The sequence below is a fragment of the Cricetulus griseus genome, chromosome 7 (genome assembly GCF_003668045.3).
Source record: "Cricetulus griseus strain 17A/GY chromosome 7, alternate assembly CriGri-PICRH-1.0, whole genome shotgun sequence".
Lineage (NCBI taxonomy): Eukaryota > Metazoa > Chordata > Mammalia > Rodentia > Cricetidae > Cricetulus > Cricetulus griseus.
The window spans coordinates 77,835,868-77,904,582 of record NC_048600.1 but is presented as its reverse complement, the minus strand read 5'-3'; the positions used below and the strand labels follow the sequence as shown (position 1 = coordinate 77,904,582).

The window sequence follows — 68,715 nt, the reverse complement described above, 5'->3', positions numbered from 1 at the left end:
TTTCTGGCTTCACTGTTCACCTGCCACCCCCAGGCATGGCTGCATCTTTAACTGGCTCTTGCATCCGTCCAGGCTGGAGCAACAGTTTTACATTAGACGCGAATGTCACTCCATCACATTTTCTCCCGTGCTGTCTTCTTACTCTGTCTCTGAGGACACCTGTGCATTCATCCCCTGTCCTGTGTTTGCCTAGGGGCTCTGTAACACATTGCCATTGTCTTGGCAGCTTGAAACAGTGAAAGCCTTCTCCAGTGTGGGAGCTGCAGATTTGATCTGGAGGCCTAGGTGAGAATCAATCCCCCAACTGCAGCTTTTGGTAGTCCCAGCTGTCCTTCAGTTTGTGAGAACGCTACTCCAATCTCAACCTTCACGTAACCATCGTTTGCATCTCCCTTTCTCTTACAGGGACCCCTCTCATTAGAGCACGTCCTAGTCCAGGAGAATGGTAATGAGTGGCCATAATTTTTTTCGGGGAGAGCTACTATTAAAACCCCTATACAGCCGGGCATTGGTGGCGCACGCCTTTAATCTCAGCACTTGGGAGGCAGAGGCAGGCAGATCTCTGTAAGTTCGAGGCCAGCCTGGTCTCCAGAGCGGAGTGCCAGGATAGGCTCCAAAGCTACACAGAGAAACCCTGTCTCGAAAAACAAAACAAAACAAAACAACAACAACAACAACAAACCCTATAAATCTCTACTTTCAAATTTGAATGGCATACCCAGAGAAGCACATGGACATAGTGTTTTAATTAGTCAGAAGGAGGAAGATAATACCATTTGGAGGCAGGGAGAAGGAAGGTGGGCCAGAATACTGGCCAGTGAAAAACAGGAAGAGGACACTGGATGGATAACCTTCTACCTTCTACCTTCCATGGCCACCTTCAAAACTGCTGGAAAAGGCTTGTGTGCTACTTGAAGAAGCCTCAGTCAGTCCCTAGAGATCTTCAGAGAGGTAGCACCTCTCCACTTCACAGCGCACTCATTCCTCCATCCCTGTGCTTCTCCAGAGAAGAGCTACAGCTGACACACCCAGGCTATTGTCAAGGCTGCTTCTTCCTGCACCCTGTGACTTGGTGGGACAGACCACAGTCATTGAAGAAGTGAGACCGGCCGGTGCCCCACAGCTGTCCATTAGGGGCCTGGCTATCCAGGAGTGAATAACTGGACTGGGGACCATTGTGAGAACCTGTGCAGCAGGAGAGGACAGACTGCAGAGACCAGAGAAGTAGCCATTTGGGAGAGGAAGCAGGTGCAAAAGCAGGGAGCAGAGAGGCCATGAGGCTGACTGTGCAGCTGCACATGGACCACAAGTAGTGCACTGTGGTAGTAATGCTTCCTACACCCACTCTGCTGAGTCCTCACAGTAACCCAACAGCCAGGGCAGTGGACAGTATCCTGCTCCTTAAAAAGTGCAGCATCCTAGGCCCTTGGCCTTTGGGGATGCCCTCTTAATATGCTTACACTGGCTGGTTTTGTGTCAACTTGACACAAGCTAGAGTATCAAAGAAGGAGCCTCAGCTGAGGAAATGCCTCCACGAGATCCAACTGTAAGGCATTTTCTCAATTAGTGATTGAGAAAATGCGCACCAGCCTATTGTGGGTGGTGCTATCCCTGGGCTAGTTAGTGGTCCTGGGTTCTATAATAAAGCAGACTGAGTAAGCCCTGGAGAACAAGCCGGTAAGCACTACCCCCTCCATGGACTCTGCATCAGCACCTACCTCCTGGTTCCTGCCGTGTTTGAGTTCCTGTCATGGCTTCCTTCAATGATGAGCAATGCTGTAGCTGAATAAACTCTTTCCTCCCCAACTTGTTATGGGATCATGGTGTTTCATTTGCAACAATAGAAACCCTAAGACAATGCTCTTGGCATCCTCATACTGCACCATGGTGCCCTTCACAAGGAGACACTTTGAGTTTACTCAGCTTGTCCACTTTATGCCACTAGAGTTTCATGCCATCGGAGTCACAGGCCCAGAGCTAGTCTCCTCGCTCTTCTTTGCTGCCATAATAAAGTATAGCATCTTGAAGTCCATGCTCTCAGTTCTTCTGGGTATACAACTAGTAATAGTAGAACTGCTGAATCTCACAGTAATCCCAGGGTTAAATGAGGAGGAGCTGCCCATGTTTTCCCAGCAGTGTTCTCAGCAGCATCATGCAGGGGCTTCCATTTCTGACCACCACCTTTGCCCACACTTGATGCTCCCCTGTTGGTTAAATCTTGGATTTGTAGGTCCGTATGTTTAGTCAAATGTGGGCCACTGCTACTCATTGTGTTTTCTCTTTTAAACTTTTATATGTTTAAGTGTTTATCTGCATGTTTGTCTATGTACCATACGTGTAACAGACAAGAAGAGGGCACTGGACCCCTTGGAACTGGAGTTACAGATGGTGTGAGCTACTATATGGGGAATTGAACCTGGGTCCCCATTAAAAGCAGCCAGTGAACTTAACCGGTGGACCACCTCTGTAGCCCCACCATATGTTTTGGATGCTAGTCTTTCTCTCTCTGCCTCTGTATCTCTCACTGTCTCTTCCTCGTTCTTGGGTTCCTATATTTGACGTTGGTTCACTTCATTGTGCCCACGGACCCCTCATGCTTATGTCTCTTCATTCTTTTTTATTCCAGAGTCTGCTAATTTTATCTTTGAGTCTGAAAAATTTGCTTGTTTATTTGTTTTGCCTACTCACATTTGCTTTGGGTCTGGGCATGGTGGTATATACCTGTAATCCTGCCACTTAGAAGGCTGAGGCAGGAAGATCGGCATCACTATGCAGCAAGAGCTTGCTTCCAAAAAGAAAGAGAAGAGAGAGCTGGGAAATCTGCTTTTGAATCTCTCCTATGAGTTTTTTTATAATTTATTTACATTAATTTTATGTGCATTGGTGTGAAAGTGTCAGATTTCCTGGAACTGGAGTTACAGACAGGTGTCAGCTGCCACGTGGGTGCTGGGAATTGAACCTGGATCCTCTGGAAGAGCAGCCAGTGCTCTTGCCCACTGAGCCATCTCTCCAGCCCCCTTCTATGAGGTTTTTGTGTAGGGTTTCTATTGGTTCTTTTTTTAAAAAAAAATTATGATTTCTTATGCTTTAATGATATCCTTACTTAGTTTATGTGTTGTTTTATTTTAGTTCTTGTTTGTGTATGAGCATATTTAAGATAATTGCTTTAGAACCCTTGTTAAATAGATCTGATTTCTTGGGCTCCTTTGGGAGTATTTTGTCTCCTAATTTTGCGCCTTTCAGTGAGTCAAATCTTCCTATCTCCAGGTGCCTTGTGTTTTTGTTGCCTCCAACAACTAGGTGTTTAACTGCATGGTGCTGTAATTCTAGAGATCGGATGATCTCCCTTCCTTGTTTTTTTTTTTTTATTGGTTTGTGTGTTTTCTTTGGGTTGTGCTCATTTGCTTTGATTGTTGAAGGCTGTAATTGTCCATTTAAAAACAACAACTACTACTTTCTAAGTCACCCTGCAAAGACGATTACTTGTGTGGGGGCATTGGCCTCTTCTTTTCGCTTGTGTTTAGCTAATGTTTTGACATAGATTTCCTTGAATGGCTTGAAGTAAAATGTGTACACAAACTACTCTTGCACACAAAGGAGAAGGAGTCCTGCTGGTGTTTGCTGTTGACTTTGTTCTGGGACACTCCCTCAGCTCTCAACAAGGATTGCCCTAAATGATGGAGGAGACTAAGACAAAATCTTAAAGTCTTTTTGTTCTTTTCCATGCATTCAGCTAGCCCAAGGCATGTGTGTGGCTCTCTAAACCCTGCCATATCTGGAGCAGGTTTCTGATGCCTTTGTTTCCTGCAGACCTTGGGTGGTCTAACTGTAAGTCCTAGTCATCATGTCTCTTCCAGACATTTCTGGGTATTTAGTTGGTAAGTCTGATTTTATTTATTTATTTATTTATTTATTTATTTATTTATTTGAGATACAGTCTCCATCTGCAGCCCAGGTTGGCCTCCTGCCCTAGGTTCTCCCTAGATCTGGGATCACAGGCAAAGCCTACTACTTGCTGTCATCTGTGAGCCTTTGGGCCACCCTCTAACTTCATAAGTGGTGCCGACCTTTCTGTCCACAGAAATGTTATGTGAGACAAAACCCCCCTCCTTCAAGCTCCTCCAGCTAAGTTAGAACTCACCTGCACTCTAGTTTGTTCCCTGTCATTCAAAGAACTAGAGCCCCAAAGTAGAAACTCAGGCTGCTGCTCCTTCAAGGCCAAGACTGCCAGCATTCTCGGGAGGACCTCAGCTGAGGCTGGGTAGCACACCCTGTTTTCCCACTGTTTTGAAGATAGGACGACATTGTTTGCCATTTGTCATTATTTGTCATTCACATAATTAGTACAAAGCTTTGAGCTGTTTCCAGATTTCTGACAGAGTTGCTTCTGTCTGCTTCTGCTTGTCTGTTCAACATTGCCTGGAGGAAGACACCCTATCTGCACCCCCCTCCCCCGTTTGCCATTCTTTCACATCAAGAAGACCAAAGACATTTTTGGTGCCTTCTCTATGTGACTCTAAGCATAAGAGACATCAGCACAAATGGCCACCACAAGGGGAATAAAACTAACATAATGGGGTGATTGGGCCCCTGAGGAATAAGGAAGCTTTTTTTCTACAATTCCAAGGGAAGCCCCTTTCAGGCTGGGGATGTGTGAAAGACAGGTAACTGGAAAGCAAAAACCACATAGAGAATGGAGACAAGGACACAGAACGGTGGATGGCATTCTCAAATCCATGATGGAACAGGTACTCATCAGAGTGAAAGGCACCCAATGGAACTGAAGGGCTGGGAGTAGGGGATGACAGGAGGTGACTGAGGTGGCTGGATGAGAGGCTACAAGTCAAGCAGGGAGTGACTGATCCTTTGTCATATTGCTAAGTGGAAAACTGACCGCCATTCCCTCTCTATCTTCATGCATCAAGTTAGTGTGCTGCTCTCCCCTTCATGGTGAATGGATACATGAACCCAGACCTTGGGGAAACATGTTATAAGACCTCTGATGCTCTGCGTACCTCTGAGGATTTTTCCCTTCGGTTAAAACACCACGATTCCTTTTTCGCCAATAAGTAAATAGAATCTGGTTCAAAGACTCACAAACTGCCACCTGCTACTTCAAAAGCTACTTCGATTCCCTGAGCAATTTACTGAGGCATCTGGACTCGTGGGTGTGGCGCCACAGTTCTCTCTGTGGGGATGATCTGCCTCTGAAGGCAGGTTCTTAGCACCTTGTGGCCCTGATAACTGAAACAGGAAGAGGGCTAATTTTGATAGGTGAAAAATATAGGCTGGTCCAAAATTTTAAGGGCATGGAGAAGAAATCTAGATTGTAACTCAATGTTTTTAATTCTGGAGTGACTGAAAAAGCCTCACTGGTGGGTGACACTGACACTGAGTCCATAGTCTGTGTAAAAAAAAATCCTCCATGGGCAGTGGTGGTGCACACATTTAGTCCCAGCACCCAGGAGGCAGAGCCAGAGTATCTCTGTGAGTTCAGGGCCAACCTGGTCTACAGAGTGAGTTCCAGGACAGCCAGTGCTGTTACGAAGAAACCCTGTCTCAAAACAAAACCAAAAACAAACAAACAAAAAAAAACAAAACAAGGAAGGAAGGAAGGAAGGAAGGAAGGAAGGAAGGAAGGAAGGAAGGAAAGAAGGAAAGAAAGTAAGTATCCTTGGGTACCAGAATTATTAGGGAACAAAAACCAATGCCATATTGAGGACCTCACACCCATGAGGACCACTACTGCTAAAGAAACATAACTCACTGTGAGCCCAGGCTAGCCTTCAACTCCTGATCCTTTTGCCTAAGCCTCATGTTTGGTGATTACAGACCTGTGGCAACAGGCCCTGGATTCTTGGTAGGGTGCAGAGCATATAGAAGACCCTGGGTTATCCTGAGGGGGGGGGCGGAGGGAGGAAGGAAGGGAGGGAGGAAGGAAGGAAGGAAGGAAGGAAGGAAGGAAGGAAGGAAGGAAGGATAAAAAAAGAAAACCAGTCATGGCACACACCTTTAATCCCAGCACACTGGAGGCAGAGGCAGAAGAATATCTGAATTTGAGGCCAGCATGGTCTATAGAGTGAGTTCTGGGACACAGAGAAACCCTGTCTTGGGGGGAGGGGTGGTGGAAATACACTGGGTTCAACCTCATGTAACAAAAATAAATGAAAGAAAGGAAGGGGGAAGGGAAAGAGGGAGGGAGAGTGGGAGGGAGTGAGGGATGGTGGGAGGGAGAGAGGAGAAGGAGGAGGAGAGGATAAAGAAAAGAAATGGAGAACAAGGTCAGAAAACTGTAGAAAAAGCTGGGACCCTTATGCATTGTTAGTGAGACTATAAAATGGTGCAGCCATTATTGAAAACAATGGGCTGTTCTTTTAGAAAATAAAAATAAAACATAGGACAACTCAAGGATTCTGTTCCTGGGTATATCATCTCAAAAAAAAAAAAATCCAATCAGTCTTGGTGAGATATTTGGTCCCATGTTCCTGGAAGCATTATTCACAGCTGGCAAAAAAATGAGGAAGCATCCTACATGCTCACTGGTGCAAAGTAAATACTTTGTGGTACAGGGCTGGTCAGGCAGTCACTCAGGAGGAAAGCACAGGTAAATACTTTGTGATGCAGGGCTAGTCAGATGGTAGCTCAGGAGGAAGGCACAGGTTTTACATGCATGAGGCTTTATATTCAACCCATACTCCAAAACATAAAAATCAGTAGGTGCTATAGAAAGGCAACCGAGTTGTATATGGCCTCTAAAAGAAAAGACACAAATTCTGACATATGCTACAACATATGTCACGTGAATAAACCTTGAGAATTATATGAGTGAAATTAGCTATTAAAGGGCAAAGCTGAATGGCTGCCCTCATGTGAAGGTGGGCAGCCCAGTCATATCAGAGAGACAGTGGTGGCCTACAGCTGGGGATGGAATAGAAACAGTACATGATGAGACACAGTTTCAGTTTTTCCAATAAAAAGAATCCTGAAGGTTGCATACAATAAGAATGTACCAAATCCTTAATTGTGCACAAAAAATGACAGCAATATTGTACATTAAAGTTGAAGGTGGAACTCACTGAACTATCACTTTCTAGCATGCACCAAGTAAATTTTGTGTTAGCTACAATCAAAACTAAAAAGAGAGTAACATCACAAAACCCCAACAATTCTCAATTTAAATCGGGGTGGAACAAGATGCCATGCTTGTTCTGATGTTTCCCTGAGAAATTAAAGTGAAATTGTTATAATTCAGTTGGGTGATTATATCTAAACCTTGAGGATCAGGTCTGGGTTGTAGATGTGCACTGGAGTTCATTAGAACATGTAGAATGTTTAAGGTCATTGAGCTAGGCAGAATTATAATGCATCCCCATGTGGTATAGCCCCTTGTGCTTCTGTGGGCATTGGGGTCAAGGCATTCTTGTTTGGGAGGGCTAGCTGACTGAGCCTTGCAGCATGTTTAGCTATGAATGAGGGCCTGCCTACCAGATGCAACAACCAAAAATTGCCCCCATAGACTGTTAAATGTCACTGGAGAAGGAGTGAAGGCAAAATGAGCCCTGAGTGAGACTGGCTGAGCAGGGAAAGAGGCCTGGGAGAGCCGGAACAATATTGACATTTGGAAAGTTGACAAAGAGGACTAAGCCAGGGCATCGTACAGTGAAATAGGATGAAGACAAAAACATCTAAAGCCCCAAGTGTGGAGGAGACAGTGCTAGGCTTGAGCTTAATGGCACCAGCTCAGGAGAGATGGGACAAAAAGCATCTACTGGTTTCCTTGTGGACTGGGACTCTGGGAACATGCTAATTCCAAATTCTCCCAGGAGAGAAGTAGTATGGCTGGGCATAGGGCTTAGTGGTAGAGCACAGAGCACCGACTTGCTTAAGCCGCAGAACCCTGGCTTTGAGAGTGGGGTTGGAGCTTGAGATTCCCTACAGCTGGTGATGTGAGGTGAGTATAGACTACATCCAGTCCTCTGTCCACGCTGACCACTCTACAGAAGGAACTGACAACACTACCTCCCTGTAGGCACACAGAGACAGGGCCTGCTGTCATCACTCAGGACTGCCCTTCTGCAGGCTTACAGCCACAGCAAGCAGGAGGTGTCCCCACTGAGGGGCCACAGGAAAGAGGGAATGCACCAGGGGGACCTAGCCTAGAGAAGAGAGTTGTGAGGAATACAATAAAGCACCCAGGAAGAAAACCCTCAAGCCAAGAGGGTGTGATCTCTCAGCAGCACCGGTGCAGGAGCGCCTAAGTGGAGCCCCCCAAAAGAAGCATCCAGCTGCCATAGATGCACAAGAAACAGGAAATAGAGCAGAACAAATGCAAGGAAAGCAGCAATACTGGTGATAAAGCCACAGGCTGGAGATGTTGTTTAGTGGTTAGGAGCACTGGCTGCCCTTGCAGAAGACCCTTGAGTTCAGTTCTCAGCATCCACATAGCAGCTCACAACTGCCTGTAACTCCAGCTCCAGGATGTCCTTTTCTGGCCTCTGTGGGCATTCACATGGTACACATATAAACACGCAGGCAAGCCAGGCGTTGGTGGCGCATGCCTTTAATTCCAGCAATTGAGAGGCAGAGGCGGGCAGATCTCTGTGAGTTTGAGGCCAGCCTGGACTACAGAGTGAGTGCCATGATAGGTTCCAAAGCTACACAGAGAAACCCTGTCACGAAAAACAACAAGAAAGAAAGGAAGGAAGGAAGGAAGGAAGGAAGGAGAAAAAGAAAAATGCAGGCAAACACTCATACTCACAAAATAAAAATAAATAATCTTTGAAAAACTACATTCACTGTAACTGGAAGATTCAGTCTTCAAACTGAAGAGTTTTGTAGGTAGATAGGAAGGAAGGCAGATCAGAGCACCTCGTCAGCCATAAGCTCCTGAGAACATATTTACAGACAACCAAATATTTGAAAAAGAAAAAAATCTAAAATTTCTTCAAATTTGAGGGTATGCTCTGATCCTGTTACCAGTTGCTTCATAAGAATCCACTATATAACTAGGTGACTTCAGAGTCCCATGAGGTGGCTCAGAGGGTAAGAGTGCTTGCTGTCAAGAACGAGAACCTGAGTTCGATCCCAGAGACCCACAGGGAAGCTGGAGAGAACCAACTTTGCAACTTGTCCTGGGACCTCCACATGAATGCTATGGCACACATGTATACTACACCCTAAATAGATAAATAATAAATAAATAAATGTGAAAAGAAACAGTGACTTCAAATGGCCTTTATTTCTTTCATCATTAAGGTGACAACATTCCAAGGCAGAGGTACTGGAATGCCTCTTGTTTTCTCCCCTGGAGGAGGAGTGCTATGTCTTAATTGACCAAAGAGATGGGGGAGGGGCCAAAAAGGATGAACTTTCTGTGGTGCCCTGTCTTCTGGATACTAGTCCTGTTCATGAGGCTGAAGCCTCATGGCTCCATCAGCTCCCAAGGCCACACGTCTTTAATGACATAGAGTTGGGTACTGATGTTCAGGAAAACACAGACACCCCTGCAGTGACATCTAGAAAAAGTGCAACTACAGAGAAAAGTTGGGGCGGTGGCAAGGGAGAGGGCAATCAGGATCCTGGACTTTTAGGGCAGGGAACCTGTTCTGTGAGTTCTTAATACTGATGGATTCTTGTCATTATGCAGTTGTCAAACCTCGCAGAATGTTCAACACTAAGACCAAAGCCTAATGCAAACTGTGGTTCTTTAGTTAATGCCCTATCTATACTGGCCATCAACCATAACAATAATGTAGCATTGAAGTTACCTATACACACACCCTGATAGGGCACGGTCACCCATGTCAAGCTAGATTTGCTATTTAATACTCCCAGCTTTTAAAAATGAAGTGCAGGGCTGGAGAGATGTTTCAGCGATTAAAAACACCTGTTGCTTTGTTACCAGCCCCCACATGGTGTTTCATAACTATTTCTAACTACAATTCCAGGAGATCTGATGCCTTCTTCTGACCTCTGTGGGCACCAGGCACCCACGTGGTGCATATACATACATGCAAGCAAAACACTCGTACACATAAAAATAAATGTTAAACAGTGTAAAAAAATGGCATTGTATATTTAGCAGCCATGGCTGTGTCTGGAAAGAGAGATTCAGGATTTGTTTCTGAAAGAGATATAATCTATATTTCTTACACATTTGATGTTTTGGGAGCTATATACTTTTCTATCCTTAATAAATAAAAATAGCCCAACAAAAAAGGGAACATGCGAGAGGATAGAAACTGTATATAGATGTTGTTATGGATAGGCTGGATGCTGATTATGAACCATACTTGGGGTAGTGGGCACAGGTGGGTCCTCTGAAGTGTACAGGAAGCAAGAGAAGAGTGCCCCGCTCCACCCTCTCACCCCGGACCCCCACTGTAGAGGGGTCGGGTGCAGATTTGGACAGAGACCAGAAGCAGAGCTGGGATATGGGCCCACATCCTTCATCCCTTGCTGACCCTATAGCAGGCTCTGGAGTTCAGAAGACTTCAGCCAATCAGTGACCACACCTGCCTGCCCTTAAGCCCTGCTGCTCTCTGTGGAGACTCTGAAGTCAGGGAGGGCAGATGAATGGATAACAGGCCCTCGGTTGGTACATTAAGAAAGACATATCTCTACGGTGAGGAATGCTAAGTTCTAGAGCACTGCTGGGGTCACTCTTGTGTCTCAGGGAGCCTGCAGCTTCCTCTACTGTGAATGAAGGGAAGAAGTGGTGGTCAGGTTGTAGGAGCTTGATAGTGAAGGTGTGTGCTCAGTGCCGTGTGCAGTCCATGTGTTCTCCGTGAAGCTCCAGAAACCCTTGTCTTGTTGGAGAGAGGCAAAGCTTCTCTTAGCACTTCTTTAATCCCAGCACTCAGGAGGTGGAGGCAGAAGCATCTCTGAGTCCAAGATCAGCCTGGTCTACATAGTCTATGTAGTGAGTTCAAGGACAGCCAGAGCTACATAGTGAGACCCTGTCTCAACAAAACAAAACAAAATAAAATATAAACAAAAGAAGAAGCTTGTTTTAGACATCCTGAAGACAGTAGGGTTGTTGCACAACTTGATGTCCCCATAGGCAGTTTGTGGTGGGAAGATTTAATGAGGTTGGTCTTTTCTACCTTCTGTCCCCCATCAGGGCAACGTCTTGCTTGCCTGCGAGAGTGAAGACGGAACTGGCCTGAGTGTTGAGGGTCGGCTTGTAAGAGGAAGGAACTGAAGACAAATTGAGGACCTGGTGTTCCAAGGCTCAGTAGAGCAGACTTGGCTTTGGGCTGTCCTGCAGGCAGGAAGTGGGAGGCAAATTATGGGAAGTTGTGCAGATCTGCCAGAACACAGGCCTGGGTCCTGGCAGGGAAGAATCAGCCCTTCCATTGAGAACTCTGATGAAAAGTATAATCAGAGAAGTCTTTAAAGGGGCAAGGCACAGCCGAGTAAAGGTCTCTTTGCTTTCCTCAGTCTGAACAGCCCACTTGGTGGGGCCTGCAGACAACCAGGCTGTGGGACGAGGACTTCCTGACAGAAACTGACTTCCAGAGCAGGGAAGCATCCACCCAGAAAGGTGCCAGGCATCCCTTGGCCTCCTGGCTTTCCATTCACTGCCCAGGTCTCCAGGGTTCTAGGAACTCCCAGCCAGGGGTATGGTGCACGTGCACCATACAGAAAGACTGCTGAGTGAGCGCTCCACTTAATCCTCACTTCACGAGCCACCAGCCCAATCTGGGTGTCACACATCTTTTCCTTATGAAATGAGGGCACCGTTTCACTTGTGAAGCTGGTGGGTGGATCCCCCACGACCCCACGCTTTATTTAGTCAGAATTTGAGCTCAACTCCCCGCTGGGGCTGACGTTGGCTTTTCCTCCCGCACAAAGGGACCTGGCATTTCGAAGCTTTTTTAGCCTATCTGGCAAGCCACCGCCCCCTTGTCCCCCACTCTGCCATCTCCAAAGATTCCTCACCCCCTCCCTTCCCTATGCTTAGCCTCTGGGCTGCCACGCCCTTAGCATTTGGAAGAAACAGAGAGGATCCCGGCGCCTGTGACATCCATGAGGCGCCAGAAGCCGCAGGTAGAAGAGTCTAAGCTCTTCTTAAGGCGCTGCAGAGTCCAGATGGCCGCGGCCATCAATCCAGAAGCAACGCAGGCCGGAGCGCTCCCTGGCGGGCGGGCAGGGTACCCGCGGCCACACCCACCGCCATTCCCTCCCTCCTGGTCACGGAAGGCAGATCCAGCTCGCAGCTGCTCAGTTCCTGGGACGACTGAGCTGGCAAAGGGAGATGCTGAGGGTTCCGGTGGCAGGAACTGGGGCCCTGGGACGCCGTTTCAGGCCGCCCAGGAAATGCCTGCTCTGCCGTCCCGCGGAGTCGGGGGTGGGGGGAAGCCACCAGAAAGGAGGCTGGTCACAGGCTTAGCTGGCAGAGGCAGCTGCTAGACCAGCAGAACTGAGCCTTGGATGGAAGCTCGGGAACGTGTTCTGCCGGAATCTTGGCTCAAGTCAATCCTTTTAGAAAGTTTGGGGTCACAACAGGTTGCTAGGAACAGGACAAGGGGAAAGAGGGCAATGACCACCACTGTCCTGCAGATTAGAACCGCTCTCCAGGCCCTGGGTACGCGCCCCCATTAGGTAATCATAAATAAAGCAACCCAAATAAAACATAGACCTCACAGGTGGGCTGAAGTTGAATTCTCTCCTTAACATATTTTCCAAAGGGTAAACATCGTGGGTAAGTTTATTGGAGGTCAATCTTTTCTTCCGGTTTTGGCGGTGACTCTTGGTGGATGCCCAGGGGCGACAGATGAGGAAAGGGGGTCCATCTGGGCTCTCAGTTAGCTTGGCTTTTAGTTCTGTCCAGGAGCAAACCTCCGGTCTCGTATTTGCGGCCGTAAGGCTATGCAGGAGATGACATCTGCTGAGGCTCTGGTTGAGAGAAGCGGCGGCTGGCACAGGAGTAACTCCCAAAGGCTCCAGGACCGCTCCTGAAGAGCCTAGAGGCCAAAGGGCCAAAGTGTCACTCGCCGACTGCAACTTGATGGCGCTGCCATTCTGACCCCGCCCACTCTCTGACCTTGGGTGGCAGATGCCCTGGCGAGGCGCAAGGGGAGAAGTCCCCTATTGTTTTCTGCAGTGGGACTCCGTGAGCCAGGCTGCAACTTAGCCCTAGGGCTCCACACTGTTGGCAATTTCCGACGCCCACGTCTTTGCTTCCACTTGCTGCCTTCCTCCTTCCACCCCCGGAAAAAAAGAGACTCCAAATATATCCGGCGGCCTCGATTTGTAATCGCTCACTTGCTCAGTTAATGGCCTTTGCTAACCCACAGGACAGGGACCATTTTTATTCACACTCAGTCAGGCCTGAAGGGAGCCACGTGGGAATTACAATTCACCACTCACAAATCAGCGACTTCCTTCCCATCTAAACAACGAGAATTTGAAAACGCTCCCTTCGGAGACACCGATGATGTTTCGCTCTCAATCTCAAAACAAAAAAAGTCGGGTTAGTGCTCACAAATTCGTGTGTTCCCTGTATTATAAGTTTAAAATAAAATGAAATTGACTGATTAAAAATGAGAGCGATTAAATCACTTCAAAGAACAAACATCTTAGCGATGGCGGCGGGTGGGGTGGGGTGGGGTAGGGTGGGGTGGGGGGGACGACGACACACAGCCCTGGGAATTCTAACTGCTGCAATAAACGAGAAGAAAGAAAAGTGTTCTCCGACCAAATGCCCCCCACCCCACTCCGCGCAGCAGTTTTGTGGGAAAGTGGCTTGGGCTCGAGCTAGATACAAAGGGATGTCTAACGAGCATAGAAGAAGCGCATAGTGGTGACTGCTCTGTCATTTGTTTCCTCTTTGGTCATTGCTATGGCTAGGATGCACTTTCAAATCCGAGGTGCTCAACTCAAACTCACTTTCTCAGCTTGGTCCCAGTGGCCGGAAGCCCGACTGTGTGGCAGCGGCAAGAACTCCGGAGGCTTGGGGACATTTATTCCGGAAGGGAAAGTATGTGCTCTGGTTACCTGCACATTGGTCCCAGATAGCTGGGCGGGGGTGTGGGGGTGGAGGATAAGATCTGTTAGACTTCGCCCGCCCCTGCCCACCGGGAAGAGCAGTGCTCTGGTAGCCGCAGAGTGAGTCACCTCCTGGGCCTCCTTGGCCCGCGCGGGGGTCGGAAAGAATGAAAATTCTGCCCCGGAACCGCACGCAGCTTGGCGTTGGAGGCCTGTTGGCCTTGTGGAGAGTGGGTTCCAGGCACTGAAAGGCCCCAACTTCAGCATCCCTACCTTCCTAACTCTGAACTTCTGCGTAGGAATTTGGCACTACCGAGCACTAGCGCCCGGGTTCCTGCACCAGCGCTGACAGTTTCTACGAAGACCTCGTCCCCGCCACTCCCTTGGACAAAGGTGCGAAATTAGGAAGAATTTCACTATTAAATAAGTGCTACTCACTACTCGTGGATGTGCCTCATATTGACATTTGACTTAAAAAAAAAAAAGGTTACTGGAGAAAAACGCCTAAGAATCAATGTCATAGGTCAGAAAACCAAATAATTTCCTAAGCGGGGCAGATACTGGCGTTATTGTTTATTTAAGAGAAAGGGAAGTTAGAGTATTTATCAAATTAGTGTTGCCAAGGAACAGATACCCATATAAAACCTCCTACATGCGACTTAAAGTTTCAGCTAAGGTCTTACAATTAAGCAGACCACTTCCCTCCCCAGTCCTTTCAAGACAGTTTGGAAAGCACTACGTAGAGTTTAGTCTATCCCGGTTAACCCGCAAGCCCAAGGAGACCGCTCTCAACAAATATTAAAATAGGCTGGGGAAAAGGTTGTCAGTGACTTTCGCCCAGATTTTCCTAGCTTAAACTTCCTAAATCGGCGTCTGTTGGGGCCCTCCCCTGTTGTTGCTTGATATATGTCGGGTTGGCTTTCCCTCTTCCATCCCAATCTCTGCTCTGCAACTCTTACAGTCAGGTACCGGATGGCGGAACTCTTGGATGGGGACTGCACAAGACGACTACAGCCAAGGCTGGCTCTAGGATCGAGTGCAGAAAAGCGCGCGTGTACAGGGGAGCGCCACTCAACTGGGTGGGACCTCTTCCAGCGCTGGGTCACTCCAGCATCTTCACTATCTGCTCCTGTCACCAGCCGGTGGCCCTGCCTCCCCAAGCCCGCCCCTTGGGTTCTGAAGCCAATAGTAACCCCAGACTGCTCTCCCCCCCTTTCCGAGCCCTTTCCACACCCCCACGTTCCTAGAGACGATTGGATGTTTCGACTTGGTGAAGCTCTGACATTTGCATGCTGCTCGCGGTTCCTGGTAGGTAGCGCGGCCCGTCACTCGGAAGGCCGGGACCGCCCACTCCACCTCAGTGCGGAGCTCTCTTCCTGCGCAGTTCTCCTCCGCAGCCTCTGCGGGCAAGCGCCGGGGCTGCTCTCAATCTCCTGGCTGCAAGGAGGCAGCCCCGGCGAGCTGCCGTGCGCCCCGTCCAGAGTATCCGGGGTACGGGGTACAGCATCCTCCGCAGCGCGTCTACCCGCAGTTCCCGCCGCCCGGACTTTGCATTCCAGTGCCGGGTTCTGGTGGGCAACATGTCAAGAGTCGTCGCTGCTGCAGCTGCCGCCGCCACCCGGGGAAGAGCCGCAGCCTCGGCAGCCGCGCGCACACGAGGGCAATAAACCGAATCCCTCGGGCGCAGAACGGCAGGGGACCGTCCCGGTGCTCTCGGCTCCGGCAGGACTCGAGCCATGTGCTGAGCCATGCCCCTGGCCGCGCCCGCGGGCCGCGCATGGGGCAGCGCCTGAGCGGCGGCCGGTCCTGCCTCGATGTCCCGGGCCGGCTCCTGCCACAGCCGCCGCCGCCCCCGCCGCCGGTGAGGAGGAAGCTCGCGCTGCTCTTCGCCATGCTCTGCATCTGGCTCTACATGTTCCTGTACTCGTGCGCCGGCTCTTGCACTGCCGCGCCCGGCCTGCTGCTCCTGGGCTCGGGATCCCGCGCTGCTCATGCTCAGCCTGCTCTGGTCACAGCTCCGAATGAGACATCCCCTAAGATGCCTTTTCGGGGGCCGCCGGCCAACTCACTGGCTGTAGGCAAGGATAAGACAGTAGTCGCCAGGAGCCAGGAGGAGCAGAGTCCGGAGGTACCGGACTCCCCCAGCCCCATCTCCAGCTTCTTCAGCGGCTCCGGGAGCAAGCAGCTGCCGCAGGCCATCATCATCGGCGTGAAGAAGGGTGGCACGAGGGCGCTACTGGAGTTCCTGCGCGTGCACCCCGACGTGCGCGCCGTGGGCGCCGAGCCCCACTTCTTCGACCGCAGCTACCACAAGGGCCTCGCCTGGTACCGGTAAGTTTCTTTTCCAGGGACCGCTGCACTGGCCGCGATCCCGACCGTGAGCCCCCACAGAGCCGATAATCGTCAGGTGGGGAGGGTACAACTTAGGGCAATCGAAGGAGGGCAGGGACCGAAGAGCGAATTCACCTTGCGGGTGGGCGGTGGCAGAGAATCCCGGTGCACCAGGCTAGGCTGTGACAGCAACTTACAGAAACTTGTAGCGGGGCGCGGTGGCTCCGCTGCGCGCTAGAATCATTCAGGCGACCTGGCTGCAAAGACACCGGGCAGCTACTGGGAAAGTGCCAGAGGAACCGTCTACCCTCCAGCGGTGGCAATATCCCACTCGAATAACTCGGCTAGGATTTTGTTGTCGTTCTCGCAGCCCGGGACCTGGGAAGGAGTGCTGTGGCAGTGTTGTGCGCCTCTGGGTCGCAGCCTCCTCCATACACCAACCGCTAGAGTCGCTTCTGTTGCCCAGATGCGGAGAAGGGCGCAGGCTAAGGCACCGCGCCAAGGCCGCCTCGAGTCTGTTAACTTTTTGTTACAATTCTCCTTGTTACCGGAACCCGAAGGGGTCTGATCCGCTTGGCTAGCGAGCCCCTTGTGTTTGGGAGGGTGGCGAGGTGGCTGCGCGGCTTTGCTGGCTGCGGCGCGCCGGGCGTGGAGCTGTGCTGGTCCCTGTCGGGCAAAGGCGAGCACTGCAGCCCGCAGCCACTTCGAAGGCTTCTGGGCGCCCTAGGAGCTACCGGTGCGTTGCTCCTCCCGGGTCTCTGAGCGGAGAGAGCTGGGCAAGTCCTCGAGTTTCCGCGGACCTAGTACATGTCCAGGCTCAAAGGAGATCCCTGGACCATTGATTGAGAAATGGGGGTTGCCTCGAGGTCGTGGCTTCCGGATGTGAGTCCAGTTCCAAAGGGACCCAGACTCCGGGGTCACAATCCCGACCTCTGCCCACTGCATCCCATGTTGCTGGTCTGGTGTGAGCTGCTGGAGGGGGTCACACCCCAGTCTCCGGAAACCCGGTCGGGTCCCCAGACCCTTAGGTCACCACCCAGCCTTTGCGTCTCCCACGAGTTTTTTTCCAGCCCCAATTACTTTCAAAGAGGGTCACGACTTTCGAAAACAAGGAGAGACACGAACCGAACCCCGCTGTCTGCCTCAACCATACTTTCCAGGACCCTGATGGTATAGCGAATAAAAGGGCCTGACCCCCGAGGATTAAAGCAGCTTCTTTCCCAGCCTCGCTAGCCCCCTCCCCTTTGTCCTTTATGGTTTTTTTGTTTGTTTGTTTTTTTGTGAGGAGTTGCCCAAGTCTCGAGATTTGAGCCATCTGTGACGGCTGCCCTTCTCGCCGTTCCCAGGACACTGCGGGTTAAGAATGGGGACTCAGATACAACGCCCCGGTTCACACGTCCGGTGGGACTGGGTGCTCTTATCGGGCTCTGGGGATAACACGGATTCTGGGTGGGCCCAGAAGGACAAATACTTCGGTGTGGCCAGGTGCAGTTTACCCTGGGGGCCTCGCTTAAGCTTAGGCTATTGTCGTCGACGTGTTAATATTGCCTCTATCCCACTGTCCTCCCCATACACACCCTGCTACTGGGATAATGTTCCGAGGACCTGGTGGCAGGCTAATGATTAGAACCATTTCTGGCAGAGCGGAGCCCCAGGCAGCCCGGGCCTTTTTGGTCAGACCCACTTGAGGCCGGGCTGGGAAGAACTGGCAGGCGAAGCACTGCACCCTTGAGGGTTTTAGAGGCACCTGGGGCAGGAGGTGGAAATCCCCACTGGAAGATTGAAGCGGAGGCGGAGGTGGCTGCCTCCACCTGCCACCGCCCTTGGGGCGCTGGAGGCCCTGGCTGCGCTCGGATGGCGGAGAGCGCAGCCCAAGAGCGTGGCGGGGACCATAGACCCGAAGCCGCAATGTCAGCAGCCTCCGAGACGCGCGCGCGAACCACCCGGCTCAACCAGGCCACGGTGGACTAGGGTCCTCTTCCTTCTGAAGCCACCGGGAGGCACAGGCCCCAAGGCGGGTAACCTGGTAGATCTAACTGCCATGGCTCAAGTATACTGAACGCGGCCTTCCTGGGCTGTCCCACCAGGGATCAGCGTGCCAGCAGTTACTGAATATTTTCTTGAAGGAATAAAACATTTAAAATGCTGTTTACTTAAAATCTGTAAATCATTTTAGACTGTTCTGGGTGTCTGGGCCAATGTAAGGACTTCACGATTAATTTGAAAGCAACTCTGAAACTTTAAATCTAAAAAGCGTCGGAGACGCTGACCCGGAGCGCTGGCTGCACTTAGGCCAACTGGAGTCCACCAGGCTCATAGGGCTGCGCTCCAAATCAGGCCTTCAGGGTCCCTCCTGCTCTGTCCAGAGATAGGCCAGCTCTGGAGAACAGCATAAATAATAATTAACCAGAGTTGCAAGGCAGAATCATGTTTAAAACAAGTACTCAAAAGGCAGAGTGTGAGTGAGGAGAGGCCTTTTTAAAGGCACTTGAGACAAAAGAGGAGGGGGGTGGAATGGGTGGTTGAGTTCTGGGGTCAGCGGGCAATCGGTTGTAGAATGAGGTCGTGGCTGTGTCTGAGCGAGTTTCATGGGTTAATACACAGCCCCGCCAGGGACCTAACCAGTGACCCAGGGCCTAGTAGATTTTCCTGGATACCAGCGAATTTGCGGTCCTTATATCTCCCTACCAAGAAATCATCAGCCAATGGGTGACCCAGACTCCTGGGAGGCCAGAACCTGCAGAGGTGGTAGCTCGGAGCTGATTGCATTACCACCCGGACATGGGGGGGGGGGTTCTTTACAGCGCCAAGTTTGCAAAAATCACAAAGCTAATGCGAGCTAGTTCCAGCCTCTGACTGCTTGAGTCGCAATTTGTACAAGAGTTCTGGGCTGACCTTCCAGTTCATACCTCGGGTTCTCTCTATCACCCTTCAAACTCGGCGAGTGCCCGATGGTGATGTCTAAGAGGATATGGGGCTATCTGTTGGCCTTTTCCCTCACGCGGGGGTGTGGTGTCTTGAGAGTTTAGGGGCTAGGGAATCAGGAACTTAAAACCCTCAGGTGGAGCAAATTTCCAAACCGCTTGGTACCCGGATTTAAACTGGAGAAATATTAATGATACTTTTTTTTTAAAATTCTTCTTGATGCGGCTTAAGGTTTTGTGTATTTCCACAAATTTGGTGGCCCAACTTTAAGAATTAACTTAGTCCTTGTTTGATTGTCATTGCTCTACAGAGTTTACAGTGGCAGGGACTCCTTTCACAGACTGGCTTCCCTTTCAATTTCGGTTGTACAAAATAAGATGGCACTTCTGCTGTGGCCGCCCCCTACACCCACCCCACCCTCGTGTGTGTGTGTGTGTGTGTGTGTGTGTGTGTGTGTGTGTGTGTGTGTGTGGTTTAATGATGTTATAGTTAAACTATACTAAATGTTTGTGCCAGGCAAAAGTGTTTCATACATTCCTGTTTCATGCGTTTGGTTAGCTAGTTTAATCCTCATTACCATTCCATAAAATGGATACTTTGACAGGAGAGAAAACACAGGCACAGAGATGTTAATCAACTTGCTCAATGTCTCACAGCTAGAAAGTGGCAGAGGTCTTATTCCAGAGGTGGTCATTCTGTGCCAGGCTCCCTGATTTTAGTGACCAAAACATGCCGTTAGTCATGTGTAATTATTCAAAATGATTTCTGTTCTAATAGAGTTTGAGGGTTTCCTTCCCACCTCCAGTTCCTCCACCCACACTGTGCAGAGTGCCCACTTTGTCATTTATCTTAAAGCCTTTCAAATACTGGGACAGTTGACTTGGAACCATCCTGCACTGGTTTCTAACTAGATGAGGACAATCATACTATTCTGGCACTTTTATTTCTCTGCACAGGACAGCTAGAATCAAAGGAGTCATTAAAATGACAAAAATATCCCTCAAGTATAGTGGCTGAGAAAACAGCCAGTGTCTCCCGGAGGAAGTGGTTTATTCAATACCATTTGCCCTTTCCAGGCTGGGAGGCCCAGGTTAAGTGACACGTTCTCAAGCTCCTTGGAATTAATTTGTTCACTTAAGAAGATAGAATGATTCCAAGTCAAGAAGGACACAGAGATGACTTTGTGCTTATTAATCAAAAACTCTGAGATTTTCCTGGAGATCCTAAAATCCAGTAATAAATGTCTCTGAGGCAGCTGAAAAATAGTAATTTCCTGTATATTTTTAGCTGATCTCCCACCTCCATACGCCTAGTCTGTTTCTAAAAACTTGGTGCTCAACCCTATTTCTGACTTCACTGGAGGCTAAGATCTCACCAGGGATAATCTGTTTCTAAATAATTGCACTTCCTCAATCCTGGAATTTAAGCCAAGCATGAGGCTCACTTCTAGGCTGCTGGGAGAAGGTCAGACATCTCCATCGAGATGCAACAATTTGAAATACAAACCATTATATTAGAACGCTGTCACGATTTACCAGCAAGACAGTGTAGCATGTGTTGAGCTCTGTTTTTAATTAGGCCCCTAAATTATACCATAAAATGGTTGATTAATCTTTTACAAGTTGGGGGGGAAATATAACATAAATTAACCTAATCATAAGTATTTTCCCAGATGCTGAGTTAATAAAATTGTCAATATTTAATAGCTGCCTATTAGTTTTAGATAAATAAAATGCCAAAATATATGAATTAAATTACACTTATTATCTTCCAAATGGTATGTTATTATCCAGCAGGTCTGTGAAAATTAGTTTGCAGCCCATATCATAAGAGACATTCTTAAAAGATAGGCTACTACAGCAAATAAGAGTTAAATGCTGACCACATTAGATTTTGCATTTTAAGGATATCCTTATTTAAAAAGCAGTAGTTTAATGTACACTAGTAATGATGAGATGTATTTTCCCAGTCAGCAATATCCTGTTTGCCACTGCCAAGTGATCTTACACAGTTTCCATTTTTCTGAATTTTTTATGTTTTGAAAAATCAGTATGTCGCTAATTCTCATTCTAAATATGCGTGCATCAGTTTAATCCCTTCAGGTTAAGGGAGACTATGAGACATGAGATTTCCTTCTACAAAATTTCTATTTCCATCACTGGAATTATTTACAATTGAAAGTTTACTAGGAAATAAACTTTTTTTTTTCATGTCAAACAAAAACAACTGGCAGCTCTCTTACATCAGAGGTGGTGTGTTTACATGATATCAGAACTGAAGCCCAGGACCAAGACAGCTTGCCCACTGCTCTGGGTCTCTTCAGGTGCTTGGTGTTCTGGCTTTATGAACACGGAAGTTAAACTGATCCATAGAAGCACAGAATGCCCATGCTACAGGCACAGCACAAGGACAGCTTCTAGGGTTATGAAGAGAGTTTCAATAGGGCTCTAGATTTCCTGTAACGGGACTACTCCAGAGAGTAACAGAAACTTCAGGGCAGGGCTGGTGGAAGAGACTTGATTCCCCCAAGTATGTGGCACAATGTCAAAGTTAATGAGAGCATAGCCTGCCTTCCTCAAGTGACAAGAAAGAAGAAATGGGATACCAGTATCATCGAAGACTAATAGGCCAGAAAACTTCTTTTTATCTAAATTGTTACCCTGTAAGGGCTGTCTTATTCTATGTTCTCAGACTATCTAACCTCAAATAAAACTGCTATTTGTGCACATCAGGCTATGTCTTTTTCTTGTCCAGAGATGGGGGAGGTTATCTTTGAGGAGCAATCATTTTCTTAGTAACTTGATAGTAAATTCCATTTTAGCCAAGAGGCTACAAGTTACAATATCCCCAGTATTTGAGAAACCTCACAGCACAGTTTTGAGCCAGAAGAGAGGCTATTTAAAACTCTATCATATCTATTGAAAAGTCTTTAATGTGTGCACTTCACACATTTTGCTGTCCTTTGACAAATATTTTAAAAAACAGCTTAAGCTACCGAGTCACTCAAAAAACTTCACTGTGACATGTAAGAAACATACATAAATGAACCTGTACCCCTCCCTTTTTGCCCCACAAAGTTATTAAGTTCTGTGGTACAGCGGGGAGAATCCAATTAACAATAATGGATTATATAACAGAATAGGACAAACTTGTATATCCCCCACCACGAAGAAATGATAAAAGCTTAAGGTGATGGATATGCTAATGACCCTAGTGTATACAGGAATTAAGACATCACATTCAGCCTCATGACTTCATACAAATGTTGCCAGTCAAAAACCAAATGTAAAAGTTTAGTGTGTAGCCATGGAAATAGACACGATTAAAGTCCTTTGATGAAGAGGAGTTCACATTTCTCCATATTTAAAAGGACACGAAGTACGTTGTTAGAAGGAAACATTTTCTTTGGAAGCAGGGCAGATGTATACAGTGAGCACTCTGTTAACATCAGGTCTCTGGCACTTCAGCCCATCCAGACTGCTTTGAACCTCCTTGGGTGAGACCTTAACCATTCCATGTATGTTTTTCCGCGACTTAATGGGGTGTAGGACCCACCCATCGGCCCCAACACACACACACACACACACACACACACACACACACACACACACACACACACACACCACACACACACACACACACACACACACACACACACACACACACACACACACACACACACACACACACACACACACACACACACACACACACACACACACACACGCTTTTAAGATGGTTCTGAGCACTGAGACTTGAGGGTAGCCAGTTTAGAGTGAAAACTGATCGGGGAGGAGCCGAGAGAAGCCGTTTTCCACGCCCTCTCCTGATCTAAAGGGAGGAACCGCTGCCCCCTTTCCAGGCTTGGTGACATTAGTGTGCAATAGGGTCCACTCCGGATGGCTGCTGCCACGCGTGCGCTTCTGGCGGGTCCTCACCTGTGGGGCTGAGCCGGGCGGAGCTGCCTCGGCCGGCTCTGCTTGGTCGGGAGGGCTGCCCAGAGACCAATGGCGTCGAGTCTGTATGGAGGCCCGCCCACGGGCTTTCTCTGAGAGATCCTCTGGCTGTCTGCCCAATTCTAGCTCTTGTTAGCCTTGCTTCGCTGTGTAACTGACAGCATTGGACTCACCTGCTCTGCAGGGTCAGCCTTTAGGACACCGGCCAGCAAGCGTTCAGTGAAAACTAACTTCATTTTGGCGTGAGGAGAGAGGAGGAGTTGCTTGTTCATTGCTGCAAATGGCGCTGAAAAAAAAATATCAAGATTCAGCCCATTCTTGCTCTAAAGTGCAGTCTCTCTCTGGAAGAGAGGAAGGCTGGAAGGCTGACACAGTCAGAGACACGGATCCCTGCTGACCCCTCCCAGGGCCTTCTGGAAGCCGGTCCTGGTTCAGCCCAGCCCTTTTGGCTTGCTATTTGGCTAGTCTCTGGAGCCCTCCCATATGATTGTTCCAGAGGCTCCAGGCATTTAGCATATGCCAGCTCCGCCACTTAACACAGATACACAAAGAAGAAACATCCTGTTTCCACCCATGAGCTTCGCAGAAGCCCCAAGCGGGCGGGTGGGTGGGTGGGTGTGTACCAGAGGAAGCAGAGCAAAGCTTGATTCCGAGACAGGCTCCAGTCAAGTCACCCAGGCTGACCTTTATTTTGAGGACCTGGCTACTGAGTAGGTTGGGTTAGAGGTGTGTGCCACCAGGCTCAATGAATAATGAATGTGCTCTTATAAATCGTATTTACTGCCCCCCCCACCCCGCACTGAACTAACAAGGGCATATTTATTGAGCAGTTGCCTTAAAAAGATAGACTTCATTTTCTGGAGCAGTTTTAGGTTCACAACAGAAGCAAGTGTGAAGCCCAGAGATTCCCCAATGTGTCCTCACTTCTACACATCATTCTTCTAAGACCTATTCTCCACCAAGGAGTGCATTTTTTACAATGGGTGAGCCTGTGCTGGTTTGAATAAGGGCCTTGCTACCACCCTGGCTTTTTATAGGAGCTCGATAGCCTGTGAACATGCTGCCAGTGTTGAGGATGGGAACTGCATTCGGCAGGTCAGATCTGGTGCCACTTTGGCAAAGGGTCCAGCTAGTACTGTACTGGGCATGGAACACTGTTTATCTCTGTCCATGTCCTTGTCATCCCACAAGTAGCCTATTTCCCTCGTCTGTAACCTGGCATTGTAGGGAACTGCATGCCCTAGTCCATGTCAAGAATGCACTTTTCATTATTAAATTTCCACAGCCCAGTTCCTCACAGACATTCTGAATGGGGTCTGCCATCTCTTCTAACTCATTTCACTTCATTTGTATTTTGATTTATTTTTTTTTGTTTTTGTTTTTGGTTTTTTCCGAGACAGGGTTTCTCTGTATTGCTTTGGAACCTGTCCTGGCACTCACTCTGTAGACCAGGCTGGCCTCGAACTCACAGAGATCCACCTTCCTCTGCCTCCTGAGTGCTGGGACTAAAGGTGTGCGCCACCAATGCCCAGCTCATTTGTATTTTGAACCTTTGTAATGATCCTGGGACAGGCCTACTTAGCCAGGTGCTCTACCTGAGTTAATTCCAGTGAGACATTTCTGTCTTGAAATTTTTGGTTCCCTAATAGAATGTTCCCACCTGTTGGTAACTCTTAAGGTCAGTTCTTTGCTACAGGCACTTTTATACCCGAGAAGGTCACCCTGTCTCTGATGTTAGTATCCCTTTCCCACAGCTGAGGCAGGAATCAACAGTGTGGCTGGACCAATGACACAGTGAGGGGGATACAGCTGTGCCTCCAGCCCTGCCACATTGAGTGGCCACACACTGCACATTGGCCCATTCTCTGTCTAGTGAGCTCTCTGGCCAAAGTTATTGGTATTATAGGAATGTCTAACTCCCCCCCCTCTGTGTCCACATACATGACATATATAATATATATGTTTAATTTTGTTTAACCCAGCATCTCCTTTTGAGCCAGAATCTTGTATGTATCCTGTTTTCATATCAACCATCATCTTGTGACGTGTTTGTCTGGATGCCAATTTGGAGTATGTTGGTGGAGCAAGCCTCTGAGTTTTCTTGCATTTCTTTGACCTCCTGATCCTGTTCTCTGTCTCTGCTTTTATCTTCCTCCCTCCCTCCCTTCCCCTCCTCCCTCCTAGGGGCTACCCTAGGAACAGGTAGCCCCTTCCCATTGTTTGAATAAAAACCCATATATAAATAAGCCTACCTCTTGGGATATCTGTTCAGATGTAATGCAACCAAAATGTTTGCTACAAAGTGAACAATAAAGAAGGAGAAGCAATCAACTGAAATCAAAGGCAGGGTTAGGAAGTGGCCAGCTGAGGAGTGGGAAGCAGGCTTGCTAGTGAGGGTTTCAAGTCAGATCTTGCCACCAGCTTCTTTAGCAGACCTCCCCTGGCTGTTGTTCCCCAGAGCAGGCTAATTGCAGGTTCCGCTTTCCACCAACAGCTTAGGTCTGCTTTCAAAGGCGAGTCTTGTGGTGTTTACAGAGCAGGGTGTTTGCCTGTGTTGGAAACGATGGAGCTAGTCTCTGTCCTGCTCAGCGCACTGTTCCTGTGGTCTCCGAGTGTTTTGCCCTGGCCCCAAGATCATTGTTCTTCCTGGATGCAGTGTCTTCACTAAATAATGTGAACAACACTTAGAAACACCAGCAGCCTGGGGCTGGAAACAAAGCCAGTAACAACAGCAACAAAAAAGCACATGTTCTGTTTTTGTGTCTGAAGCCACAAAGAGTGCTGGAAGGCACCCTGAGTCCACAGCACCGGAAACAGAGGCGCTCTCCCCGGATTAGGTGTCATTAGGACAGGAGGCAGGTGGGACCTTTTGGCTGAAGAACTTAGGGTTGATTACTGCTGATATACACTTGGGTTTCAGGGGTGTCTGCATTTCAGCCTGCTGGAATCACCTTCTTATCTCCTGGCTCACTGACTTGGGTAGGCTCCTCCCACTTGATGACAGTCTAACACCTGCCAGGATGCCCACCCCCACCCCCTGCTGTTTGCTGGCCCTTGACTAGCTTTTCATGCTTATCTCATTTCTGGTCCTCTAAAGTTCCATGTCTGTTTTGGGGACACTGAATGCCCTCTCTCTCTTTCCTTGGGGCCTTGTGGGATTCTGGCAGATACAGGGTGGGTTTAATGCCAGTAATGCCTTGGTGGTACTTCTCACATCTGCCATTCATTCATGATTTTCTCCACCAAGTTTTGAACATCTAAACTGGATCGGGCAGGAAATAGGCCCTTAGAAAGTAAGCAAACTGTTGGTTTACTATCTGGATCCTTAGGGAGTTCACAGTATTGACTAGGGTGTCTTAATGAGAGGCATATGGAACAAAGAGAAATGTAGCAAGCCCAAGCAAAGGGCCCTACTGAGTAGCGCTTTGAAGAGTGGATATGAGTTTAGTGGCAGATCATTAAGGAAGCTGTTAAGGTGTTCAGGCCTGAAAGTCATGGTGGAATACTGGTCAGTTGGAGCACACAAGAAGTCAGCATTTAGGCAGAGGCAGGATCTAGAGGCAGGAGAATCCTTTATTTTACCAGTCATAGGGAGTTTTCAGGCCACCAGATTCTCATATGTCAAGGACTGTCGCCAGCTTTGTTTAAACTATATATCTGAATTCTTCATATGTATCTTTGAGGGAAATGAAGTAATTTGATATGTCAAGACAGGGTGGACAGGAAAATTGGTGTCACCCTGAGGTAGCTAGCACTAAGCCAGCCGGACCAGACTTGCTCAGGCATCTTGGACAGATGCTGTGTTCTTCCCACCTGCTGTTACCACAGTGTTCATGCAAAGCTTTTGGGACCAAGTGATCTAGGTCCCAAAATGGATGTCTCCTTCCTCCTAGGCTCTGCGGCTCTGCAGGGAAAGGACATAGTCTATTATTCCCATCTTCTCCAGAACCAGGATGGGCAGAAGCACACGGGTTATAGTCTGCTGTGGAGCTAGAGTTTGGGCATGCTTGGGAAGGGCTTCTCTGCCAGCACAGTGAACAAAGGAGGCCAGTGAAGGAATGCCACATGGTCAGGGCCAACCTTTGTTTCTAAGTCTCAGACTTCTGAGGCCTGAAGAAGCCACATTGGCTCCCAATTGCTATCTTTCCCACATGGCTTAGGCCTGTCCTTGCCTTGACTGTGGAGTAACTCAGTTCTGTCTGGAACCTTCCATGAAGGCATATGAAAGTGATTTCGATTGCTGATTATCTCTGGCTTAGAAATGTGCCCTTATATTGGTGCGCTGAGGTTATAGGAGACCCCAGAGGAGGTGTAGCTCCTGGGTAGAGCTGTGTCACACCCCTGCCACCCTTCCCACCATCTCTTCCAGGGCATGACCCTCATTCATTTTTAGTTATTTTTAGTTTTGCATTTTCTTCCAGTTGCAACTGGAAACCCCAAAACAGGCTCCTGAGAATTTTGTATTCTGAATAAAGAACATTTGCCAAGAGCGGCCCACTTATATGGGCATCCTCTCCTTTGGAAAACTTTGAAGCCACCTCTTCTTACCCGTGTGGCCTCCTGTGGGGAGGTGGGTTTGGGGAGTGGCTAATGGGTTTTGTGGATCTAGATGTGGAAGGCTGGAGCAGTAGCTGGTGAGGGGCACCAGCCAGGATCAACAGTGGGCCTAGCACCTGCCAGGCCAAGGCAGGAGGCCCAGGAGTCGATAGTCAGGCTGCATGGAGACATTGCCAGATATAAATAAACAAAGAGCTGGCCTTTTATTTTGCCATGCGACCTTTATAAAGAATCCAAATCTTTATTTCTATGTTTATTGCTGTTTTATTCACTACAGCAAAGAATTAGAATCAACCTAGTTGTCCACCAATAGATGAATGGATAAGAAAATTTGGTATCTACCCATATATCTATATCTATATCTATATACTATACCACCCAGCTGTAAAGAAAAATGAAGTTAGACATTTGCAGGAAAATGGATGGACTTAATATGTATTCTCTCTCTCTCTCTCTCTCTCTCTCTCTCTCTCTCTCTCTCTCTCTCTCTCTCTCCCCCCCTCTGTGTGTGTAAACAAACATGTGAGTAACAGTATAAATGTAGAAAAGAAAAGGAATGGTAAATATAAGGGGATGAGGAAAGACTGAATGCAAGTGATGGGCATGAGTTATGACAGAGGTAATAAAGCTGTTTTTCTAATTCAAACTCTCATGGGTTTCTTGGTTTGGGGTGTGTATAAAACATATTTGATACTGAAAGTATAAAGTTTAGTGTGAAACTTCACAACTTGCTTCAAATAATAGTTGTAACTGTATCCATGTTCATTAAGTCACATGGACTTTGGGTCTGGTTAATTATGGTGTGTGATTTGCTTATTTATTTTCAAGTTTTCCTTAATAATAACATTTATTTAAAAAAATCCACTTGATGCTTTCCTGTCAGTTGTGTTCTGATTTGGAATTGTTGGGATTTTTTTCCCCAGTTTTAAAATCTCTGCTTCTCATTTCCCCATAGAATAACTTGTAGAATTCTCCCTGCCAGAGGACTATCTTGGGGACCAACAATGGGCCCAGGAAGCAGGAAGGAATGAGGGGTTTTCAGCAGGGATTTTGTTTGTGATCTGGTATGTCCCTGCTTCGGGCTTTGTTCTTTATAGTTGCTATCGTGTTTGAATGTGAGACACCCTCCACAGGCCCGTGTTGGAACATTTGTGTGCTGCTGCTGCTGCTGCTGCTGCTGCTGCTGCTGCTGCTGCTGCTGCTGCTGCTTGGGAGATTGTGGACCTTCAGGAGGTGGGGCCTGACTGGAGGAAGCATTTTAGCAAGATCCACTTCCTGTTCACACTGTACTTCCTGTGTTCACACTGTACTTTCTTCCAGCCAACTTCCTGTTCCTGCCACCATGCCTTTCTTGCCATGATGGACTGTTTCCCTCTGGAACTAGAGCCACACAAGCACTTTCTCCCTTGAGTCACTTTTGTTCAGGGCACTTTATCAAAGCAACAGGACAGAGGGAGTTGCAGTTTGATATTTTTTGTAAGTTACTGGGCACTTGCTTTTTGTTTGTCTCAAGAACATTATGGAACACCTTCTGACTAGTGTGTTTTTGCCAAGGTGAAGTGAGGGTTCCTGCCTGTATACTCCTATCACAAAAAGGAGATGTCTGCCTTCAGGCCTTTGCCTCAATAAGAGGCAGTGTCCCCTCATAAACCCTTCCTCTCTAAAGTTGCTTCCCATCATGTATTTGGTCACCCTGCTGAGTGACTAAAACAGGGTGACTGATGCAGGCTGTCCTGTGCTTCCATCCCCGTGCCCCAAGTATTTCAACCTGGAAGCCAAAATGGCAATTCTGTTGGATAGTGTTTAAAAGGGACTGATTTTCTCATGAGCAGAAAAGACGGTGCCCAGAATAAGAGGCCATTGCTAGAGAGTCTTCATGATGAAGGAGAGGACGGACACCCTCAAAGAAGTTCTGTTGCTTGATGGGGTGGAGCCTGTCATTAAAGGAAAGCCCTGTAATTAGAAATTCTACTTCCAAGTGGGACCTGCAGCCGGAGCAGCTGCAGACTCTGTACTGCATTCCTTGATGCTGAAGAGGGGGATGCTGGAGCCAGGGTACCCACCAGGCAGCAAGTGGGTGGCTCTGCAGATGACCACCTGTACTGAGGGTGTGTGGTCAGCCCCCTCCCCTTTGCAGGGGCCAGGGGTTGATGGATATACAGCTGAACAGCTGATTTGATTCCCTCTTTATCTTCACTGGGTCCACATTTTCAACCCCACCCTCTTGGTCCTTCCTTCCTTCCTTCCTTCCTTCCTTCCTTCCTTCCTCTTTCATTGGTGTTCTGCCTGCATGCATGTGTGAAGGCATAGGATCCCCTGGAACTGGAGTTACAGACAGTTGTGAGCTGCCATGTGGGTACTGGGAATTGAACCTACGTCCTTTGGAAGAGCAGTCAGTGTTCTTAACCACTGAGTCATCCCCCCCCCATGCCAAATGTCTTTCTGAGTATTGAATTCAGGCCCTTGCACATGCTAGCCAAGTGTTCTATAGACATGAGCCATCATCCTCAGGCTTCTGTGCCAAACATCCATTACAATGTCAACTCTAGCCAAGAGTGGTAATGCACACCTATAGTCCCAGCACTTGGTAGGCAGTCAGGAGCATCTCCATTCAAGGCTACTTGGTGCAAACTCCACCCCAAAAGACAATAGCAAAACAGCTTTCTCTCCATTCTTTTGCATGCCATACAACCTGTTTTACTTTCACTTTTATCTGACCACCAAAGGAGAGGCTGGGTCAGGGGACAAGATGATATAGGCATCAGGCTGGGTCAGGGGACAAGATGATATAGGCACCAGTCAGTGGCTCAACAGACACGTCCACTCTCTGGTTTATAACTAGGTTAATTTAATTTTCAGCTCAGAGGCCACCCCCCCACCCCCATTTGGTGGTAATCTCAGATAGTTAATGAGCTAGAAGGAGAGCCAGCCTATGGGATGGCGTCTCACTCCTCGCCTCAGTGGCTTAGCAGGACTGATTTATTAGCCATTTGTTCCTGGTGTGAGTGGGCCCAGCCAGTCAGGCACAGCTTCCCGATTCTCCCCTCTTCTAAAGACCAACTGAGCTCTGGCTTCTGGCCTTAGCTTTTGGACCTCTCTCTTCCTTTTGCAGCTGGGGTTGAGTGGAAGGGAGGAGGAGAGCCGGGGACACAGAGAGCCTCAGGCCGGCTCATCTGCCCAGCCAGCCCGCAGTGCCTGTGAAACTCCTCCAGCTCTTTATTTCAGAGGCATTTGTCCCCAGCCAAGCCAGCATTGAGCAATTCTGGCCTGAAATTCTGTCTCAACATTTGGGCAAGTGTTTTCCTTCTGTAGAATGATGACACACTTGAGGAAAGGGTGAAAGCCTGTACTGTGGAATGGGGATTCGGGAACTGGGGTAGGCAAAGCTGGAGGCTTTTAGCTTTGTGACTACTGACTTTAGGAAAGACCATATAGCTCCTGCTTCCTGAATTAATCTGTCTTTCTTATGCACACATATATACCACACTCCACTTAATAATGTTCTGAGAAATGGTTCATTATGCCATCAGACCCTTTGTGTCAACATCTGAGTATGCATATATATATATATATATATATATATATATATATATATATATATGCCTGGTATAGCCCAGGACCCACTGAGGCCACATGGGACTCCTGTCACATACATAGCCTGTTGATAACCAACCCCTGCTGTATGCACATACCATCTCAGATATGCCATCTCATGGATATGAATGTAAAATTCCATTTATATACATATATATTGTGGTCCTTATCATTAAAAGCAACATTAACTTTAAATCAAACTCTTTTTGTGTTTGATTGGCAGGCAGGGAGGGCAGAGATCCTTAGAAAGGAGGTTGGTGATAATGGATGGGTCAGAGTGATGGTGATGATATTTGTACATTTTGACGTCATAGGCTGGTTTATCTTTTAGCTCATTAACTATCTCAGATTACTACCCCTTGGGGAGTAGCCCTTCTTAGAGCCATAGCCCTGGGATGGACATGACCCTTAGAAATTCAGCATCCTACAGTCTGAGTCCCTGCTCCTTCATTTGCCCAGTATTGGATTTGGGGCCCAGGAACTTGCCCTCCCTGAGCTGTACTGTCCCCACCTTTAAAAGGAAAGAACCAGTGGGTCCTCTCATGTCCATCCTTTGCGTGCCTCATCTGCAGGGCTCCATGGTAACACAGCTGATGCAGGATAAGCCTGTTTCTTCCTTACCAGAGGCAGACTGCTGTGTTTCCCTTTTAGGGGACTTTGAATATCATGCAGGGCAGTGTCTTTGAGACTTGACCAAACCATGCAGACCTCATCCTTTCAAAGCTTAATAAAATGCAACAGCCCCAGCCTTGCACATAACATCTGACAATGAGCTGAGCCCACAGGTCCCAATGTGAAAGGATCCGAACACTCAGGCAAATCCATCCATGTCCACTTAGCATGTGAGCAGGCTATTGGCCAGTGGCCAGCTGATAGGCTGACATCAGGAGTTTTACCTGTGTCTGGGCACCCCTAAAGCTGAGGGCTAATTTTCATTTATTTGCTGCAAAGAGGTTTTTCTGCTTTCTCAGAATCTGTAACTCCCAAAGGCCGAGGAACTCTAGCCCAAGGCACCGAATCCAGTTGCTATCATTAGTTTCATTTTATTTTTTGCCCCCTGCCTGCCCCCCTTTTTTCCAGCAAGAGTATTGCTGTATAGCATAGCTTAGTGTTTTCTCCAATTTGAAATCCTCCTGCCTCAGGTTCCAGGCACATGCCACCATACCTGATTGCACACCCTCCTTGCCTACTGTAACGTTTAATCAGGCTCATGTCTGTTCTTCACAGACATGAGCTCCAGTGGCTATGACATACCCCTCTATGATGGACAGTACCCTCAAATCAAACCATGAGAAGAAACAGACCTTTCCTTTAAAGTGGCAATGAAGGCACAACTAACCCACAGCCTTGTGAAGATAGGGCCACACTGGATGATACTAGCTGAGGAGACTGGATCAGGGTCTCTTCATTACAGTGCTTCGTTCCAGGCTGTCTGTCACTTGGGCTTTTTGACACCTCGGAATGAGTTACTCTGGGCGTTTAGCAAACCCAGGAGAGCTTTCAGTTTGATTTGTTTCCCTAACGTGCTAATGGGGCGGAGGAAAGCAGGGCTCTGATCCTTCCTTTAGGTGGTGTTTACTTATGGGCTTAGTGTGTGTTCTCAGCCCAGGGACTTGGGAGTAGATTCCCAGGGGAGAACACTTAGAAGTTTGATCTGGCTTTGTCAGATCCCAGAGAACCCAGAGGCTCAGTGGTGCCTCTCTGCAATCACTGGCTCACAGCAGACACCCTACGTCCTCCCCGGCCCCCCACACTCCTGTTCACCCCCATATGTCCACATGGCTTTACAGCAGCTTGGTAGCTTAGAATCTGGTATGGCATTAGCCTTCTGTCCATTTCTGTATTTACTCTTGGGCCAAGAACCTTAATCTTCTCAGTCTGTGATCTTTCCTGAATGACCCCACCCGCAAAATTTCCTGGGAAGCAGTGCGGCTCCTCAGGTGGATGAATTCAGAGCACATAGGTGCCACGCCCTCTGACAGTTTCCTTAAGGCCTTCTGCCTGCCTAGCTCTCCTGTTGCCGGCTTCCTCTTTCAAAGTTGTTTTTGAATGTGTTGACCCATTGCCAGCACCCCCACCCCCTCATTCCCCCCCCCACCTTGAACAGCATCTTCAGGTTCACATCATTTCATTTATTTTAATTACCTTCTTGGGAAGGTCCATAAAGTGTTTGTGTGTGTGTGTGTGTGTGTGTGTGTGTGTGTGTGTGTGTGTGTGTGTGGTAAAGCATATAAAATATGACACTAAAAGAAGTCCAATAGTTAGTGATATAAAGAGGACCCAGGAATTGACCTCATTCAGTGCCTCTGGTGTGACTACAGCTTTTCAGCCTTCCTGAGAGCCCAAGCTACAGTTAAGTGTAGTCTTGCTGTGTAACACAGCTCTGGATTTTCACCAACTCAAAAATCCTCCTGCCTCAGGTTCTGTGAATGTGCCACCATGCCCGACTGTACACCCTCCTTGCCTGCTGTAATATTTAATGAGGTTGATTCTGTTCTTCACAGACTGGAACTTTGGTGGCTATGGCTTCCCCTCTATGATGGACGCCTGTCTGGGCGAAAGAAAGGATGACTGTTCTGGTATTGAGATGGGAGGCTGGCTACTGGCACACACACAGCTGAACCTCAAAGTTTGTCCAGCCTTTTTTTTTTTTTTTTTTTTTTTTTTTACAGGATAATGAAGGGAAGACAGGGATGAAAGAAGGGGAGAGGAAGGGAGGGAAGGAAAGAAGGAAGGAGCATGACTCATGTTCTAGACAGACCAACACCACATTAAGGGTTTCATCTCACCCATTGTTAGTGAAGGAAACAGGCGAATCTTATGGCTTTAAGGGAAAAGTCAAAAGAATTTGTCAGTTTTCTTGTAGTAAGGGAATGTTGGCATAAATTTGTAAATGCATGATGGACTTTGTCATAGAGAGGTGGGAAGGAAGATCCATGGAACTTGTGCCAGAGGCTTGATCTGCATCTCCATGGGACATATTGTCTGCAACTTCTGGAGTGCCCAAGTCACCAAGGCTGGAATCTTGACAGTGCACAACTTTCAAGTGGAGACATCTCTTAATGGTTTCTTATTATTCCAAATTCCTTTGTGTCCTTCTGTATTTGTTTATTATTTTATACTAGTCTTTGGCAAGCCCATGGTATTGATAATCAGCTAATACCTCAAATCTTTTGAAGACACTTCCTGGGTGTCCCCTCTACTCCTGAGTTGGTATTTCATGCCACTCACCCCCTGCATTGTGTGACTTCTCATTGCCTCTGAGAGCAAAGGCAGATTCTACTTGCTGCTTGTTTGTTTGTCTGCGCTTCATTTCTGTAACAATTCTTCATCCTCCTCAGAGTGCAAACAAGACACACAGCCGGGTCTTCTGACTCCCTGAGGACAGTCATAGCAGACTGATAAAGACTATGGTGAGGCTTGTATGCTTGCTAGGAGGGTAGCAGTTACTCAAGGGAGCAAGGGCTGCATACAGATTCATTAGGTTGTTCCTGAAGGTGGAAGGTCTTCCGGGAACAAGGAACATCATGATGCCTTGAAGAAATAGCTCTTAGCTAGTCTGAATGGTTGAAGAGGGAACAGCTTGAGAACTTGTAATTCACTTGGAAAAAGGCCATGCGTCCAGCGAGCATTTGAAATCCATGCTTAAAACATGGTGAAAGTCTTAGAAGGTTTTTAGAATTGTCTTTTAAAAAGATGTCTATAGAATCATCGAGTAGACGTGATGGTCAGGGTGGGTGAGGGCAACCTCAGCCTGTTTCCCATTATTGATGGGAAGGAAGGAAGAGCCAGTTTGTTCTCTAAGCCTGGTGTGGTAGTGTTCACAGGTAATCTCAGCACCTGAAGGCTAAGGCATGGGAATCAGGAGTTCTGGGTCAGTGTGGGCCTCAAAACATGGTTCTGTCATTACGAGAGACAGAGGGAGGGATGAGGGGTAAGAAGGGAGGGAGAAGAAATTCTTTTTCTGAGCCAAATATGAGTTACCATGGCCTGGCAACAGAAATTCAGGTTGCCTCTAATGCCATGTTCTACCATCAAAACGGTTGCATATGCTTTTATAGTCATAGAACACTGTCATGAATCAATGAATTTCCTGATACACTCCTGGGGACATCTGCACAGTAGGGAGGGAGTACTACTATAGGTTTGAGTGGCTCTCTGATGACATTCCTACTTTTGGGGTTGGTTGCATGTGGTGGCATGCAAAGTTAGTACATTCTAGAGGTTTTGCCAGATAGTCAAAAGAATATCAATTCAAATATAGGGGTGAGTGATAATTGGCTATTGAGAACAAAGATATCCCATGATTATTTAGGCTATTAATATGCAACATTCCAACTTCTCATAGTCACGAAGTTCAAATCAGTCAGTCTCCAGTATCCAACATAAGTGTGACATTTTCCAGGAACTTAGTTTCATCCTTGTGGGTGCTTTTCCTCATTTTGAGCCACATTGGTTCAATCCACTGGGAGGCCACACGAGCACTATCCATTGGGAGGCTTCCTGCATGTGGAACAGCCCTTCCAGAAGTTGTTTCACTAATTCATCTTCTATGGAGGCCACGCTGTTTAAATGTCAGCCTGCTTTCCTCTTGCTGCTGTCCCAATCCTGATCATATTAGCCTGCCATCATCTGATGGATGACTGGGCATATAAAACAGTGTTAAAGAAAAACAACTTAAGCAGAATGGTACATCCTGTGGCTGCTCATGACAGCTGTCTTCTTTGCTGTCACTAACTATTGTTTTTTATGGGTTTGAACCAGAGGGCATAGCTTATTACCGGCCAACACTTGCTGGCTGTTTGCTCACGCCTCTCAAGTAGCATAGATCCTCTGATCTCAGAGCACACTTATTCTTTGCCTTTTGATTGACACTCAAGCCCAGGACCTTCTTAATGTTGATGGCCTCTTAATGTAATTGTGTCACTTAATGTAATGGGAGTGGTGATACATAAATGTGTCATCTTTGAGAGTTGGAGGCTGAGGCCTCATGATAATTTATCCTTCCAGGTTGCCCCCAATTCTCTTTACATGTCTACCCCATGACCTTCTATTCTGAGCTGTAAGCACAGCTCACTGCCTCCTATGGATGCCTTGGCAGCTTTCAAGTGCTCACTGATATTTTGCTATCTTACTGATTTTATTCCAATGATAGACATCTTTAAAAATCACAGTGCTGGAGCTGGAGAGATGGCTCAGCAGTTAAGAATACTGACTGCTTTCCCAGAGGACCTGGGATCAATTTCCAGCATCCACATGGCGGCTCACACTGTCTGTAACTCCAATTCCAGGAGAACCAAGACCCATGGCGAAACACCAATGCACATAAAATAAAAAAAAAATAAGTTAAAACAACAAAAATATTCACAGCCCAATAGGTACAAAGCAAAATATGGAAGGCAGTAAGATGTGGTAAAGTATTTTGCTTTCAGATTTGTAGGCTTGGGGCTGGAGAGGTGGCCGAACGGTTCAGAGCACTGAGCTGTTCAGAGCACCAGCTGCTCTTCCAGAGGACTATATTCAATTCTCAGCACCCACACAATGGCTCACGTCTGTAACTCCAGTTCTAGGACAATCCAATACCCCTTCTGACCTCCATGGGCACCAGACAGGAATGTAGTGCACAGACACACATATTCAGGCAAAACTCCCAGATTAATAAAATAAGAAAGAAATTAAAAACCAGATATAAGGACTTCAAAAAAAAAAAGTTACCAGGCTAGTTTTTCAGTGAGACTTGTGCAAGATAAACAGCTAATCTTGTCATTCTTAGCTACCTCGGTAACTGTGTGTTCATACTTGATTTCCTTGTTGTGTCTGATTTTGTTCTCTTGGAGTGGGTGTGGGGGCAGGATGAGGATTCTGTCTTTTGAACACAGGAGAGATGCATGGAGATTCTATCTGAGGACTCACCAGTCAGGCAACTCCACCTTCTAAAAAGTTTCCATAGCATACAATAAGTGACTATGACAGGACATAGTCAGATCCTGTACAGTATTTAAAAATCGTTTCAGTCACCAAAGCTTTCTCTTTCTCCTGTCTTCCAATGTGAAATATACCAAGCAAATTGGAGTGTAGTGATCTGTTGCAAATTCATCGAGCTTCTAGAAATCACGGTTGACTACAACAATGGAAAAGTGAGCCTGGACGGGGTGTGGAGTCCTTTCTCCTGTTGAAGGGCGACTCTGGGGAGCTTGCAATCATAGTAAGCTGCAAGTGGTCTCTCATCTAGGAGGAGCTCAGCTGGGGCTTCCAGTGGCTATTAAACAAAGGGTTTTCCTTGGTCAGCTTCAAGAGCACAGACAAACCAACCAGGAAATAAACCAGAGAGAAGTTGGGCCAGATGAGAGACAGCAGCAGCTCCTTGGTCCTCAGTCAGCAGTGTTCCCAGGTCTCAAACCCTCTGAGTGGCATGGTTGGAAAGTACTTATTTTGCTTTCTAAATGTTCTTGGGTCCTTTAAAGTCAGCAACAAGAGGACTGGACTTGCATTCGCTTCCCTGAAGCTGCCTTCCTTGTAGATTTTTGGCTGATAAGCAGAAAAAACGTGAGTGGGGAGGGCTGCTGGGTGCACAGAAGAGGGGGGCGGGGAAAGGGGGAATTAGCCATTATCGCCTACTTAACTTCCCAGGAGGGAGAAGGCAGCTCACTGGTGGCTTGGATTATGACATTTCACCAGCTTATCATGGACCTCTGTCCCCACACAGCTATCTGCTGTATTAAAAGCTTGCCCCATCCCCATGTCCTGTCTCTGTTACCTTTATGGCTGGCATCCTGTGTGGGGCTCAAAGATGAGAGCATGGAGAGAAAGGGGATACAGGAAATCAGGGCTTTTTCAAATGTTTGTTTTTAAATAAGTCTTTGAACTTAAGAACTGAACCTGTGCAGTGTCTGTTTCTCTTTAGTTGTCCATCCCTCACCCCAGAGCTAGGAGACATCAGAGGGAATAAAAGTAGCCCACCCACATCCACCTTGAGAGAATTCTGTTGCTTTCAGTGTTCACCTACAAACTATGTTAGATAGAAGAAGAAAAAGGAGAAGAGAGGGAAGAATGGAAAAAGGAAGAAAGGAAGGAAGGAAAGTAAACGGAGGGACAAATGTCTCCATTTCACAGACCTGGACCATAATCACTTTTCTTGCTACTACAACCAGACAGCTTACAAGTGGATGCCTAGATCTAAGGTATATTTAACACTGATCTTTCCCCCAGTCACATTTCTTGGGGTCTGTTTGATGCCCACCCGCTGGTAAAGAGGACTCAACCATCAAGTGTTGATGGTTTCTGTTTATCCTCTTCTGGCTTATGCCAACCTAATGCTGGCTACAGGAGAAGGCAGATGTGAAAGTGGCAGTTGTAAGTGTTACACACACAACTTTTAAACCCATCCATTAATTTAAAAAAAAGTTATTTTATTATGATGATTGTCATTGTCTGTGTGCAGATGCCTGCATGCTCCTGCTTGTGGATGTGGAGGTTAGAGGACAACTTTGGGAGCTGGTTCTCTCCTTCTACCTTCGCTTCCAAGAACTGAACTCAAGTCATGGAACTTCGGGGTGGGGGGAATGCCTTCACTGGCTAAGCTGTCTCACTGGTCCTAATCATTTGCATACATATGCATACATTGGAAAAACTGGGGCCAAGGCTTGACATGGTTAGTTCAAGGTCCCAGCTGGGTGCACAGGCAGGCTCTGTGTTGACCTGGGCAGCCCAAGGGGTCTGAAGCTCTTGCGTGAGCTTCACTGTTAGGAAGGTGGAGTCACAGGGTTGGATCTGCAGGCATCCTTGGGTATTCCTGACCCCTAGGGACCAATCTCTGTGTGGTGAGACTCTGCAAGTAGGATCTTAGGCCATTCCATTGTCCTTTCTGGGTCTCCAGCTGCTTTTTTTTTCTTTCTTTCTTTTTTGCTTTTGCTTTCTTCAAAGTCTGCTGACCAGAAAAATCTTCTTTCTTTCTAATGATTTTTAAGGTTTCTTTTTTCCAGGAAACAGGACACAGATCCTTCAGATTTCGAAAGATTTGTCCCTCTCAGACCTCAGTGAGACTCAGTAAACAGAAGCAGAAGCCTGGGGACCTGGAACACAAAAGCCCATTAGCTTTTCAGTCCCCCTCCAAGGCCCAGCCCCTTCCCGGAACAGGAACCACCCCCTTTGTGAGGGGGGGGGGCTAAGACCCAGGCAAAGGGCTCGAGGAAAGGGGGCTCCAGCTGCCCGGCAGTGAGATGCTCATTCGCACCCCCACCCCCACTCCACCCCAACCCCTCACCCCCCAGCATTGAGAAGCTTTTATTTCAGAGGAGCATTGAAACTCCAGGACAATGGAGGCCAAATCCTTGGGCAGGGGTTGGGGCCTGGACGGGGAGCTATCCTTTGTTATTTCTCTTGTTTCCAACCCATTACCTTGAAAGAAAAAAAAAAGTGAAAGGACCCATGAACTTTTAAAGAATCATGACATCACTTCCGCCAGACCAGATATCTAGACTATTTACAGTTTCATTTGAAATTATTTTAAACTCTCCCAAAGGAGTGCTTTGATATGCAAACATCTCGCCCAAAGGGAGACAGTTAACTTATGGAGCTGTGGCCCTTTGAAGGGGTTCAGCTGCTGGTGGGCTCCAGACCTCTGAGGAAGTGAGAAGGCCCAGATAAAGGCCCACACTGATAACTGATAGCATCGTCCTCCTCCACCAAATGGAGACCCCCCCCCCCGAAGAGAGAGGAGGGTGCATAAAGAAGAAACAACCCCGGGTTCAGCTTCCACTTCTCATTGGTTAGCTTCTCCAGCAGAGCTCCTTTCACAGCCCTGGCTGCGTACTGTCTTCCTGAAAAGGAGGACAAGGGAGGATCCTTTCATTCCCGAGGCTTCCTGTGACTTCGAATATCACGGGTGCAGACACAGCAGAGAATTTGGGAGAGCCTACTTCAGGTGGAGGGGACAGCCTTTCAGAGAAGAGTTTTCTCTCAGGCAGATCCTGTGATGAGGACTAATGACCTTGGTGCATTGTCTTCCTTAGAATTTCTTTTGAAAAGCACTGGAGCATGCCTGCCTAGAGCTCCAGTTGCCCTCTGCCCAAACCCTTCTGTTCTATTGGGAGCTGCTGGAGCTTTCAGAAGGTTATCCTTGTAGAAGGAAGCTGAGTTGCTGGGGCTGAGCAGGATATTGGCCTTCTCCCACCCTTTCCTCACTGTGAGCCTCGGGCACAATCCTCCACAGCCTTGATGTTTTGTCTTGCTACAGGCCTAAAGGCACTGGGCCCAGGTCTCACTGAATGAAACCTCTGAAACAATGAGCCAAACCAACCTTTCCTCCCCTTAAGTGGCTTCTCTCAGGTAATTCATCGAAGCAATGGAGAGCTGGCTAAGACTTCCAGTCCCCACTGTGTTAGTGTCCTAGGGGGCTTTCCTGCCCTGAAACAACTCCCACCTAGTCCTCCCTAGACCCCAGGACATTTTTAGTTCAGTTGCTAGTGTTTATGGGTTTGCCAAATACTCAAAAAAGGACACTTAATTTACTTTCCCAGTTTTAAAGGCAGTTTCCTCATTGCTGGGATCTGCCTGTTACAATATTTAAAGGCAGCTTAGCTTCCTCATTGCTGGGACCTCCTGGGGAACGGGTTTTTTCTTTGGAAGGGGTGTGGGACACAGACTTCCTAGAAACCTTGGTTCTTCTGTTACATGTCTATGAACTGTAATAGGCTAGACATGGGTTTCTTGGAAATTCTAAGTGGGCAGGTCATCAGTTTCCTGGCCTGGGCCTCGAGTGTTCTGTCAGAACTGTAAAAATGAATGGGTAGAGCCATTTTGGCCTCTTCTGCTGGCTAATTAACAGATGTGGAATTCAAGGCCTGAGAATTTGGGGAGATAGCCAAGAGGTCATACCGATTAGACGCAGACAGCCTCACAGAATAACTTTCATTTCAATGCTTCAGAAACCATACCTATTTTATCAAAATCAACAGATGTTTAGTGGCCATTTTCTCATTCCACTTGAATTTTCCCTGGAATGGTATCAAGGACTTGGTTAGCTGTACCGAGAGGTTGCAGGTTAAGATATCTTTATTCAAGTAATACTGGCCAAGCACAAGCCAGAGCATGCCCAGAGGCTGCAAGCTAGGGAGGCCAGAGAGAGCTCCCACGTCTCTGCAGCACCTTAAGAACTCCCCATGCATCATCCTGAACCTCCCCTGACCACACCTTAACAGGCGTGGTTAAGCACACCTGTAGCCAGCTCTTAGGAAGCTTGGTTACTGTGTCTCCCTACAGTTACTTTGACCCTGTATTAGAGGACATAACCAGAGATGGTGAGCAAGTGCCAGCAACATAGGAGCTTGGGGATGCTGGGGCTGCCCTTTCAAGATTATAATGGTGGCTGTTCCGTGCTATGTATATGTCAACATTCTTAGTACTGGTCACAAATGGATTTTTTTCCCTGTAAGTTTAAAAAGTAAAAGTTTTAAAAGAAGAAAAAGTCTTCATTGACATTTACAATGCATGAGGTCTTTGTAGCTGGGCAAAGATGTGATTGTCTGTGAAAGAGAAAGAGGGGTCACATAGCCCCTGCCAGCCTGCTCAGCTCTCCTCAGTTTACTGAAGACCAGACCTATCCCACACCAGTTGTCTCTGAAGGTCATTAACTCACATCAGCTGTTTCGTGTGACTGTCCAGCATCTGTCAGGCTACAGTGAGGGGGTTATGCCCATTTTTAATAATCTTCCTTTTTTCCCATTCAAGCAGTAAATTCCATTGCTGAAGGTCAGATGGGGGGGTATTGTTAGAGGGGGAAAGGAAGATATTGGGGCAGCATTTGGTGCCTTGGAAACATCAAAATTGGTGCTTTGTAGAACTTCTCTGTCCCATTCTCATTTCTTATTCCCTCAGGCTTTGTTTTTTAACAATTTGCTTCCAGCCAGTCTTAGAAGCCTTACTAGGGCATGAGATGTTGCTTGTGAGCTCTGAAACTCTTCTAGGGGAAACCAACCAGCATTCATGGATTCCACGTCTATGCTGGGTTTTCTTGCTACTCTGACCCTAGGCTGGGACACTAGTTGTCCACCTTATCCTTCCTGCCTGAATATTAGAAAGGATGACCAAGCCTGTCCATGCAGTCCTTTAAGTCCAGAGACTTCAGGAACTGTGGCAGCAGGATCACAAGTTCAAGACCAGTCCAGGCAACTTAATGAAACCCTGAATCCAAATAAAAAGAGTGTGTAGGGTATAGTTCAGTGATGGAGCACTTATGTAGCACATGCATGACCCTGGGTTCAATGTCTAACATCACCACGAAAGGGGGGCAGTAAAAACAGCTCAATAGCCTTTTCTTCCCCCTCCCACCACTTCCCTTTTTTTTTGGTGGGCAACTATACTGGCCTTTAACTAGAAACAGTCTTCTGCCTCAGCTTCCCAAGCTCGGGGATTCCAGGCATGTGCCCATGCCCCTGCCTAACTCTAGTTGCCAATTTTTACATTTATTTGTATTCTATGGGACTTTTAGAAATAGGGGGTTTTAAACCACCAGCTTTGAGTAAAAGCACAAACAGGGTAATGGAGTTTATTCTTTCTTTGGTTTGGCACTGCATGACTTTTGGCAACAAAAAGAGGAGCTGTATCCATGCGTTTGTCCCATGAGTAAGGGTATGCCTCACTGGCTGAAGTTTTAGTTTGCCTCATTTTATTATTTTACTCATAGTCAGCTCTGTGTGTATGGAGAGAGAGAGAGAGAGAGAGAGAGAGAGAGAGAGAGAGAGAGAGAGAGAGAGAGAGAGAGAGAGAGATGACAGGAAGCACTCTTCGCTTCGCTTCTATTTACAGTAAGCCTGATTGTATTTGTATGTTCTTGCCTGCAAGACCATATAACCTCACTCTTACTAAGTATAATGACCTCTGGGACTTTGACCCAGATAGTCTTAGATTCACCAAATAACTTGTATTTCTGCTCACAATGTTTATACCCTATGCACACTTTAAAAATTTCATTTCATTTTTATGTATGTGTACCTAAATATGCATATGTGGTGTGTGTGTGTGTGTGTGTGTGTGTGTGTGTGTGTGTGTGTGTGTGTGTGTATGGATGTAGTAGTGTTCATCGGGGCCAGAAGAACGAATTGGATCCTCTGGAGCTGGAGTTACAGGCGGTTGTGAGCTGCCTCCTGATGTGGTTGCTGGAACTCAACTCAGGTCTTCTTCTCCAAGGCATTACACACTCTTGACTAAGCTATCTCTTCAGTCCCTCTCCCCACTTTTTTGTCTGTCTGTTTGTTTTTTTGTTTGTTAAGACAGGATCAGATAACACAAGCCCAGACTGGTGTGGAATACACTATGTAGTCAAAGCTGGCCTCCAGCTCCCAGTTCAGAGTACTGGGATTTTCAGTGTGTACCGCCCTCTTTTCTTCACAGTGGCGGTGAGGGGGGACCAAAGCACATGATAGAGTTCAAGGCCACAGGTGCCCCATCCTGTCTGTACAGGAGAATTGTCAAAAAGAGTCCCGTGCTTGAGCCCTACCCAGCCAGGGCCTGGTTCATTCAGTCTGCTTGGGTGGAGCCCAGGCATTTAGTCCTTGTTAAAGCACCCTCAGTGGTTCTGATGTGTACCTAGAGAAGAATCTGGTCAGCAATGAGATACACATGACTTCCTTGGAAAGATTCCCATGAATTCAATGCCCATGTCCCTCTAAGCCCACCTAGCCTGCAGTGTACTGCTTTGAGATCCAGCTCTTTCAGGCTACTGGTGTCCCTGGGAGTTCCTGACATATCTAAGCTTTAAGATAGGGTGACAAGCCTACCTTGCTCTGCCGGTTTCACTGGAGGAGTGGATCTTTTCTGTTCTCTGTCACTCTGTCTCCATGCATACATGCCAAAACAGTGTCTCCCAGGCCATCCTAAGAGGCTTTTCGACCAGTGTACTATGTGTAGTGTCTCTTTCCTAGCCTTGGACTGAGATATCTGTGTTCTCTGATTCACAAGCATTGACTCATGATGTGTACTAGGTTTTTATGCTTTCAGAGAGGTGTACTTTCCCATCCTGGTGGCAAACAGCAGAGGAGGGCCTGAACTAGGGGTCCTGGAGGGCAGGGGCTGATGGAACCAATGGTGATTTTTCAGGCACCACAAAAAGTAGGTAACAATGGGGATATGTGAGCCAAAGAGGCTTATTGTTTTGAAATCTGACTCCTATTTGAACAATTATGATCAGCAGTGGTCTGATTGGGACTTAAGTATCTACCATTAAGATTCTAATCTATGCACCAGAGGTATTTAATCTACAAACACACAGGTATCTAAAAGAGAGACACACCAAGCTCTGTGCACTCTTAGTCTTGTTCAGACACAAGGATTACTCAAAGGGGGACATGAGGATGTGTGGAATGGGGTGCACCAGGAGTCCCAGCTCTGTGACCCCCACATCACCCTCTCTGCTTTAGACTCAGCTTCTTCATAAGTAAATTGGGGATTACAATACCTACCTCAAAGGCCTGTGGTGAGGGATTAAATCAGATAATGCATGTGAAAGTTCCTTTGTGAGCCTCCAAAGCACAGCATAATTATTAGCTGTGACTCTCCATTTGAGAAACTGGCTTTCGTAATGAGCAGCTCAATTACCCCATGGGATATGCTTCTGTGGGGGCCAGCCTGAGGCTGCAGTGGCCTCTGGGATGCCTGGGGTGGGCAGGCAGCCTACTCAAGAGGGAAGGTCTTGCCCTTGGCTGTCAGATTATCCTTTCTCCTCTGACCCACTATTGAGCTCAAGGAATTGCGTGCATGTGGTATGTGTGTGTGTGTGTGTGTGTGTGTGTGTGTGTGTGTTGCATGTGTGCATGTGTGCATGTGCACGCATGTCTGTGTGTGGTGCACAGGAAGAACCTGCTGGTGGGGTTGGGTGTGGGGAAAAGGACAGCTCCAAGTAGAAGGAAAGCACTTTCCTATAAGCCCCTGGAAAGTTCCATGGAAGGAGTTCTTCATATTCATAGGTGGTGTTCTGTTCCCTGCTTGGTGTAACAAAGGTTCAGTGCTTGACTAAATTTGAGTCAGGCCTCTGAGCTTTCCCTTAGGCCCACCTGTAGCTCTGTGTATGGAGATTGATGCCATGTCCGTCAGAGCCCCAGGGTCTGATATAGATGGGTCTGAAGTCTGCAGAGAGTTCTGGAAGCATTCAATGGTGAAAAACTCAGATACACACTCACTTCCGACTACCCACTGTCTTCATGAAACCCACTGGGGAGAACAGCCTCAGATTCCATCACAGTGGGGATTGAGTGTCACAGTCACAGAAGGAAGTCCCCTGACTATGTTATTTCTACAACTCTAAAAGTCCTGTAGCTTGAGGATTGTCCTATGAGGCATGTCTGGAGACTGGGGTTTCCTCAGTCAGTGTCACCTAATGCTCTAGCAGATTAGCAGGGGTTCAGGCACAGAACTCAGGGACTTTGTAACACTCCCACTATTCCTCTTTTACGACCCCTTCTGTATGGCTTCCTATTCACAAATGACAATTGGGACAGTTTGTTCAGTTACCACCAGGCCCTCCTTAGGGATGCTGTGGAGCCAGGCAGACTGAGAGAAGATCCTTGTATCTATTGCTGTCTATGGATAGAGCTGGCTGAGTGACCAGTGCTCTGCGTGCAGTTATTCCTCTCTGCAAGATCCTGGCAGAAGGTGATGGCCAGTGAGGTACCAGTCTAGGTACCAAGGTCAGGGTCCCAGTTTCCTAAACACCTATATGAGCAGTACATCATCCTTGCTGTCAGTGTTCAGCTGAGGAAGCTGATGTATGGATAGGCAAGTCACCCATCCAGGGTTACACACACTTTAATACACCGTGGTCTGGAGAGCTACAGCAGGGCCAGACTTCAAAGACTATGTCTCTCTGAAGACAGACATCACCCTAGGTCCTCTCAGCCCCAGTGGCTCTGCTCAGTGTGTGTGTGTGGGGGGGATCCATGACTCCCATTGCCTCTCAGCATGACCATCTTGCTTTCATTTTAGTCTGATTTCTTATAAGCCTTCCAGTCGCCAACAGCTCAGCACAGAGAAGAAACCTGGCCTGTGTCTGAGCTGACCTGCTTTTTTAGAGACAGGCTAAGTAAGTTGAGAGCTGGGACTCCTTAATCCTCGATTACCTGAGCCTGATGGCACTGCTACCCTATAGTAAGTGGGCAAAGTGGGTTAATCTGGCTTTAGCACCCAGTGGGGCTGTGAGGCGTTTACTCTAGGCCAGGCAAAGTGTGCTGGTGTGGAACTCCCAGTGGGCTGAGCAGCAGCACTCTCCAGCAAACCAAAACTTTCTGTCTTATGTAATAAAGTTTGTGCCGTCATTTCTAAAAATGTGCTCTGATTACTGCTGGAGGCAGTACGGTGGCTTAAAGTTAGACATTTAGAATGTTCTGTTGAGAAGGAAGTATTTTCTTTAAAAATGATGTGAAAATTGTCTCTTTTTAAATAGTGTACGCAGGCAAAAACCAATCAGAATCTCTATCCCACAGTTAATAGACTTTAGATCTGTGACCGAATCTAGTGCCTAGCTACTTAACATACCTCCTTTGATATAGCTACACTGGCAGGAATCATGTGCATGGGGACAATAAATGATCTTATCAGACATGCATCAGATATGGTGAGCATGGCGTGTATGCTCTAAGCATGTTTACTACTATTTTTGTTCTCACCGCCTCCCCCCCCCGACCATGAGCTAGCTACTGCTATCTCCATTTTCACAGATGAAGAGAAGAGGCCCTCCAATATAAGACAGTCAAGGTAATAAGCAGCAAAGCCAGGAGCTGAACCTAGGCCTGACCTCCAGACCCACAGCCTTCAAGCCTTAAGCTAAACCATTGTGGCTCTGAAACCCTCCTTTAATTCTCTCAACGACTCAGCAGGTAGATGGCATTATTCCTGCTTTGCACATTAGGGTACCAAAAACTCAGAGATGTTACATAACTCATCTCCTGGCTGTGAAGCAGTAGAGAGGGGTTCCCAGTCCAGCTCACTCACACTGGGAAACATAGCTCAGACCGTTGCCTTTAGTAAGTTCGGGGCTTACCTATCATCAAGACCACTTACCCATCACTGTTTATTTAGTGGATACTTGTGGTGATTCTGTGTGCATGTTAAATGCTAGGGATTGATCAACTGATCATCAGTGTGTGTTCGAGAGCTGGAATGTGTGTGTGCTCAAGAGTGCTGAGGGGGGCGTGGCCTCTGCCTTCATGGAGCCTTTTCAGAACTGTCCATACATCTGGACATTTCATCATAGGAGGATGTGTTTTTCTCTCTGTCCTTCAGTTTGCCACCAGCAAAGGTGTTGCAGAACCTTAAGCAATAGGCATGTCTGCTTGTCGTAGTCTCATTCTTGTCTACCACCCTCCTTACCCAGAGTTTCCTTGTTCTTTTTCTCCCCTTTGCTTGTCTTTTGACAGGTGCTGTTTTACTTCCTAGAGCTTTTTTCATCTAATTTACTGAAAATGTCCTCAAGTAGACTGACAGGATCCAGACTCCTCAATCCTAGATCCCGGGCTTGGCCCCACCCACCCCTCCAGTTTCATTGCATGGTCACATAACAGAATCTATAGAATAACACAAACTATTACACATGGTTGCCAGTTCACATCTTGTAACCAAGGTGCTACATCCCTGATTTATGCCGTTAAAATGATTATCATTTACCATTGCAAAAACTCAGTCCAGATATCATGACCCTGTGTTGACTGTGCCAACAATGTTACCTAATGCTTCTGGTAAAATTAATACTCTAGTAGATATCTTGTAATTATTTTGCCCTAATAGAATCTAAGATTTGTTTTGCTTTATTTTGTTTTTTTGAAGCTTCTCAAATTGTGTCTTGAGATTTTCATGTGGTATCTTTCTGTCCGTTTGTTTCATTGAGTTTTTGGATAAGCTTGCTTGGTTGCTTTGGGCCCATTTTGTCAAGTTACATTTCTGGTGCCCAAGACCATCTAGGCTTGGTGGACATGTGAAGGACTGATAGACAGTGCCATTTCTGAGGGAAGACCTATCAGGTGTGGGAGGGGGCGGGGTGTTGTGAAAACCGGATACTTTGAGTTAACTTGAGAGGCAACATCCACACCAGCACCTTGTTCTAGGAAGATGATTTAGCTTCAGCTGGGAGCTATCTGGCCTCCAAGCCTGGGGTTGGGGTCGCATTAATGCATTCCACCTCTAAAATCCTGTTTCATTTTTGTTTTAAAAAACGGCCTCAATTATAAGAGGGAGCCGGGGTTAGATGTGACACTGAGGGGAGGCTAAAGAAGCTCCATTTTCTGACTCCAGATTGTTCCTTTGCCTCCGCAGGGACCTGATGCCAAGAACTCTGGAAGGCCAGATCACTATGGAGAAGACGCCCAGTTACTTTGTGACCCGGGAGGCACCCGCGCGCATCTCAGCCATGTCCAAGGACACCAAGCTCATCGTGGTGGTGCGCGACCCGGTGACCAGGGCCATCTCGGACTACACGCAGACACTGTCCAAACGGCCGGACATCCCCAGCTTCGAGAGCCTGACGTTCCGCAACCGCAGCGCGGGCCTCATCGACACGTCCTGGAGCGCCATCCAGATCGGCCTGTATGCCAAGCACCTGGAGCCCTGGCTGCGCCACTTCCCGCTGGGCCAGATGCTCTTCGTGAGCGGGGAGCGGCTGGTCAGCGACCCTGCGGGTGAACTGCGCCGCGTTCAGGATTTCCTGGGCCTCAAGCGCATCATCACCGACAAGCACTTCTACTTTAACCAGACCAAGGGCTTCCCGTGCCTCAAGAAGGCGGAGGGCAGCGGCAAGCCTCACTGCCTGGGCAAGACCAAGGGTCGTGCGCACCCAGTCATTGCGCGGGAGGTGCTGCGACAGCTGCGTGACTTTTACCGGCCCTTCAACCGCAAGTTCTACCAGATGACTGGCCGCGACTTTGGCTGGGACTGAGTCTTCCCTTGGGGCTTATCTATTGAGAAAGAGTATATGTATGTAAAATGTACAGAAATCTATTTTATAATAATTTATTTTTAATTCACAAGCAATTAATTCACTAAGCTGCCTAGCCACACTCTGCAGAGAGTTCGAGTCACGTTCTGTTAACATTCCAAAGTGTTTAACTCTGACATTTTGTTCTGTCCCTCACAATCAATGGTGCTTCCGTGTTTTCCTTCCCTCCCCATTGTATTTAAGAAGAAAAGCACAACTTGAGATTTTCGTTACGGGTATTCAGCCTTCGGTCACCTTGGGTCCTCCACCTGCTATCTCCATGAGTTTTGGCTGCCTCAGCTGGTTGTAGTGTTTTCTTGCCTGGGTACCTTCTGGAAGCACTGAGCTGCCTCAGCACGCTGTAGTCTGAAGTGTAGTGACTGTGTAGTGTCACATTCACTAAGCTCATCCCCCTCACTGATGTAGCACCAAGGTGAGTTTCTCTCACCTCCCTTACAGGAGCCCATGTGGTTATGACCCTGTCTGGTCTATCCCTCTGTTCATTTTTACCAGCTGGAAATGTGTGCAAACAATTGACCCCTGTTCCCGGATCCTACCAGTGAGATGCTGCTTTACAAAAAAGGTGATAGCTCATTTGCACAAAAGTGCACCACACCTTTCTTCAGTCAGACAGTTACACTCTGACACACCAAAGAGTCTCCCAGGCTTCCATACAGAGCCACCGGCACAAACCTAGGGTGCTGGATGTTGAGACCCATAAGGGTCAGATGTATCTATCCTTCCACAACAGCATGTATGGAGGTGTTGCTTCATGTAGACCCAACTGTTCCTGGACAGTAGGCTCACGGCCTCAGTAGAGAAACAAAACAATACTCAGATATGACAAGCAGCCTGCCAGAGGAAGGTGATGTGAAGCCAAATGCCTCTGCAATACCTAGGCCATCCCAGAGATGCTCTGTAGGCAATGACCACAGCAGGCTTTGAAAGATGGTCCTAGACGGCCCAGGCTCGGAAAGCTGGCTCCATGTTACTTGTAGGTACTCAAGTCTGAAGTGTGCAGCTTCCCCTGAGACAGTGGGGTCTTAGCGGGAAGGTTGCCAGTTCTGCTACTAATATGCAGATGATTCCCCTGTACCTCTGTTGGGAGGATACTTGGGTGGAGGGGTCCTTTGGCTAGTTAGTGACAGTTATGTAACTGTGTAGTGACATTGCATCATGATTATTAAGTTAATCCTCAACTTCCTGAACCAGAATGCTTCTACCCCAAAAGGAATGTTATCTGAGTTAGACTTCCATCGCAAATGCTTAGGTGTTTAAAATGACTGCACTGTGATATTTACAAAGGATTGTTTTAGACACTTTATGGGCTAACTTGACTGGATGAGTAAAGTTACATGGAAAGTGCATCTATGCCTTTACAAACCAGTGAGAGGTTGTCCATGGTCTATAGGGATATTTTGGTAACCAAATTTCTGATTTTTCTACAAGTTATAGCCCTGCTTGAATTAGCTTATTCTGGGCAACTGGGCAGTTTAGGGCAGGAAGAAGGTGGTCATTGGCTGTGTTTATTCTTTAGATGTTACATCCATTTCTTTTCTTTTTCTTCTGCAGATCTAGGGGTAGAATCCTGGGCCTGTTGCACACTAGGCAAACACTGAGCCACATCCCCAGCCCATTTCATTGTCATTTGCTCATTCTCTTCTGTCTATACAGTAGTGTATTGCCTGCCTTTAGGCAGACACCGAAATCCTAGCATCTCCTGGCTGGCTGCTTGAGTGTGGAAACATCTGTGTGAAAGGTGCTCACCACACTTTTCTGTGTGGAAGTCTGATTGAAATCAGAACAAGGACACCTTCCCTCACATACAGCAGAATCTTGCTCACAAGGAGAGGCCATGTCAGAGGCCTTCATTAAGGTTTTCTGGCTGCTTTCAGAGTCTGATGTAACCCATGAAGTAGAAGTGCAGAGAGTTCAGAGAACGGTACCCAGCCAAGTGGGAGGAAAACATGTGAGCCTTCCTGCCCTCTTCCCAAGCTAGACACTTTTTTTTTTTTACTAAGCTGTTTACACCTTGCTTTAGATTATAACAAAAACAGGACACGCTGAGATAGAAGGGTCATTTAGCCGAAACTGGAGTCGAGGTGCTGTTTCCAGTCAAGTCCTTGAATCTAAGCAGATGTTGATAATTAGTACTGATGGAGCAGGGTGAGGTTTTTCAATGTTAGTCAAATAAATCAAACAGCCTGTGTGCCTCTTCATCGGCCCCCGATTGCTTACAGTTCCCAACTGATCCGGATGCTGCATCTGCCTAGGCTGCTGCTTCATCATGTGAAAGTTATTAGTGACCCACGTGGCCTCTTCTTGGAGAAGTGAGGCAACATGGAAAATTAAGCCTTGGTCTCTTCCTGTCCTGGCCATCTGCAGAGCCACTGAGCTTCACTACTGAGCTGCTGGGAGGCAGGCACCAGTTCATTTTGGCAGTTTGTCCCACCACATGTTTGAGGTTTCTTCCAATTTATAGGAAAGCTCTGACATATTCCTGCTGTACTTTCTTTTTCAAAAGTTTTGTTTCTTTCCTTGTTTGAAAACAACACAAAAAATGTCCCCCAAAACTTAGAGATTTTGTTATTATCATCATTATTATTCCTATCCATGGAAAGCCTTCTTTGGGAATGTTTGCATGCAGGTGTGTTCACTTACTCTGTAGTACCCACAAAGGTATTTCAGGCAGAATGACTATGGAGTACACTCTTCATTGGATGGTGGAGGATGTTCTTGTAGGGGAGGGGACTCTTTGGGAGTCATTTTGAGTGACAGATAGATGCACTTCAGCCCATGGGGGAAGCCCAGTTGCCGATCCTGCCTGGCTGTTTTCCTAAGGAAGGAAAACAGAAAGCTCCAAAACCACATTAGTGAGTATCTAAAGTGCTGATGCAGACGTCAGCGTCATTTCTCTTTTCGGTTTTCCAGAAAGAATGGTTAATGAGTTTTTGAAGGTGTGGTTAGTTTTTTTTTTCATTTTTATAACATTAATTTATGACTGAGTTTCATTCAGCCCAGTAATCAAAAATGCTGTGCAAGTTCTAGCAGTTTGTCTTCTATAATGTGGATGGTAGAGTAGCCAATATGTACAAAAAAAATTAAATCAAGTATTTTGTTCTATGTATAACACAAATTAATTTTACACAGAGAGAGATCTTTCTAGGCAAATGAAATTCTGGTAATTCATACTTTTTCTTTGTATGAACAAATAAAATATATTTTACCAACATGTGGGTATGTTCCTCTTTTCCTGTGTGTAGCAACTGAGAGAAGATAGCGATGTTTTTCAACAATGTCATGTGCGGACGGACACGTTTGCATACTCACAAAGTCATTCTGAGGCAGGAAGATAGAATTTTTTTCAGGCTGTTTCTTGTTTATGTTTTTGAGAGAGTCTCCCATTATAGCCTAGGCTGGCTTCAAACTCAATCCTGCCTCAGCCTTCTGAAAGCTGAAATTACAGATGGGGCTGATTTCTCAGCCTAATTTGTTATTACATTAAAATCATTCTATTCAGGTCCCACAAGCATTCTGGTGTGTGTGTGTGTGTGTGTGTGTGTGTGTGTGTGTGTGTGTGTGTATGTGTAGTCAAGTTGCAAGATCTGGTTCTCCTCCCATGTAGTCTTAGGGGATTGAACTCTGGTCATCAGAATTGGGAGCAAGCACCTTTGCCTACTGAGGCATCTTACCAGCCTGATTTGTTTCAGATTTTAAAGGTGAAATAACAAAAGCCAATTGCTCCATAAATATTGTGGCTGGGTTTTCTGGTGAATGGCTGTTAAAGCAAGACAGAGTATGAGAAACCTGGGGGAAGCTCTGGTGGAAGCTTCCACCACCTCAACCAATTATTGTCCATTCCTCAGGATTCTAACAGCTACTGAAGCCACTGTGTCAAGGGCTTCCAGAGCCCTGGTGGGTAGGACATATGGGTAGCTACATGTCATATAAAGGCCTGGTGTGAGCATGCATCCATGGTTGGGTGAATTTAATTAACAGTGTTCCTTTCTCACACCTTCTGTGAATGCTTATAATAAGCGGGATCCTTATCTGCAATGTAAAGACAGAGCTTGAACAAGTCAACCCAGATCTTCAGTTTTTCCCAAGCACCTTATTTTCTTTTTGACATAGCATAACATCTACATGATTATAGGTTTTCATGTTAAAAAAAAAACAACAGCAAGAAAACTTGACTGATTCTTATGGTACTTAATTTTTAAAACAGAAACCTGTTTTATTTTTCCCAGATATAGAAGTTTGCATGTTTCACAAATATTGCTTCAGAGTAACATCTGTATGTATGGAGCCTTTCTGTCCAATAGTGTGTAAACACAAAAGTGTATCACAGGGTAACATCTGTATGTACAGGGCCTTCTGTCCAATAGTGTGTAAACACAAAATTGTATCACAGGGCAACACCTGTGTGTATGGTGCCTTCTGTCCAATAGTGTGTAAACACAAATGTGTATCACAAGGTAACATCTGTATGTACAGGGCTTTCTGTCCCATAGCATATAAACACAAATGTGTATCCCAGGTGCAAATGTCGGCTCAGCAAGGGATCCACTTTGCATACACTCACCACATAAGCAAAATGACTAATCAAACCAGAGCCGCTTTGTCAAGGTGATTTTCTTATCAGAAAAAACTTAGGGTAGTGCACATCTATCCTAGTGGTATAAGTATTGTTTGCAAATAACAGATTCAGGGGCTCCACCTTAGGGGCTAATTCACTTTGACCCAGGAATTGGGAGAGGGGATTGCCAATATGGCTTTAGGGGAGAGAAGAACTGGGGTTCTCAGAACATGGGAAGCCATCCATGTTTCCTTAAGAATAAAGGCCACAGTGAAACCAGTTTGCTTCTTTCACAAAAGCTAAATGATAAACCAGTAATGACCACTTGAAAATTATGATTGTTGAGTTTCTGTTTTCATCTTTGAACAAGACATGAACTTGACTGCCATCCCATCAGTTTATACAGAGGGGCAATGAGGCGGGTGGACGGTCCATCTACTCATGGACCTGACAATGCATGTCAGAGCAGAAGCATTTGAGCTTGGGCAATAGACAACCTGGCCTTAATTCTAAAGTTCAAACAGACCCTAGACCATTTTACATTTAGCATCTTTAAGAGCTGAAACTCTAGATAGGTAGTTAGGTGACGTATCCCTAATCTAGAAATCTGAAATCCAAAATGCTTCACAAAACAAAACCTTTTCAGCACCAACATGATGTCCCAGGTAGATGATGCCAGGTGTGCCCTCATGGCTGGTCACCATCAAAACCCAAGTACAGGAGGTGAGTGTTATGAGTTGGATACTATTTATCTTCAGGCTGTGCACATGAGGTCTACAAGGAACACAAGAGAGTACCTTCTTTAGCTCTGTGTTTTACTCCCTACATTTTCCACTATTCAGGTGCAAATACTCCCAAATATGAAAAACACCCCAAATCTGGTGTGTGCCTTTAGCTCCAAATAATTTGGATAAAGACACTCAGTCTGCACTTAAAGTGTCTTCATGACCCTAATGGCCATAGCCTAGAGGCACCTGTACATAGTAGTTCTCAAAGTGTGGTTCCCTGATGACACCAGCACATCAAGGAAACAAGGTAGACATGTGTTCAAAGCACCTGAATCCTAACTAAAAAACAAAAAAAACAAGGAATATGTTTCAACAACCCTCCTAAGCGTACATTACCTTTCTCTTGGCTGCCATTAAATAGCCGATGAAAACCAACTTAAGGGAGGAAGGGTTCACCTTGATGCACAGTTTAGGGAGGGATGCAGCCCCACCATGGAGGGACTGTGGAGTCTGGAGGACAGAGGCAGCTCTTTCCCTGTGTCTGCCATCAAGAGGTAGACAGGTAGCGGGATGATTACAAACCTTCAAAGCCCTACCCCTATGACCCATTTCCTCCAGCAAGGCTCTACAAAGGTTCCTCAGCCTTCTGAAACAGTGCCACCCAGCTGGGGACCATGTGTTCAAACACATGCAACTGTGGGGGGAATGTTCACACTCAACAACAAGGTGATTTTGACTGACACAGGAGTTTACAAACCCCAGTGCTTGAACACAGACATCTTATCACACTAAAAATAGAAAGTTGTAATTTTTAAGTCAAGTATGTTTTCCTGCTACATGCTTTACATCAAAAAGTAGGGGTGAGCTATAAAGTCACCCCTTGTAAGTCGGACCTCCTTTAAGGAGAACCCCCTCACTGTTGGCTGGTAGCTTTCCCACAGTACCCAGAGTACATGACTGACGCTGTCTGTTTGATGTATGCCTAGAACTGGGCGAAAGTGGAGTCATGGGCTAGGCAGTTCTCAGAAGAAATTTTACTTTTCCTTACTTTGCAGAGTCAGACTTCATCAGTTTTTCCAGTGTTTTGTGGATAATCGATAACTTATCATTATTATAGCCTATCCCTTGTGACTGAACATTACTGACTGGCTATTTGAGGTGACAGCATCCCTGGTCCTCTGGCCTTCCAGGGTAATATGCTCCTCTATCTGCAGTTCCCAGATTGGCATTTAGTTTAACTCTCACTCATTATCTTTATGTGTGTAGATGGCAAAATACCTTCACAACTACCCAAAGTCAACTGTAGACATATCTACAGCTTTATTCCCAACCTTCCCCAGCTAAGGACTTGGAATGTTTTCATTCCCACCCAATACTCTAGTGTGTGTGTGTGTGTGTGTGTGTGTGTGTGTGTGTGTGTGTGTGTGTGTGTGTGTGTCTAAAAGTGGCTGAAATTCCCCCCTGGGTTAGGATTTTTGAGAAAAGCAACTGCAAGGAATTGAGACTATTCCCTCAAACCGGCTTTTATCCCTTTAAACTATTCCCTTTCTTTACCCCTACTGCTTCCAGCTTCCTCCTTAGTATCTCCTTTGCTGTGTAAAAGTCATTCATAATTTATCCCAAAGATTCTGACACTGGAGCATCTAGGGCTTGCCTGATTCTCATGTGGTGTGGTCTATAAGAGTAGAGAGGGACTGCAGCCTCCTTTGGAGCAAGAAACAGCTAGAAGTTTCTTGGTCATAAAAGGAGGTCCCAGGTGAGAGGAGAACATGCAGAAGATGGTTTCCCCATTACCTGGAGCAAGGGTATGTCAGAGTTGGGTTGGTCCACTGATAGCATAGATTTACCAGATGCCTGCTATGCTAGGGATGCACATCCTGCCTCAAGGAATCCACTCCCCATGGTGAAGTGGCAGGACCCATAAACTGTGTCCCTGGAGTGCCTTATGACTAAGGGGAAATGGGGTAATGCCACATATTTATCATGTTCTCCATGAAGCAACATTGAATAAATATATTTGTTTGATTGGATCGGATGGTCACAAAGGCTAAGTTTTACTTCAGGCCATTAGAGAGGGAAATTGACAGTGTGTCTCAGTCTATGAAGCCACAAACTTCAGAAATGGAGTGGGGAGACCAATTCTGCCTTCTTTAGTCCAAGGCTAAAAGTCTAAGAGACCCTGGAGGGACACTGATACAAGTTCCAGAGGGCAAAAGACCAGGAGTCTGACTTCCAAAGGCAGGAGCAGGGGAATCTCATCTAGGACAAGTTAGAGAGATGCTCTCAGTCCACTTTTCTTTTCCATCAAGACTCCCAGAGGAATGGATGGTGTAGGATTTAATCATAGCAGTCGGAGCTTTCGAGTTCAGTTTGCTGACCCACATGACCACCTTCCCTGGAGACAACCTCACAGTTGTCTAGGCATCATTATGGCCAGGTAGAAAGAACAACAGGGCACTCAACAGGGATACAGCGTGGACAGTTCCTCGAAGAGGAAAGGAAAGGTTAAGTGGATGAACCTGAGGTCTCCTGATCACTCTCTGTCTCTGTCCCTGGCACCATTTTCAGTCCTCACTAAGTCCTGTCAGGATGACTTCCATAGGAGCTTCCAAATACACTCTCTCCATTCTGTCTCCTCTGAAACTACACTGTTCTCTGTGTGTACTTAGCTCGTGTGGAAGGGAGCCGTCTCCCTGACCTCCCACACAAGTCCCCTCTGCCCTCCAATCGATTTTGAACACAACAGATCAGGGACCTTTTAATCACCAGTTGGACTCTATGCTGCCCTGTGAAAACCCCTAGCTAACTTCCTATTTCATCCCAGACACACTTACTGTCTGCTACTCAGGATACTGAGGCAGGAGGATCACCTGAGCACAGAAGAATAAGGCCAACCTGGATCCTCCCTTCTCAATTCTTTTAATACAGATAATAACTAAATCTTAGTTCCTTTGTGCATCATGGGTTATTTTGCCTCCTTTATTCCTTGGTCCCCATGCTTCAGCCACAGTGGGCTTTCATCTCCTGGAAGAAGCCATTTACCAAAGGAAGGTTAATTTCCCCCATCATCCTTTAAACCACTGGCTAATTTACTCTGTGTCAAACCCCACCTTCCTCTCCACCCCGTGAATTCCTCACTCCCCATGATACTTGCTAGTTTTTCTTATGGGTAGAAACAATGAGTACTTGCCCCACCCCTTCTGAGAAAGTTTAAGCCAGAGGTGGTGGTACTAGCCTGCAACCTTAGTACTCAAGAGGCTGTGGCAGAAGGATCACAAGTGTGTGAGCTCAAAGCTAGCCGTGCTGTATAGGAAGAATTGTCTCACAAGTAAACAAGATGTCCATAGTACTAGATTAGTTTGGGAACTCCCTGTTTAAGTAGGCTACTGGTGCAGACACAGTGATTTTGCTTCATTGCAGGCAGAAGCAGAAAGCTGGTACTAGATTAGATGAGGAAGGAAGGGGGGTCTCAAGGAATGGTTTCATTTTAATATAGTTACATGTGCAAAGGCTCAAAGTCCAAATAAGGTAACCAGTGTAGGTGCTGGGGGCTAGCACTTCAATATGCACTCAGATTCAGAGTGTTTGTTGGCAGGGGTGCTCCAATTTCCTTCCAGTGTGCACCCTAGAGCCTGGCTGAGCAGTGATAGTTTTGTGACCCTTTACAGTAGAATACCAGACAGAGACTTTAGCTCTGAGGCAATGTGCAGCAAGACCCCCAGGAGATGCGAGCCTCAAATTCGAAAGATAAGCGTGGCCTTCCTGCAGTTCTAGTCTGGTTATTTTATTTGGCTGTGAAAGAAAAGCAAGGACTTGGAAGGCTGTGGGACTTGGGGGAGGCTCGTGTTGCAATCAGATTAGCACTTTAGAAAGATGATGCTGGCAGCACCAGAGAATAGATTGAAGAATTAGGAGCGGAGGCAACAGAGTCCCTTAGGGACTCTCAAGGACTCAGAGGAGGGGTGTGTCGACCAGGATATGGAAATGAGTGGGAAATGGAGGGAAGCCAATAGCTTTGGGAACTATAGAAAGCAAACTGGAAGATTTAGGGGTAAAAAGTCCCCAGGAGGACAAATGGGTTGGTCTTATGACTCAAACCCTTGGGTGGAGAGCAGAGTTCTGATGGGAAAATAGTACAGGAGCATGCTGTTGCAGTAATGTAGACATTAAGAGCTGGCTGGGCAGGGCTCTGACGTGCTGATTAATCCCTGCTTTCCCAGCTGGCTTGCTGCTCAGATGTCCCAGCACGGGCACTGTCAGATCACAGGAGCTCTTAGTGCTTAGGGAGATGAACCTCAAGCAGAACCATCAGAAGTCAGAGGACATTGACACTAGCCTACCAGGGACTATAGAAACACACACAGATAAATACTGCTTTTAATTTTTGGGGTGTGTGTGTGTGTGTGTGTGTGTGTGTGTGTGTGTGTGTGTGTGTTTGAGGGAACTCTAACCAACAATGCCCCGGGAAGCCAAGCTGTCCCAGTTGAGGATTTATTAACAAAAACACAACCATATAAAAAAAGTAAGTAATGAAAACAACAGAAAAACTGTCACAATGTGTCTCCAATTCCTAAAGCCCAAGTTACTGAGGCCACCTCTGTGGGAGGGCCAGGAGACGCAATCCCACAACTGCTAAGAATGCCATAGCTTTAGGCCCCACATGGTATTCCAGGTGCCACCTCTGCACATCCAGTAGTCGGTGGAGTAGAAGAGCTCTAAAGTTCAGGTTGACGGGGGAAGTCCAGGTCATAGTTGTTCTTGGTGTTGGGTCACATACTAATTAGGTATCAAAGGTCCTTGCCATCTTCACCACCAGGAATTATTTCACGTACATTGCTCCCAGGGCATGTGTGAAGACTTGGGGCTGGTGGAAATGTTGGTCTGCTTGCAAAAGAAGGTCAATTCAATGTTTAAGTAGGCTACCAGTGTGGGTACATAGCCTACTTTCTGCCTTTCTGCCTTGTTGCAGGTAGAAGCAGGAGGTAAAGGTTGAGACTTTCTTGGGGTTTCCACACTGATGGTGTAGATGCCCATTTTCTTTATGAAGCTACAATTGGTGACCAGCTGCTTCATGTCCATCACACTCTCTAGGGCTCCTTGATGGACATGTCTCAGAAGATGAGGGAACACCAAAGCCAATCACTCTCTCCCACCAGTGGCTTTTGTAGGCTTTGTACTGCTGGTACTTGCTGTCCATAGCAGGCGGGGTGGCCATGACTGGGAAGATAAGGCATTGGGTTCCAGCCACTTGTCACAAGTATGTAGCATAGTGTCGAGCATGAAGACGTCTACCTTCTCCACCTTGCCCTTGATGATCACCACCTACCTGGTCTATGTTTCTGGCTTTACAGATCTCAGTATAACCGGAGAACACTCCTTTCAAAAGACCTTATGGGCCTGACCTTCATGGCAAACACGCAAAGTATGTCCATACCTGAGCATATGTCCAACATCACCTTGTGCTTGGAGAGGTGCTGCTTGAAACACAGGGAGCTGTGGTACATGAGGGTGAACACCTCATCTTTTAGCATCTCTTTGCGGATGCCAAAGTGGGGATAGAGTCAAAGCAGAAGTCTTTGGATGTCATGTCTGCAGCATTGGGCTTCTTACTGCTTTTGATCTGTCCAGAGGAAACCTTCATGATGCAGTCTCTGGCCTTGGCTGAAGCCATATTCACTTGAGTCTTCTTGCCTCTCAGACCTCCAGCCCCTTCTCTTCCTATCGAGTTTTAAAAGTTTTCACGTTTTCCCTGGAATTAGAGACTACTCTGAACTTTGATCTGGTTAGCCCCTGCACTGGTCAGCTTTCTATTGCTAGCAAAACACTTGAGATAATGAACATAGAGAGAGGATAGATTAGTTTAAGCTCACAGTTTTGAGACATCAATAAGTGACCACTAGCAGCACATTGTGGTGACAGCATGTGACAGAAGATCCTGATCACCTCCCAGCTAGAATGCGTAAGACACAGACAGAAGCACCCCACAACCTTCATCAAGTTGGGGTTGCCATTGACTTAATCACTCTACACCCCAGGATCCACCTCTTAAAGGTATAAACCACCATCAATTCAAGTTGAAGGCAAGTGGTCTTCATGGCATGTTCCATATCCATATGAAATAGGCAGTTCTGACTGCCAATTTCGACCTCTGATGTTCCCTAGCCGCAGGCTTGACTTTATCAGAGGGGTGAAGTAAATCATGAAGTTACATAGCCAGATGTGGCAACTCAGTACTCTAATTACATAACTCTGAAGGCTGAGGCAGGAGGATTGCCATGAGTCTAATGCTAACCTGAGTTGCACGTCCACCCCCAACATTGTTTTTTCTTTTGTAGCAATAGTTACTTGAGGGAAAAATGCTTTCATGACATCTTCTAAAAAAGTAGATGGCAGGTTACATCTTCTTGTTAACTACTTAAAGCAAGAAGAAAACATTGGGGACAATGCTTCCAAGGGACTGTCCCAATGTCCTTGGTCCTTTTTGCTTTTCAGACATCCTGGAAGTCAGGATTCCTCTGGTTGGTGGGGCTAAACTGTCCTCATGTGACATTTTCTTGTTAATATTGTTGCTTTGTAGTTTCCATTTGCTCAGAGGCAGGGTCTTGTGTAGCCCCATTGGCCTCCACCTCACTGTGAAGATGACTTTGACCTCCTGGTCCCCTTGCCTCCAAATCTCAAACCCTGGGATTACAGACATGCACCGCCTTGCACAGGTCACACAAGTCTAAGAAAAGATTTATTTTATTTTGAATTATGTTTACATGTGTGTCTGTGTGTGTGGGTCTATGCATATGACTGCAGTGTCCATAGAGGCCAGAAGGCGGCAGTGAATCTCCTGGAGTTGGGGTTATAGGCGGTTGTGATTTGTCTGATATGGGTGATAGGAATCAAACTTGGGTCCTCTGGAAGACCAGTATGTGCTCTTAACAGCTGTGCCATCTCCCAGCCTCCTATCACACACACACACACACACACACACACACACACACACACACACACACACACACACACACTTGTTAGCATATTTTTCTTCTGTAAAGCAATGGCTATCATTCCAACGTATTTGTCCATTGTATAATGTACTTTATTCAAATCAATACCCCTCCCTCATGACACTTTGTTGTCCCTTTCCTTTGTTCTTTTTCCTCTTTCTACACAGTTCTACTTTTTTGTTTGTTTGTTTGTTTGCTTATTTTGTTTTGTTTTTGGAAACAGGGTTTCTCTGTGTAGCCCTGGCCATTCTGAAACTTGCTCTGTAGACCAGGCTGGCCTCAAACTTAGAGATTTGCCTACATCTGCTTTTCAAGTACTGGGATTAAAGGCATATGCTACCAGTGCCCAGTTGTTCCTCTACTTTTATGTTTTAAAGAAATTAGTTAATTTTGCACCTCAAACAAAATGCTTACATGGCACTTCTTGTGCCGACTACCCTCCTCTCTGACCATGACCTGGTTTCTGTTATTTTTAACTTTTAATTAACTATTTTCTTTTCTTTTTCTCCTCCCCCTTTTGTGTTGTTGTTCTGTTTTGAGGTGCTTCTTTGATACTTCTAACCCAAACTACACTGTCCCATGTTATTTATTTCCAATCCTCAGAGTCAGGCAACACATTCCAAGGCTTACTTCACATCTCATCTCTCTTAAATCTTTCGGATGCCAAATTACCTTAAGATCCCACTTTATTAGAGTGAGCACAAATGAGTGCCGAAGGCTCAGAGGATTTTGGATATTAATCATGTCAAAAAACAGTTCAAGGTGAGTTGAAATGAGCTTTGCTGGGGCTGAGGAGGCGGTTAGGATTAGGTCAACATATGATTAAGAACTATTAGATTCATGGAGAAAAGTAAGTAATGAATTGTATATACCTCCATCAAAGAATTTTCTACATGCCAACTTTAAAACGTTTGAGTAAGTACATTTTATTTAGAAAACTTTTTTTTTTTTTAGAGCAACCGAATTCCTGGCAGTTGTATGGGGCAGTGATGGGGAAATGGCTGTGTGTGGATGAGATTGTCTAATGAGAGAGAAATCAAGGGGGCATCAGGGACAGGTTGACTCTTTTCATGATTTTAACTGTTTTTCTTTGTTTTTGATTATTTTGTATACCTATACAATGAAATAAGGTCATATGCACCATTGCCCTCCTTCACTTACTCCATAACCCCCAAACCCCACACTCCATATCTTTTTTTTAAATGATCCACTGATCCTTAGCTCTCCCGGTGTATGCACGGGTATGGGGCATCCATGAGGCTCATTCAAGAAGCTCACTCTTTTTACAATAGCTTACTTTTTGGGGATCTAACTGGGATTTCTTGAGAACTACATTAGTTTCTTCTGAACATAGCTCTGGCCCCAAGGACCAAATTATTCCTACCAGTTTTCATCCTATGGATTTACCAGCTCAGCATTATCATAGCAAGCACCAAGCTTCCAACATAGCAACCTTTAGGAGTCACACTGAAGTCACACCCAAGCAGCTGCAGCAGCATCCAATGAAATGCTGTTGCCTCGAGAAGAAAAAAATACCTAATCTCACTGCAGCAGAGTGAACCTGAAGACACTATGGAAGGTGAAATGAACAGGTCACCAAAGTAATCATACTTAGCTCAGTGTAACGGCACATGTCTTTGATCCAAGCATATAGGAGACAGAATCAGAAGGAACTCTATGAGTTTGAGGACAGCCTGGTTTTACACAGTGAGTTCCTTGCCAGCCAGGGCTACATAGTAAGACCCCCCCCCCAACAACAACAAAATATCCAAAACAAAAACTAACTAACAAAAACACTTTGTAATCCCACTTTCTTGGACGGCTAGAGCAACCAGAGTCCTGGGGAGAGCAAGGAGAATGGCCGGTGATTACCAAGGGCTGGGAGGAGGGAGGGAGTTTTTATTTAATGAATCCTGAGTTTCAATTTTGCAAGACGAAGACCTGTGGAGATGGATGATGGTAGTGACGGCAGAACAGTGTGAACATACTTAATACCACCAGACTGTGTACTTCAAATGATTCCCAGAATGCATTGTGGAATATGCTATAAAACAAACTAACAAAACAAAGGAAAAGAAAGAAAGGTAAAGAACAATGGCAGAGAAGGTCACTTAGGTGTGTGCCTCTGTGCCAGTCCTAAGTTGAGTGTGTGCAGTGGCCACTGTCCACACTAGACAGCAGAGGCATGCCTGGCCTGATGGAACCCCTGCTTCTCAGATTTTGAGGCCAGCAGGCCAGCACAGAATCCAGAGCCGCTCACTCTTAACCACCAGTATGAGAAGTGGATGACTCAGCACAGACTTAAAACATCAAATAAGGAGGGGTATAAACACCTAACCAAGGCAGATGGAAGAATGGACTGGAAGGGTAGCCAGTGAAGCCTCTCAGAGGGAAATGTGAATGTGTAGAATGGTACTAACCAGAGAGCTTTGAATGCCAGGTGGAGAACAAGGCATGAGGGGAGGCTCTTGAAGATGACGCTTACAGGAGACATGTGTCCTTGCTGATACTCATGGGAGCTTTTGCTGCGTTAGAAACTCCACTGTCATGGTAAAAAGACACTGAGAAAGGATCAAGAGGCAGCTAGAAGCTGCAGTGACAAACCATTGAGAAATGTAGTCATCCCCCACCAAGTCTCCTTTCCATGATGCTCCTTTCTGGTCACTGCTCAGGTTCAGGACCCAGACTGGATTACTTTCAGTCACAACCTTCCTGGCCTCTCCAAGTCACTGGCCTTCTCCCAGTTACAGTAGATTGCCCACTTTCAACTGCCAGTGGCCACGTCTACACTTCTGTTTATATAGAGCCCATGACAGAGTCCCATGGTTCTGTGTGTTAATCTCAGGCATTGTGACTGCATTGCAATGGCAGTGTCTCTAGTTGCAAAATCAAGAGGCTTAACTTTCAAGGTTCTGAAATCATGTCCTCCCTCCACACTCCCACACCATCCTCTGCTGGCATCTCAGAGTCTCAGTTCTTAGATGTGCAAGACGTGAGCTCTGGGGTTTCCAAGCACTCTTCAGGTAGCATCCTCTCATTCCTCCTTGTTACTCTAGCAAACACATAGACATCTGGTGGCTGACCAGGGCCACATGTATCTCCCTCAGTGCCAGGCAGTCCCCCAGGTTGTCCTTCATGGTACTAATCAGCCATCTAGTGGGTACTTATGGAGCCCACAAATCACATTGACTTAATTCATTGTATTCAAACTTGTCAGTTGAAGGAGGGGCGGGGCACCAATACTCTTGCCTAGTTCTCTATAAATCATGACTTGTAGAGAAGAGCTTCAGGAGCGGCTCAGGATGAAAGAAGTCACTTGACAAAGTAGAGATTGAGTCACTGGTTGGTCTGGCTCAGTGGCCTTGTGCTTTGTGCATACTCATGCTGTTGTCATGCACAGCACAGCTCTAGGTCATTCTCATAGGCATCAGACTGCAGCCAGCCTAGCACACAAAGGTATCCGGTGAATGGAGACTGACTATTGTGAACGATAAAGAATGGAAGCAATTGTAGAAATAAGTAATGAGCCTACCACTGCTGTGGGGCAATCCTTCTCTACTCTGTGAATATGTACACTCATGGGTTGGTAATAAAACTGATTTGGCATCTAGCAAAGCAGAATAAGGCTAGGCAGGAAAGTCAAGCTGAAAATACAGAGAGGAAGAAGAGCGGGAGTCAGGGGGAGATTCGAGCCAGCCACCAGAGAAACAAGACATGCTAGAGGACAGGTAAAGCCACAAGCCAAGTGGCAAAATGTAGATTATTATAAATGAGTTGATTGAAGTTGTAAGAGCTAGTTAGTAATAAGCCTGAGTTATAGGCCGAGCATTCCGTTATTAATATAAGCTTTTGTGTGCTTATTTGGTACGGACAGTCGGGACAAAAGAAAAGCTCCACCCTCATTTACACGCTGTTCATTTGAGGAAATACAGCAGGTGGCGAGGAGTCTGCTTTAGATGGCCTAGTCAGGAAAGGAGGGAAATGGTATTGTTCTGGACAGAGCTCAGAAGAATTGCAAAATCCTAGAGGCAGGAAAAGACTTGATTTGCTTGGGGATTGAGGGAACATAATTGGCCAGATGTTGTGACATTGGCCTGTGTGTTGGTTACTTTTGATGGTTGTGATGAAACCAGGACCACAAGCAACTTATGGAAGAATTTATTTGGGTTTAAAGTTCCACAGGGATAAGGGTCCATCACAGCTAGGAGGAGTGACAGCAGTCAGGCATGATGGTGAGAACTCACATCTTCAACGGCAAGCACAAAGCAGAGATGCAAGAGAGAGAGAGAGAGAGAGAGAGAGAGAGAGAGAGAGAGAGAGAGAGAGAGAGAGATGCAAACTGGAGATATCCCAACACTTTGAAACCTGCCTGCCTGCCTCCAGTGACTTACTTCCTCCCAGCAAGGCCACACATCCCAAACAGTGCCACCAACTGGGTATCAAGTGTTCAATACCTAAAACTATGAATCAAATTTCATTTAAGTCACCGCAGTCTATATTTCTAGTACTTGGAGGCTGAGGCAGGAGGATCATGAATTTGAAACCAATCCAGGCTACCTACAGAAACAAAACAAAGTGAAACAAACCAAGAAACAACAACAACAAAAACCATGGCCAGAGGTATGGGAAGAGCAGTGCATGTCCACACACAGTTTATGTTTGACTCTGAGCACAATAGGACACTGTTAGAAAGGCTTTTACTTAAAAAAAAAGGGTTTATTTAGTTTTATGAGTATGAATGTTTGCCTTCATGAACATGCTTGCCTGATGCCTCTGGAGCTCAGAAGAAAGTCCTGGATCCTCTGGAATAAGAGTTAGGATGTTTATGAGCTACCATGTGGGTGCTGGGAATCAAACCCAGTCCTCTGCAAAAGCAACAAATGCTCTAAACTGCCAAGCCCTCTCCCCAGGCCTAGATGTTATAAAGTCTTAATCTGAAGAGGGTCTTGTTCCTATTTCTACTGCTAAAACTATCACCATGCTGTGGCCACACACACAAAACCAGCAGAAGCTCTGGAAATCACGCGTGCTGCTAAGGTTTGGCGTTTCCCATATTACTTTGCTGCTACAGCCTCCTTCTTCAGAAAGTTTTGAGGCTTTATGATGCTGCTCAGGAGAGACCCTGTGGGGTGTGTGCATCTCATTTCACGCCTAGTTTAAAGTTTCAATTTCAAATTGAAATCTTGCATGTTTTCTAGGAGGTTTTAATAAAAAGAGAAACAATAATGTCTGATATGGTACATACTGTTTGGCATTCCCTGGCAAAGGGTTATTTATTTATTTATTTATTGGTTTTTTTGAGACAGGGTTTCTCTGTAGGTTTGGATACTGTCCTGGAACTCTCTTTGAAGACCAGGCTGGCCTCAAACTCACAGAGATCTGCCTACCTCTGCCTCCCGAGTGCTGAGATTAAAGGCGTGCGCCACCACCACCTGGCTTACAAAGGGTTATTTTAATCATCTTCATTTTCCAGGCAAGCGAAGGGACGCTTTAGACACTTTAGACCTGAGTCAGCTCCCCCTAGTTTCAGTGGCTCCTCAGCTGTTGTAAGCAGGTTCCTGGGTTTTAGCATAGGGAGTCCCAACATGTGCCCTGCCTGCACATTGTCTTGGGAACCATGGAGAATAATTATATCCTCCTGCCACACAACCTTTGGTCTCTAAACAGCCTGAGAGTGCTTTCTGGTGAGCTTACACGAGCGAGATCAGTGCATCCTTTCTAACCCACCCATTCTCTTAAGAGCAGTTTATAAAAACAGTGGGCCTGGCCCTCGGGTCCTCTGGCTTCTTGTTTCTTGGATCTCTGTCTGTCATTCTAGTGTTTCCGTGTCTCCACCCTGTTCTAACACAGCTGAGAGGCCTCTCAGAAGCCAAACACATTGTGCTGTCTGACTGTGAGCTTTCTAAAACTGAGCTAAACAGACCTCTTTTCTTCTCACATATTCAGCCTCTGGCCTTCGGTGACAATGGACTGATGCACTTGCCACATTTTATTTACGCAGTCCTTGGCTGGTAGACAAGGGGTGAGCTGTGCCACTAGGGATATGGAGTACAGTAACAGAGCCCTTGCTTTTAATTCTTTGGCCTGCAGACCCTTAAATATTCTTTAGGGATATATTCCTGGTATGGAACACCATGGGACCACAAAGCAGACTGTTCCTCAATTCATAAACTGGGAGTGGAAATCTCTCAGATTTGCAGAGGGCTGAGACGTTTTAAATGCGGGCAGCAGGGAGATCTCAGAATGACTCTCAAGAGGGGGGACTATTGCAGTCAGCAAAGCAGCAATGGGGATTCTGGGTTCAATGTCATGGCTGACTTCCTCCACCTCCCCTTAAATGGCTGTACAAATGGGGGAGTATGTGGGCAAAGGATTATTGTTACCTTAATTGTTTTCAGTTCTTGAGAAATTAATCAGTATCCTCCAATGGTTGTTTACATTAGGCCGTGAAGAACTGATCCCAGCCCTGGCCATCCCTCCAGCTGTTCACAGATGTTGAAAGGGACCATCTAGAACATCTGGGAGACTTGTGAAGGGTGAAGCCCAGGATACATTCCTAGTGACTAAATCAAACATGTTGGTTGACCTCCGTTTTAGTTTTTAATAGTGACCTTTCTTTGGCCAGAAGTAGGGGTCTGAGAAAACATGATGAGGGCAGGACTCTTTTTTTTTTAATAATTTTTGAGATTATTTGATTATTTATCCTTTCCTTTCCCCTTTCTTCTCTCCAACAGCCTTTTGTATGCCCCTTCTTGTGCTCTTTTAAATTCAAGGCCTCTTCTCTCATTAATTGTTGTTACATGTATATATATATCCACACACACACACACACACACTTACACACACACACACACACACACACACAAACACACAGCACATATTCCTAAACACATAAATACAACCATCTCAGTCTGTATAAACTCTTTTGAACATATCCCTCTTGCTGGGTGAAATGAATACTTCCATTACTGGAAGAATGCAGCCATAGGGTGAGGGTTTGGGCTCCCAGAGACCTGCTTTGTTCAGCTGTGCATGTAACTTATAAACAGCATTGCATTGTTTTATGAGTGTCAAGGGATGCAAGCTCACCCTTGAGTTTGCTTTAACT

At 46.6% G+C, this 68,715-nt stretch overlaps 1 protein-coding gene across 1 annotated transcript; it reads left to right on the top strand.

Moving 5' to 3' along the window:
- The first annotated feature begins 15,769 nt into the window (after positions 1 to 15,769).
- Positions 15,770 to 49,272, top strand: LOC113836797 (heparan sulfate glucosamine 3-O-sulfotransferase 3B1). The gene is made up of 2 exons (XM_027427154.2): positions 15,770 to 16,323; positions 48,654 to 49,272. Exons 1-2 carry the CDS (start codon positions 15,770 to 15,772, stop codon positions 49,270 to 49,272), a joined length of 1,173 nt encoding a protein of 390 aa, XP_027282955.1.
- The last annotated feature ends 19,443 nt before the right edge of the window (positions 49,273 to 68,715 follow it).

Coding starts and splice junctions, on each gene's coding strand:
- LOC113836797 (XM_027427154.2), top strand. CDS start 15,770: ATGGGGCAGCGCCTGAGCGGCGGCCGGTCCTGCCTCGATGTCCCGGGC. Junction 16,324..48,653: donor AAGGGCCTCGCCTGGTACCG/GTAAGTTTCTTT, acceptor TTGCCTCCGCAG/GGACCTGATGCCAAGAACTC.